This window comes from Liolophura sinensis, chromosome 6, assembly GCF_032854445.1.
Source record: "Liolophura sinensis isolate JHLJ2023 chromosome 6, CUHK_Ljap_v2, whole genome shotgun sequence".
Taxonomy (NCBI): Eukaryota; Metazoa; Mollusca; class Polyplacophora; order Chitonida; family Chitonidae; genus Liolophura; species Liolophura sinensis.
The window spans coordinates 59,199,798-59,260,745 of record NC_088300.1 but is presented as its reverse complement, the minus strand read 5'-3'; the positions used below and the strand labels follow the sequence as shown (position 1 = coordinate 59,260,745).

Here is a 60,948-nt window from a genome sequence, read left to right as displayed (position 1 = left end):
TAAACATGAAAACGTAATAATGAAACCCACAAGGTATATATCTTAAATCTGTTACCAATATAGTCACATCTGAGTTGTATATACACAGAATGGCAAGAAGAGCTATATTGTACATCAGTTTCATGGTCAACACATGGACAAAGCCCTTGACCCACTCATCCAGATACAAGTACTGCACAGGAGCTAACCTAAAGACAACCAATACTGACGTTTACCAACAATGAATTTCAGATCTTGTTTTGCATGATCAGCACATAATGGGAAGATAATCCGAGGATTATAGGAGCTATACACATAGGTCTAGAGTTGAAACTGTAGGACAAACAGCAGGACAAAACACTGTGGCAGACATTGATTCTTCATAGATTTCTAGAGCTAATGGCTTCACCTTCAGTTGACATGTAGGTTGTGCTGAAGTTAACAATCGAAATCATTCCAATACACATGACATGAAGTCAATTTCACACTCAATCAAATGACAATGGGAGTGATCAACTCCAAAATGGCATTATTATATATACTCAGCACACCACATGTAGTGTGTATTTTATGTTATGTTTGCTTTTAGAGTCAAGACACACAGATGACCTTGACCCTGGGTACGGTTAGTATTAAGGACAGTGTCCACAATTGTCAATGCTGCCGTATTTGCATAATTTTGTATGTGGTTGACATGGATGTGGAATGGGCTGGATGGAGCAAATTACATGTATTCTACCTATCAGACAATTTATATTCCAATCACACAAAGTATAGACGAGCAATGTCTTTTAATTACATGTAAATAGCCTAAGGTGTCTGCATATTCTTCCCATAAAAAAGTCTGGCACATCTTGCCACGAATTCATATCAAAAAGCCAGCCATTAAAATATGTGGGAATCACACACGGAAAACACACAATACCTCAGAGGGATGATCAGCTTACAATGTCTAGTAACAGATAAGTCTTTTATCAGTAGTCAGAATACAAACAGTGGTATTGACCACATGTACATATGATGAGCTATTACATCGAGAGAACTCACCACATGCAGTGTAATTCAGCATGTGGTTGTGATAACATATGTTCAGTGGTCATTTCAGTGTATTTCTGTCTGATGGCTTATCTAGAGTACTTCTATTACAGCAAACCATGACACATAATTATGCCAACATCTGTGAAGGTATATCACAGTGCATTCAGCTGGTGACACTGCCACAATGCATTCAGCTGGTGCACCACAGTGCATTCAGCTGGTGTGCCACAATGCATTCAGCTGGTGCGCCACAGTGCATTCAGCTGGTGCGCCACAGTGCATTCACCTAGTGCGCCACAATGCATTCACCTGGTGCACCAGTGTATTCACCTGGTGTACCACAGTGCATTCAACTAATGAGTATGACAGATTGCATATGTTCTTTGACAATGAACCACATTCATTTTAGATGATTCCTACCTGATGATATACCACAGTGCTTAATTCTCTGATGGTGTACCACAATGCTAATTCTCTGGTGGTGTACCACAGTGCTTTCCTCTCTGATGGTGTACCAGAGTGCATACTTCATTGATCCTGTGCTCTTGCCTGCATGATGCAGTGATCAGATATGCGTTTATGTGACTCAACAGAGAGACATCAACCTGTCCATTTATGTGTGTGATTCAACACAGACCTCAACCTGTCCATTTATGTGTGACTCAACAGACAGACATCAACCTGTCCATTTATGTGTGTGATTCACATAGATGCCAACCTGTCCATTTATGTATGCAATTCAACACAGACCTCAACTTGTCCATTTATGTGTGTGACTTAACAGGACACGAATCTTTCAATATATGTGTGTGACTCAACACATACCTCAACCTGTCCATTTGTGTGTGTGACTCAACACAGACACGAACCTTTCAATTTATGTGTCTGACTCAACACAGGCATCTCCATTTATTTGGGTGACTTAACACAGACACGAACCTTTCAATTTATGTGTCTGACTCAATACAGTCATCAACTTGTCCATTTAAACACACAGATATCAACCTGTTGATTTATGTGGGTGACTCAACACACAGACATCAACCTGTGCATTTCTGTTTCACCATGCTGGTATATCACTCTGAAGTGCTCTAAGTGTGAAGACTACTGTACATGATGACAGTACATTGTTTTTGACAGTGAATGAACTACAAAATTATTTTGTCTTTCATGTTTACAAGGCAAATTTTGCACCCCAATTACTGGATCATAGAAATACACATGCTTTCAGACATTAATAATTTATTCTATATTAGTATATGTGTGGTTGTGAGATCTATACGTTATTAGCATTATTGAGCTAACGTAATGATTTATGCAGGTACCAGCCAATATCAGAGATATATTCTCTTGCATACAGGTTCTTGATCAAATACACGTTTGAGTCAATCATATATTGCAGGTAGCCTCATTTCAAAACCAGGTATGAACCTCAGTCAATGGAACAGCTTAAATGTATCCCATGGCCAAATGCTCCGAATGAGAACCAGCACATACACAAAATAGGAGGGTGGTACAAGATGTTTTATCTTTCAACCTGCAATTGTAACGATTAAACCAAATGAAAATATCCAATGTGAACAAACCTGAATGTTGATGAAGGAATTTTATCAAATTTCAAACTGAAGTTTCTTTATCTTCCTTGTAGCCAATGAAACCATCATTGCTTACATAAGACTGCATGTTGTTCACTCATACTGATATGATGACAGCACGCTGTTCCCTCATACTAACAATTGAGCAAGGCAATGCGCTGCAAAACTGTCTTTGGTTCATCAGCAGCACTTGGCCGTGATTTATCTTGTTCATCAAACAATTCAACCCTCAGCCACAATCTGATCTCTGCCCTACCTGTTCCTTCATTCAGTGTACATTATACAGGGGCAATTCTGTGTATGGAGTAAGCAGCTGGATAAATATTGACCATTTTTTCCATCTTCGTTAGAATTCCGAAAGGAAAAAAAAAAAAAAAAATAAGGCTATCACCATGTCACATTTGCTCTCAGTAAATGTGCCATTCCAATGTAATGCATATTGATTTACTCATATATAACCCCCTTTTTCACTTTCAACCTGAAACACTAAAATTTCAAAACACATCTGAATTAAAATGACGGTGATGAAATGACACTTCTGTGTGACTAATCTTAATGAATATTTTACGCCTCGTTATGAAAATTTACAAACTTTCAGCTTTGGCATTACCGTAAAGTCTGAATGGCTGTTACATGATATGATAATTTCAATGGGGACCTGCCAAATGCCCCGCAGAAGGACGCTGACGTCATTTTATAGATGTCAAATGTTCCTTTCCCAGCCTATCATGATGACGTCACATTAAAGGTCACGACATTAAAAATAGAAACTGATACACTGTAATGGTGTAGACGTTACGCTACAATCTACAATAACGCCACCTCACCTCAAAATATGTCGCCTCTCGATTACAAGAAACGGTATTAATGACACTTGAAGTAGCTTTGTACTAGAGTGAGGGTTACCCAATCCAATCACACATGACAGAGATAGTGGAGCGAAAAAAGTACCAGCTACAAGAGACCTATATCACATACATGTATAACCAATTATTAACTGTCACACAGAACGTTTGGCAAACAGGGTTACAGTGTTATCTGACAAGGAATGCCAACCACACAAAACTACATATATTATTAACAGAAACATACTCTACACACTATCCTATGATAATAAATAATCTGATTATTTTACAATAAATATCTTATAATTCTAATACATGATCATTCAGATCATCACTTTTAGTGGCTCACAATTTCAAAAATGCAAAAAACTCAAAATTTAAATATGAAATGATAGGTTTCACTTCAGAGATCACGCTGAAAATGTAGTTTTATGAATGAAGTTTGACGAAAGTGAGACTCCTCGAAAGGTAGGGCAAGACATGTAAAAAGAAATCATATACATGCATCATGTATGTGTAGATAACGTAAAAGATTACCCACAAAGAAAATGGTTAGCTATTGTGCTACAAGTAGTTCATACAAAAGCATCAAATTTGTGACCAGCAAATTTTTCAGTGGGTTGTTTGAAGTGAAAAGGGAGGTAATCATGCTTGTCCTGCAGAGCACAGACAAAAATTATCCCCTCCCCAGAAATGCAAATGAATGCCCAGTGGGTAGTACAGGGCTAAAATAAAAAAAAAGAAAATTACCCCTTCCCACCCCCAAAAATACTTTTCACAGTATATGAATAGCCTCAATACCACAACAGAAAAACAGAACACTGTGTGCAAAAATACTACTGCTAAATTCAGAACTGTTGGTGAAAAAAGTGTACAATGAAATCCTTCAACAACAAACAGATTAGACCTGTGGAGAACATGCATTTGAAAAAAGTGCCCATTTTCTGATATTCTGATCCTAATTTGACCCTGATCTAACTTGGATTGAATAACATGTATCTTCAGATGTTAACGAGTTTGATGCGATGAAATTTGAAGCACTGTGAGAGTTTGATGTGAATACAATATCTATAGATGTACAGGACGAGTTACTATTAAATGCAGACAAAGGAGATTAAGACCGTGAGTGATCTGTTATGTCTAGCATATTCATACCTTAAAAAGCGGATTTGTTTTCACAGAAAACAATATTTGGTTATCTGAATGACACAACAACAACATATGTCCTTTCTCATCCATTAATATCATATAACTATGCAACTGCCTTATATGGTAGATTGTGTCTCTGTGTTCTCTCTGGTCTGACTGACTACTGCAGAGATGTTACTAAAAATAAACAATGCTCAAAACTAAGGAATTATGAGAAATTCTTGAATCCGATGCTGGAACCTCAATTCACTGGACTGTCTTGAGCGCAATGACAGAAGTAAACTTGGTCACTCTTTCAATTTCTTTTTGCATTCACCTGTTTTCCTATAAAAAATTTCTACCAGAATGCATTGTGGCGTGTTTGTCTCAAAATAAAAAAGTATAATCGTCTTTTTCTATAATGCTCCAATCAATGTGCATTGAAGTGTAATAATGTACATGTATATGCAGAACCATACTAAGAGAGTATGGCATACTCCTCTCTGTTATTTTCACTTCTAGTAAAATCCAGATTTTTATCTCAGATTCTGTAAATCTCTCAAGTGCTGTAAGCATAGTTCACAAATATCCTGAAGTAGAGAGTAAAAGGGAAAATATTCAACTGACAAAGCTGTCCTTATTCCCCCAAAGTGTGGAGAATATCATACTCACTCAAACTATGAAGTCATTCCAAATTTTTGCCTGGAAGTCAATCGATGGCAACCATATGTATGATATAACCGTATAACACAGGCTACCATTGATTTCCCTTCCACATTTCCACTGGGAAGTTACTTCCCCTTGATGTATCAATAACCCAATAGCAAAATCCCAATAGAGTCAAAATTTCAGCCTCAAAATTGATGACAAACACATGCATCGATAATCTGATGAGCACACACTGCTACTGTCCTTGGACTATCCATGGAGATATTTCCCCTTGGAAACAATACCTTTGGTTAATAATTGCAAGGCCTGAACCACCATTTTCAAATGTCCGATGTAAGCATCATTTCTGAGTTTGCAAAGTTATCTCCCTTACGGGTGCTTCACTCATCATCAGTCTCTCCATCACTTGAAAACGTCTGTGTGGGGTGAGCTGTGGCAGACTGATGGCTCTCCTGTAAATGGGCTAGCTGCCTGTATCTGTCTAACCACTCGTCTAACATCTGCCTCACGATTACAGGTCTCTTCCCAAGCTTCTGAACAGCCACAAGAATCCCACCTTTTGTAACAAGACACTCCATCCACTCGCGCATAATGCTCTCCTCTTTACCAACCTTCGAAAGAAAAGACAACAAATAATTTAACCTTTCTTGGCATTGTAAGTCATGAAAGATCACAACTTTTTTTGTTTTGAAATGCTTGATGACTTTTATCACTTACAAGACCAAGGAAAACCTAATTTGTATCCCATGCTCATATGTCTAAAATGCAAACAATATTCGAGTGAAACTAATGGTAACAACTGCTTTCTCAGGTAATAGAAATAACTTACACCTGACTGGTTACAATTAATAACACGATAGAGCTTTTGATTTTCTCAATGTGCACTATTTGGCTTGAACTGCCATATCCCTGTTAAACAAAAAGCTATGCTTTTAAAACTTAATGTGGAATATATTAATGATACATATGTATTCATTTGGTTCAGTGTTTATTCATTTATTTGAGTTTAATGCCGTACATTTCACTTGTACGACGCGGCCAGCATTATGGTGGAAGGAAAGGCAGAGCCCATTTGGGGAACCCATTTGGTCTACATGTTGTCTTTTCTTTTAACAGACATACAGCATGTACATCAATATCACCAGTGATAGGTGATCAGAAATATATTTTATAGATTTTTTTCTCATCCTGCCATCTCTTTTAAAGATTGCTGGACTATGTATGGTGAGAATTATGTGATATAGTACGAGGTATTATGTCATCCAAACATCAATTGACTTACTAAGTACGCTTCTGCAATTTGATGCAGCTGGGTGAAACAGGTGGGTCATCACTTGTGTGATGTATATATTTATTTGATTGGTGTTTTACGCCGTACTCAAGAATATTTCACGTATTCTACAGCGGCCAGCATTATGGTGGGTGGAAACCGGGCAGAGCTCAGGGGAAATCCATGATCATCTGTAGGTTGCTGCCAGATCTTCCCACGTACGGCTGGAGAAGAAGCCAGCATGAGCTGGTTTTGAACTCACAGCGACTGCATTGGTGAGAGACTTCTGGGTCATTGTGCTACCTGTGTGATGTACTATGTGATACAGAGCATCCTTAGTACATGGTCTCTACGCGCCTTTCTGGCTTTTTCATTGGCTAAGAATATCCACAGAATTGGAGGTACATGAATGGGTTGATTGATAAAAACCAGTATGGTTTTAGAGCAAATCACTTAACATCTCTGGCTGCTTGTTCATTGTATGATAAATTAGCGACTGCCAAGGAGAACAAACTGTACAGTAAAGTCACATTTTTGACCTTTCAGAGGCATTTGATACAATAAATCATGCCATACTTTTGCGTAAACTGGAATACTATGGTTTTAGAGATATAAGTACCTCTTGGTTATTTACATAATAGACCTCTGCGTGTATCGTTTTCTGACACTTTATCATCAACTGAATCTGTACAATTTGGAGTTCCACACGGCTCTATTTTAGGACCTTTCTTGTTCTTACTTTATATCATCAATATCTCTCATATTTCTAATTGTCTTCATTTTATTTTATTTGCAGATGAAACCAGCATTATTTACTCGTCTCATAATATAAATGATCTCTATAATACTATGTCAGTGAATCTGAAAAACTTCATACTTTGTTCTGCTGCAACCGCTTATCCCTGAACATTACTAAGACAAAATTTCTCATAACCCCTCTCACTAAAAAGAAAAAAAAATCACCAACCTCTCTTAAAATAAGTGACAATGCAATTGAAGGATTATATAATTCAAATTTCTTGGAATGGTCTTCAATTCCAAACTTAACTGGACTTCCCATATCGACAATATTAGTGCAAAGCTGTCTAGAAATCTCAGGTTGATAAGCCACATAAAGCATTCTGTTAACAAGGAAACAATATTTATTTGGTATTTTTCTCTCATATATCCTTACCTTTCATAGGGAAACATCATATGGGGCAATACATATCAAACTCATCTCACACCCTTACAGATCCTCTAGAAACACGTCATTGCAACTATCACTTATTCAAAAAGAAATGATCACACGTCCCCTCTGTTCCGTCAACTATCCATCTTACCACCATGAGAGATGAACATTCTATCTGTATCACTCTTAGCACACAAGTTTTTTTATCATTGCGAACTTATTCCATCCAAGCTTCGAAACTTATCAGTCAAAACAATCTGCTACCTATCACTGTGACTAGAGCAACTCGATTGGATTATTATAGACCTATGTACAGAACAAACTTAATGTACTTCTAAAGTTCCCTAAAGTTCATCCTAAGGTTTCCAACATCTTTATGCTTCCTGATTGCGAACATTTGTTTGTTACCATATATGTTTATATATGTCACAACGTTATATTATTACCATTAATCTATTTAATACTCTATTAGTGACTGAGTGAGTGACTGCTTGGGGTTTAACGTCATACTCAACAATTTTTCAGTCATATGATGACAAAGGAATCCGTAGGGTGTATGTAATGTGCCTCCTTGTCGCAGTATGGATTTCCACCGCTCTTTTATCCAGTGCTGCTTCACTGAGACGACTTACCGAAGGTATGTAAGCTGCTCCGCCTGAGCCATTATACTGATATACAGGTCAACCAGTCGTTGCACTATCCCCTTCATGCTGAACGCCAAGCGAGGGAGTTACAACTTCCTCTTTTAAAGTCTTAGGTGTGACTCGACCCAGGATTGATCCTGGATCTACCGCTCCCGAAGCGGACGCTCTATATACTCTATTACATAACATTCTACTTTTCATGGGATAGGACAAGCTCTTGTGAGCTTTTATTCCTGCCTAATGTATTACTCGTGAATACTTTTGTACTTAATTTAAGGTTTATGATGAATAAAAAATGGAAATGGGTCAAGTATAATACATTATCAAGGGCTAACACTTTTATGAAAAAAATAATCTTTCAAAAAAAATTTCTCATCTAAAACAGGTCTAGTAATTGTGTTATGAACAGGCTTGACTTTTTGATCCAATAAGATTATTGATTACAACAATGAAGAATTGTGGCTTTTCACAAACCTCTGATCTTGTGAGGAAATGGACAGGAAGTAGCTTTCCTTCATTGTCCACCAAAGGGAGGTAAGCCATCTGACTGTCCTCGTTAGACTCAATATTTGCTCCCGCCCCTATAGCATCGTCACTGTCCATTTCCATGGGAACAAGTGCAGAAAAATGACCTCTAGTATAACCTAAAGCTATTGGTGTTTTCCAACAGAAACTCTTCTCCCACAACAACGGCAAATAAACACCTGTAAAATACATACAAGTGTTAGAATACAATCTGAATTTACAGAAATAACAAGACTATTCCAGGGTAATGTACATGTAGCCTACCACAGAAAAGCTTACATGTAGGTATTGTTAGTCACAGGAATAATAAGTTAGCAGATGCAGTTTACTCTTTTATTTTCATCTTAATCACCTGAAAGAAAGAAACAAATAGAGAAATAAACAAACAAATAGAGAAAGAAAGAATAAAACAATGAAAGAAAGAAAAATTACAATAATGAAAGAAGGAAAGAATGAATGAAACACTACAGCTCAGTGCCATCACAACATATTTTCACATATTATCAGTCAGTCATTAATTATATACATGCATGAAAAGAGTGAATGGATTACCTTATGGTATGAATCAGCTAATGACAACAACCCTCAGCTATCACAATTTTTGAAATTTTTTAAAATTTTTTACTCCCACTTGACATCACTGATACCAACAGTAAAATCTGTACAACAATCTGGAACAACACCAAGGTCACAGGGGTCATGGTGACAAGGCAGAAAAAGACTTAAAAACCATAAAAACTTGAATGGCTCAACTGTTGTTTCTAATAATATTTCTACAGAAATTACATACTTCAGTGTATGTGCAACATGATTCAAACCTACAAGTGAAACAATTTTATCAATGAATGCTGATTAAATAGTTCCGCGTGAGGTGAAGCTAAGCTGAAATAAGCCAACGTGGATCGCACAGGCTCCAAAAGTCAAACTTGTCTAGTGGTCGCCTTGATATAAAGTGAGCAAAGAGAGAGCGGCAGATGTGCTGTAAGTAGTATGGTTCTCACCCTGAAATCTGGCAAATCCTATTGTCTCCCCCCTGAAACTCTTGACATACTTCACTCCATACACAATTATAGGTCTCCGTAATATATGAGATAAGGCGAATATGTGAGTCTGTTCCAAGGCAGCACCTGTCAACAAGAGCAAATCACGTCACAACTACACAGTCTCGTTTACTGACTGACTGACTGATTAATTCACTGACTGACAGATTCAGATTAAAGGAAGGGAGGAACATATTTTTGCATCACTTAAATTTACCATATTTAGTTAGGCTTGCTGTCATTGACTGACATATTTGTGTAAAGATCACATGAATTTTAAAATAAATAAACTGAAATGAGACAAAATCATAAGGAAATCTCATTTCATCTTTACTTGAGAATAGTGTCAACCATATCAATGTACCCCAAAGATACACTTTTGTTTCGTTTTTTTTTTTGTGGGCTAGAGGTTTAAATTCCCAGAATTATATCAAAATGATCATGCTGCTAAGCCAAAAGCACAGCAACACTCCACACAGTCACAGCATACCAACACAGACAAGTGTTTTGCTTACCCCTGATACTGGGCAGATGTTGTGAAATCAGACCTGAATCCTCCCAGGATTCAATCAAGGTGTCAGAGATGAGAGCTCTAACCTCTAAGCCACTACAGTGGTACAGTTGTACACTGGAAGGTAACATGACTCTTCTGCCAGTAACACACTGTACTTACCTGGCTGACTAGCGAGGCTAAGTCCTGTGGCCACTTTCCTCATCCAGGCTAAGCTGTAGGGACAGGGCCTAATGTTCTGACAGTAACACACTTATCATTACTATACTTACCTGGTTGACAAGTCCTGCTGCCACTTTCCTTATCCAGACAGTGGGGGCTGGGCCTAATGTTCTGTCAGTAACACACTACTCATTACTGTACTTACCTCGTTGACAAGTCCTGTGGCCACTTTCCTCATCCTGACTGTGGGGACTGGGCCTAATGTTCTGTCAGTAACACACTAATCGTTACTGTACTTACCTCGACAAGTCCTGCTGCCACTTTCTTCATCCAGACTGTGGGGGCTGGGCCTAACGTTCTGTCAGTAACACACTACTCATTACTGTACTTACCTCGTTGACAAGTCCTGTGGACACTTTCCTCATCCAGACTGTGGGGACTGGGCCTAATGTTCTGTCAGTAACACACTTATCATTACTGTAATTACCTGGTTGACTAGCCAGACTAAGTAGTACAGCCCAGTCCTGTTGCCACTGTTCCTCATCCAGACTGAACTGTAGGGACTGGGCCTGCATGGACTCATACTCCTTCCAGCGTGGGTAAAACCTGCATTTACATACAGAGAATAAAAGCCTAACTGAGGTAAACTGATAAGAGGTCAGATTTCCCATGTTACAGAGTTACTACGCTGTCAAATCTTATATGTCTTAAAAGCAAGGTTAAATGATAAGGATTGAAATAGTCTGAATTGCTTTCCTAAAATGTACAATAATTGCATGTACTAAAACCTCTGTTGTTAATTTTGGAGGGTGACGCACAAGTTTTCTGTCGTTTTCATTTTTGCCCCATGTGATCTCATGCAAGAACACTTGGCATCACCCATTGCTAACATATGGCAACAAATGGCATTATACGTTCAAACTCGCATGACGTCATTCCAGCATAACTTCCTTACTCGACGTGAAATCTATCTGATTCATTGTCACACAAAGAATATAATCACATCACATCAGGAAAACTTTACGGAAACCACCGAGGATTTTGTTTTTTAGGACCCTTATTGAGGTTAAAAGGTTTCATTAATCGCAAATCTTTTCTGTTCCACAGGGCATGTAAGATATCCTTCACATCATTTCACCATTTTCACCTAGCTTCACTTAGGACTGATGTAACACTTTAAGTCTTACCATTTGCCAACAATCACAGTGTCTTCACAGCTCTGTTGTAGTCTTGTTATATTAATTATACTAGAATGATGACTGACTGACTTTTTAAAAGATTTTTTAAGAGGACTGGGATTAATTCACAAAATAAACAAGTATTGTTGTCTTTCAGCAGTTTCCACAAATGCTAGCATGTGAACTTTCCACACAGAAAGCTTTTCTACTTCAATGTCCAGGGCAATTATTATCTTAAACGTCACACATATATGGCCTCACGAATACTGAGAGCAGTCAAATCCCTGTCCAAAACAGGGATTGAACCCGGATCCCATGAGCCATTAGAAGTAATAAGCACCTGACCACTGAGCCATGTAATGCCCCAATACTCACGTTAGTGCCCCCTCGTTGAGACTGTCCCGCCAGGGCCCGGCGTAAGGTGTGGTCAAGGTCAAACACAGACCAGGTGGCCTGGAGGACGGAGTCTAGCAGACAGTCACCAGCAGTCCTGTTCCAGAGGCTGTAGAGCCTGCTGCCCAGTCTGTCTGTGATCTCCACACTCCAGTTGATGATTGACTCCTCAGCCTCCAGTTCTGAGGAGACAATTGGGATTAGCCTTGGTGTGGAATTCATGTAAGTTGAAATAAAACTTTAGAGCGTTATTTGGATGTTATCGGATAGACTCCTGTTTATATGCCAGTCTTATAAGGCAATGTCAATTTTAACACTTAACTTCATGTAGTTATGAAGTCGACTTCAATATGATGTCTACAATGTAATGACCCGAAAAGTTCAAAATAGTTGTCTTAACATAACAACTATCATGTAAATATTCTCAGTTTTAACTCAAAGATACCAAAGTTAAGCTTTTAAATCAAATTTTTAATGCAAGTAAAACCTGGCTTTATGGAACTGGTTCTGATATTTTAGATTCGTGGAACTCATCTGAGGGTATTGTTATACAGACACTTAACAAAAAAAAAAAAAAATTAAAATAAAATAAAACACTCATACATACCATTCTGAACATCCCTGTCTAACAACTCATCAAATAATTGCTTCTGAATAGGTGGTGGTAAGTCTTCAATATCTGTAACAATCAAAACCAGAATTTTCTTTGTTTACATTTCAATTCTAGATGCTCACATGTAAGCAGTACAGGCTACAATGTACGATACTGGCTTCAGTACAGAATGTACTGAGATTGTTACACAGTAATTACTACCACAATAATACAGAGTAAAGTTACTTATGGTGGGTTAAGATATTCACACAAGTATTGTACACGTATATGTTCATGTCATATACATGGCAGTGCAGAAGTACATTTGTTGAACCAGAGTTATTTTGTTAATTAGTGTCAAAAATGACCCTCAAAAACATTTCTCTTTGTGACTGTGGTTAAGTTTATGGCTGGAGGAAACTCAGAGGAAACATATCAGAGCCCTAGGGAAACCACCACCCCTGCTGGTTGCCTGACAAAATCCAACTCCAAACCTTATCGTGTTTCCCTTTTGCAATGACAGATGGCCTTTGTGCTTTAATGCCATCTAATCGTTAGTCTGGCCTAAATGGAAGCAAAATATGTCATCCTAGAAATGTGCAATAGCTCCATTTTACATAATTACATGTATGTATAACAACTGGATACTACATAAGATACCAATTTGTCCAAACATGCACATGTATGTTCACACTTATATTTATCTGGCTGAATTTTGTGCTTGTTTAGTATCTAGGAGATACGATAGTGTAGTTAAGGGGGAGTAACTCTGAAAACCTTCCTGATCAATGCCTTGTATAAACATCAACTGATCAATAAACAGGGACAAAATGAAACAAACAACTCTTTCAACAAGTGAGGATAATTTAACATGAAGCAGCATTTTTCCCCCAACTATTTATAACTTCCTAAAAGTACATTGTATATTTTCTAACAATCATAGCTTGAATGATCAACTGATTGGAACAATTATATTCCTGTGAAACATTATATGTGTCCACCACACTTGTTCATGTGCGTGTACACATAATAATGCTGTATACTGTCACACCCCTCATTACACAACAGCTGCACTGAGTCATTATTACACCAGCACTGAACAAACTATTGTCATAATCCAAGTACAGTGCGCATTCACAGTCCTCTGCCATTTCTTCCTTTCTAATATGTGGTACACATTTCAGCTACGACTCCATAACTATCAAAAAATCTGTTGTATATTTCACTGTTATTTATATTTATTTATTTATGCTGAATAAATTTTTTGTTTCAGGACATCAAAAAAAGCCAACAGCAAATGAAAACTGTCAAATTCATGTCTATTTCATAAACAGTTGTAGTTTGTTACATGAGTAATCTGAGTGGTTTTGTGAATTTCAAGCAATCAAGCAGTGGTTGCATTGTGCATGTAAATTGCAATTTAGGTGCACATATCATCATCAGAACCACAGAACCATTGCTAAACTGCTTCTTAATTTGGACGCTCTATAATTTAGGAGACATCTGAGAAAGTGTTTAATGTAATACACTAGAAGTGTAACTTTAAAAAAGGAAAGACTTGTTTTGACTTTACGGCACATACTTCAGATATTTTGGCACATTATTTTCAATCATGATGACAGGAAAAATTGCTCAAAACAGTTAAAATGAGTCTCAAGTTTTTCAGAGTTACACTATACTGTATTAATGTAGATTAAATGTGAAAATCAGAAACTAAGAATTCATAATACATTACTAAATCACACCCTTCCATTATCAAAATAAATACATATTACTGTTTTCAGCCTTTACACACCCATGATGCCATTTGACTGAATGAAATCTTTATTTAAATAGGGAATTAAATTTCTTTAATTATTTAATAAATCAAACATTAAAATTGTGCAATTTGCTCTTCCCAGATGACCTCTATAACAACAACAAGCTTGATGTTACAAGACCGACCCTTCAAAAAGGCCCCGACCAAAATTCTTTTTTCGTGTTTTTACAGACGCCAAATCTGACAGCTGCAGATCGAGATATCTGTGAAGTGAAGTATCTGTGAAGTAGCCATTTGGATACCAGTAAAACCGTGATGCCATATATCTGGGAGGACATATACTTTACTGAACGGATGACCAACTTCCTTGTGTTTCCATGGGCAGTCAAGATTTCAAATTAATTACTCATTTTGTGAGATAATCATTGTAAAATGTTGGAAATCTTGTGAACATCTCAGCTGTCAGCGTCTTACGACACCAATGTATAGAATTCACAATGATCCAATTCTTTTCGCCACGGTATGCCTTAAAAACACATCTAATTTCGCGAAATTGAATTGCTGAGAATTGTGTGGCTCTGGTTATTACCGGCACGAAATGTTCACAAACACTGATGGAACTTGAACACAGGCCTATACCACCAAGGACATGTCACTCAAGCTACATGTATAGCTGAGGTTCTACATGTAGCCCACTTATGTAGCCCACTTATGTAGATCCTCTAGTTCATTTTTGTGAATTAAATTAATTCAGTCATGGACTGGTATAATCAAGGTGGAAATTGAGACCTTACACCTTAATATCCACTGTAACATGATCAAAATGGAAGAGTTTTGTTTTAAATCTACATTTAAAACAATCCCCAACAGGGTCCCCTTTTATGTTGGCAAACCAAACTCTGAATAAATTGGAGGAAATTTCCATCTTTCTCTCCAATGCATGAGATACAATGATTCCCTTTTGTCCAGTCTTTGTCATCTTTAGAGAGAGTGTTATGGAGGTAAGGGTATTTTTCATACTCTTGTATCGCCGAAACTGTGTTATCGTGAGACCAGTTTCTCTCTTTGGTGCTGCCATTTTGCCCAGGTCTCGTGCCTTAAGACGGTCACTTTATTTCTACATGCCCGCTGATTGGCTACTTTCACTCAACTTGACACAACTTGCTGACAAAAAATATACATGCACATTTCCGATCCAACAATGTTGGATGGTGTTGAGTGTTGTTGAATAAGTTGAAGAACCTGTCCACACTACTCAACATGGCTCAACTTGTTGACTCAGCTTCAAGTTGACTGTTGACTTAAATTATGCCACAGCACTCATAAAAATGTTTAACAAATATTTACTTGTTAGTTTTAATGTAAACATCTAAAAATATTTATTCTGAGAACTGCCAAATATTGGGTGACATAATGTAGTACTGTGTTCTGATCAATGTTGAGGAAGTTTAATTGTGATCAGTTATTTGAACAGGATTCTATGATTGTTATTCACTTCTGCGAAAAAAAAAAGAAAGAAAAAATAAGCGACCTAACTACACTCTTTTGTTATAAAGGGCTTGTCACATCAAACAAACAATATCTTAATTTTGGCCCTACTTATATTAGTGAAAAAGTGCATTTTTGAGACAAAAAAAAAGGGATAAAAAGACCATTAAATATAGAAAACATACTTAAATAGTTAATAATAATACTTTAGAATGGAATAATATATTGTCAAAATAATGGGAAAGGAACGTGAATTAAAAGACAAACTGAGTAATAGCTACTGAGTTGAAGAACCCAAGTCTGAATCATACATCACTACACATACATGTACATGTATCAGCTGCAATCATAAATAAATAGACATGAGTTACCATTTACTGGTTGAAACGCAGCAGAGAAAGGATCTAACCTACATTTACGTGTATCAACACACACATGTGTACGAGAGGGTCCCGCTTGCACGAAGCCCAGTCAGCGGTATATGGATGTAACTACCATGGCAACCAGCACCATATGCATTATATCATCATGGCAGTTGCATGCTCATAACATTAGATGGCTTCATGCAAGTGGAGATAAGAATTTAATCCTATGAAATAGCTGCAGAAAGCAGCATGACTTCTTTCTGTCTGAGACTGTCTGAGAAAGTCTCTGGATGATGTACTTAATTCTTACCTCTGCACTTCACATTCCATAATGCATGAGTTGACACTTGTAATATTGCACTGGTGTTATCATGAAATCAATTTACAGGCCACCCGATATTGATCCTTACCCAATAATGAACCACCTGTACACTGTCAGAACGCTAACTTCCCCTTCATTCAGGTTGACCATTGTTGTCAACAAGCTAGCTGCAGGCTTGACTTTGTGGTGGTGGTAGTGTTGATATCCACTTATATATTTTCCAGTTGTACGCCCATTATTTTAATTTGCCTCTTTTTTGGTCAGCTATTGGTAATATTAAGTGTATGCCTACATATGGTAACATAATTTTGTTACGCCTTGCTATATGTTTATACTAAAGGCCTACTGCCATTATTGTGGCTGTCAAACTGTGTGTAAGTTGAGAAGCATGGTTTGCTTACCTCAAAATCATCTAGCAAAATCAATGGTACAATACACGTAACCTACAGACCATTCAGTCGAATCCATACATGAAGGTGCAGGTGCAGACAGTCTGTGTTTATAAATGTTAATCTTCCAGGACCAATTAATCCTGGTACATGGACATGCATTAATAACTTCAGTCACAAATGAGAATAAGACTGCTAAGATTTACATGTATACAAGTCCCACCTAATTCATTTCTTTTGAGCACCTACATGCAACTCTAAAAAGCCTATGTAACCTTGATCAGCTACATGCACATGTAAATGTAACTGGAAATCTGGATAGTATCTGTATATGGTCTCTATCTACACAAACAAATCATGCAGCCACTTTAAGCTGTCTTAACATGTACATGTGCATCAGAGAGTTTCATCTGTTCCCTGGGTAACCATGACGATTAATTACAGCATGCGGAAGCACCTGTCAGCACCATGCACATTAGCCGTTTTTCTGCACTCGCCATTACCACCTGATGAACACACACTTTCATGACTAAAAGCTTACTGACACCTTCACCTAGGGTGCTACGGAGAGACCATGTACCCACGTAACTCATATGCCAAACATCTCAGATTCCCCAGACAATTGCTTAAAATATTAAAAAGGTCATTGATCACACTGCTCTGTTCTTTACTAAGATCAGAGCAAATCTTATCCACAATTAAGGGCTGCATAAACAAGTGTTGGATTCCTTTTCATGTGAAGGCCACATCCACTTAATTTTTTGTTTTACAGGCAGGATGAATCTTTTTCCAATGTCAGTAGAGGGTATCAAAAATAAAAATAAAACTGAAAAATCATCTAGGGGAAATGCGGACTCTCCCAGCAACTGCTTTGTCAGGAAAACCCAACTGTATGATCTTACTGCATGATCTGTCTGCCCAAGGTAGAATTAACACGAATATGATTTGTAACTTGTCTTGTTTAAAAAAAGAGCATCAGAAACACAACCACTACAGGAGAATATTAATAACACATATATAGTACATGCACATGTGCATGTATTATGGAAACAATTCACAAATATCTTGTGTATAAAGCATTAAGTTTGTGATTCTCTTTGTCAATTCTAGAGGTCTATTTTAGTAAAATGTATGACCTACAATATTGTCCAAAACATTGCATTTTTAGAAGCAAATAAATGCCATAACATATTTCTTTTAGCAATGAAACATATTTCCAGTAGCATATTATCATACCTTTCAAAACAAACCTTGAAACATTTCTCAAGATCAAGAGAACTCTCAGAATCAGGCCAAATTTGCAACTTAGTCATGGTTGGAATGTAGAACAAACATTGTACTTATGTCTGAGGGAGTGCTTGAGGTTTAACGTCGTACTTGACAGTTTTTCAGTCATATGACGATGAAGGAATCATTAGAGTGCATGAAATGTGCCTCCTTGTTACAGGATGAATTTCCACCGCTCTTCTATCTAGTGCTGCTTCACTGAGCCATTATTCTGATACAGGTCAACCAGTGATTGCACTATCCCCTTCATGCTGAACGCCAAGCAAGGAAGTTACAACTTCCTCTTTTAAGGTCTTAGGTGTGACTCGACACAGCACTGACCCTGGATCTACCGCTCCTGAACCGTACTTGTCTGTGAGTTACTACCTGTACATGCTGACCTTACATGGAAATGTACAATGCACTGATGTCAGTGGGAAAAGGGGGAGATGGTACCACTTTCTCTACATACACATACTGTATTTAACCTAAAGATTTGTACGTAGAAATCAAGATCTTAAAATGATGTTTTTGATGCCAACCCTTAGGATTTTCTGATTAGAAATTAATCAAACACAAAAAAACTCTTAAGTGGCCCTATTAGGTTAATGAATTATTGAAAATCAAGCAAAATGTGTCACTTGAAAAATGCTAAACTTTATGTGAAATACAGTACATGTAGCTAGCATTCTTACATTTACCAGTGAATGTTTGACCTTTGGTTTAGTACCCAACACTCTCACGTATCTACTTGTACTGCTACTTTAAACAAAAAAGACTACACACCTGTACGACAATCCAAAGAAAGGCCCTACTCTAAAGTTTGAGAGAATTTATTTTTTATCACCTTGTTAATTTCCTACATATCTAGAGCTGTCAACCGATCCTTTTTTTTCCTGACAGGCTTGAGTTACATCAAATAAAAAATATTTTAAGGACGATCTTATTTTAAAGACAGAAACTACTTTTGATGAGGATAATGTCAAATTTCTGTTTGGATAGTCTGTACATTCATTCAACAAAATCAGGATTGCTTCTGTCTTAATTTCAGGAAGCCTTGAAGAGTTTGGTGTGGTGTTAAAGGGGCATTCTTCACATGTACAGCACTAGTGTGAAGATCACAGCTGCATTCTTCATGTGTACAACACCATGCAGCGTGAAGGCTACAAGTTGATTAAACTTGTGTAAAGGTCACACCTACACTCTTCATGTGTACAACACCATGCAGTATGGAGGCTACAGGTGCATTCTTCACATGTACAACACTTGTGTGAAGATCACACTTACACTCTTCATCTGTACAACACCATGCAGTATGGAGGCTACAGGTGCATTCTTCACATGTACAACACTTGTGTGAAGATAACACCTACACTCTTCATGTGTACAACACCATGCAGCGTGAAGGCTACAGGTTGATTCTTCACATGTACAACACTTGTGTGAAGATCACACCTACACTCTTCATGTGTACAACACCATGCAGTATGGAGGCTACAGGTGCATTCTTCACATGTACAACACTTGTGTGAAGATCACACCTACACTCTTCATGTGTAGAACACCATGCAGCATGAAGGCTACAGGTGCATTCTTTATGTGTAGTTTACAACACTAGTGTGAAGGTTACACATGCATCCTTCATGTGAACAACACCATGCAGCATGAAGGTTGCAGGTGCAATCTTCATATGTACACTAGTGTTCATAAGCATTCTTCACGTGTAATACACTACTGTGAACTGTGAAGATGAGTAAATTCTTCATTTACACCATATGTGCAACACCAGTGTCGAGGTTGCAGCTGCATAAGCATTCTTCATGTACAACAGCAGTGGAAAGACCACAGGTGTATTCATGTGTAATACACAAGTGTGAAGACAAGAGTACATCATTCATTTACACCGTACGTACAACATGAGTGTGAAGGTGACTACAACTATACTACACATGCAGGCAAGCATACTTTGAACTACTGCATGATGTACAGTAGTCCTACATGACTTTGCTTTTGCTTGAATATTTTATACTGGCTATGGCAGAGTGATACCTGGACACAGTTACCGTTCTTGGAGTTGTGCCAGAGGTTTGCCAAAATTGACCTCATGCAGTCACTTATGATGTGCCTCCTGAGAAGATACAGGCCTGTACAAATATGATTATCTGCACTATAATTTAGCAGCCTCACCTTAATTCCTTATGATTACCCTGCCCGGCTCTAAGATCACTTGTAAACGTTGAAGTGAAACAAAGCCGCATACAACAGCAGCTATTTACGGTGAGTACAAAACAATGTCACATGACTTCTGTTCACAAATCAAAACACCATAGTTTAGGGAGGTCACATGACATTGTTTATTCTTGCAACAAGTTGCTGCTGTTGACCAAGATCGTCATTTCATCATAATACTTTAACATAGAGTGGATGATCTTCAGGGTTTGCAGGTTCTTAACAAATGAAGGTGAGCACATCGAAATTATGGCGCATACATGTACTTGTGCTGACATGTGCTTTCGCACAACACACAGAGGTGGCCACACACAACCCCAGAACAAGCAATTGGACTGTATGTTTCTACGACAGTCATTTTACAATTCAAGCGAAGGCACAGCGAAGACATACATGGATAGCTAAGCTTGAAGACACCCTACATGTGCTGGGTAGCACAGCAAACACTACCCATACTATCCATATGTACATGTAAACAGCAAGATCATGGAGCAAACTCAGTCTGGTAGATAAATTTACATTCCAGAGTATTCAGTTAAAGCTCTGCCAATTTGGCATGCCAAGACCCTAAAGACCATGCAGTAATCTGCTTAACTTCAGCACCCAAGACTATCCATGTAATGCAGGGTCAGTTTTCTGCCAGGTCAGCTGCCATTCACATAGCTGAACCTTATGGGTTGTGCAAATCAAAATGTATGTCAGATTAAAGGCCAGGTAATCTGTCAGAACCACAGCCTGACAGGGTCAACCTCTGTCCACCTTGGACTAGAGTTCCATCAGTATTTTACTTCAAATGATTCAATCACACATATCTGTCTTGTAAAGCCACAATGGTCTAATATACTGGGATACAGACAAGATGCTGATTGGTGGGGATAGGAAATGCCGAGTTAAAGAAATAAGGTTCAGATTTATTATCTATTCATAATTAGATACTAATGTATATACTGTTACACCGTGTTTCAAAAATTACTGAAAAAGAGTACATTAACCTGAGTAATACGGTACTTAGAATCACTAGATAACGAAACTGGTTTTATGAATTTTTCCCCCAACACTCGATATTCTAAGTTGAACTATGCCATGCAAGTCCAACATTTACCAGCTTCGCCATTTCAGGGTCCAGTGTTAAACCAAAACCCATGGGTTTAAAAGGGGTCTGGTTATTGTGCAACTGGTGCAATTGCAGGATTATAAGGTGTTAGCTGCATGAATGTGGATCTAACAATGCAGAGATGTACCAAGTAGGACTGTGTCACACCGAATAGTGGTATAAAACGGTAGGTCCAACGGATCTGTGACAATCACCTGCAAAACATTAGTGCCATTTTAAATGATGTCAATTAGAACATGCTGTAATGTAGTGGATGAAATGAATTTTCTTCTGACTGATTTCGGTAAATAAGGGCAGCGCAGTGATTTGCATTTGGCACTATTTGTCTCCCAAAGAAAGAAATTCTCACATTTCCCAGAAAAAAAAAATTGAGCCAACCCAAAATTAGTGAATTGGTGACGTTACACGCAACATTGTTTTTAATCATGGCCTGGTCGAATCACTGGAAATGCGACCATTTTGTATCATGCACTAATGCATAAAATTTGGCCGTTATTTTATTGGCCGAGTATTGTGCTTCACAATAACGATCATCTAGGCAGGTTTACATACTGAAATAGAAAAGAAAACCCTATGGCGATGTAAATCGGTGACAATTTTCACCACCTCCGCTTTGCTTCCAGACCTCAAAAAAAGCTACCACAGCGACAAGAATATCAAATGTCTCCATGAACGGGCTTGCTGTTCTGCATACGACTGTAAAAACAGGTACACCGTCATAGAACCCCAGAGTTTTTTCAAGTTTCCACAGATGATTGTGTGTATGTAATGGGATGGAGCCTACACTGCCATTTGTACTGCCTCATGAACCTGAACTCGCTAAGAACACCAGTAAATGATATCTAGCCAACCTGTACATGTACTTCTCTTGATACATTACCTAACACTAAATATTCAAGGAAGTATCATGATTGCAATCTTTTTAATGTTTTTGGCATACTTAGAAGGTAGACAGTAAGACCCTCTGACGCATTTGTAGGTTATGTAGTGCATTAAACAAATTCATCGTCACATCTGTGCCAGATCACCGAGTCTATTGCTATTTATCAGCCATAGGCCAATAGTGTAAGGTTATATGTAAGCAAAATATGACGTGATATTAGCATTAACTGCAAGTGAATTGGCCAAACATAGCTGAACATGGCGACTAGATCAGCTCACGCTACATGTATAATACTGATATATCACCACAATGGATCTGATGATCATGGATATGAAAACACTATAGCCTGATAGACGGACAAACCTACAAACACATCTAGTATATTAGTCACAGATGTATGTGAAGTAAATTACGCCTACATGCGTATGTACATGTATATGCACATGCATACATGTGAAAATTTACATGCACACGTGAAAATGTGCATGCATACATGTGAAAATGTGCATGCATACATGTGAAAATGTACATGCATACATGTGAAAATGTACATGTACATAATGAGTGATGTGGGCTTCTGTCATTTGCATTACAGACCTTCCTATACACATTTCTATTTATATACATGTGCATATGTGTAAAAGAGCCACATTTTTTATTACAAATATATACATATCTAAATTTAGGACAAATTGCCCTGTGTGTGAAGTACAAACTACTTCTAATTCATCAGGCTTGTCACACAAACAGTAGAAGGACTATGAGGTGCACATAAGTAACCCATATTTATCTCACACTTAAACACACATAGCAATTTAATGACTTGCCAAGGCAGTACACGCCCAATTTAAAAAGCCAGCTACAAAACACATGTGCATGTAGTTCTTTCTTTATAAGCTACAAGTATACCATCAGCTTTTTGGGTAAGATCAGAAAAAAGTAAACTACATGTACAGAATATGGCACACTGTGTTTGTAGATATATATATATATATATATAGACACACACCACACACACATTTACACACACGCACAATTATACATATCTTGATGCATACAGAAAAAAATAGGCTTTTGTGAGTCAGCCGGCCAGTTTTTCTCTTTGTTACACTTTTACCCCGTTTTATTTGGCACACTGTCAGGTGTTATATTCTCAAGGTGAAGAAGGCCTTCTCATCTCTCCCTGCCGTGAAAGTACATGTATGTGTAGCTCCATCAGGTGGCTGCACTGCTGGATCATATCAACATTCTCCAATCCTTACACTCCGCACCATCAGTTACAGCTGCAGTTTTCACACATCTTCACATACATGGTATCGCCATGATCATTATAACCTTCTTTCACTCAGTGTATCATAGTTCTGTTTTCACCTTGTGTATAATTGGGGCATAAGGCTAAAAGCAATACTTAAGAAGGCATGTACAATTCTGAATAGCACAGCAATGTTTACTGTCCAGGCAGTGATGTACAGTAATTACTAACACTGATCGTTCTGATATATGTACATGTAGGAGCATGAATTCATATATTACAGGAAAGTGTTATATTAATAACAAAACCAGACTCATATGCCTATTACATACTCAGAATATGCATGTATACATGACAGATGCCCAAATTAAGCCCTTTTAAAGGACAGAAGAGGCTGAATTAAGATGAGATTAAGTAATTTAGTGCATCAGTTTACTTTAAATACACACAAGTAACATGGGATTTAACACGGCTTAATTATCAACTCCTTTATATTATTATTTGTCAAATGCATATTAGAACAGGTGTTTTTTTAAATCTTTATATGTGACCCAAAACGATGGCCAAATATTTTTAAGGCTCTGTATGGCCTTCTAAACCACATCCAGCTTGATGTATATAACACAAAGTGCAGGAACTTAACACTTGTCTACTTGGGCACATGAAATTACATGTGGGCAATCAAAATGTCCAAGATGGTAGCCGTTAAAGACAAGCAATTTTTTTAAAGCATTGCAAACTCATTTTGCTTTATTTCAAAGTCCATTCATCAATGTGATTTCACAGGTGATGAGCCGGGATGGCCATAATAGCACATTCTACCTTATTACCGACTGCCTTAGAAGATATTAATACAGTATTTTGAATCTTTAGAAGCCACTCAATTTTCTGGCACGTCAAATTGTAACCAGCCTTTGAAATATATCCTTATAGGAATATCTCCTTAAAGGGTTAAGTCCCCAGTACTGGTATACATGTATATATATTTATTTCATGTTTTCTGTCCTTGAAAACTACCTGTAGTTCTTTTAACGTGACAACGGAATTTAAATGAATTATGAAATTCATGGAATCTTTTTGTTACTTTATATTTAAGTTGTCTGTAGTTTGACATCTATGTCAAATGTGGTTGATTGCATTAAGATCATAACACTGCTGAATCATGCTCTGTATCTCTGGTCCACTATTACCTTCTATTATGGAATAACGCATGTGAAGGCTAGATAATAATTAATTCCCATGGCACTCTTGTCCCCTCAAGCCCAGACTATGTGCACATAAAAGCAAATTTCAACATGACCACCAGGAAGTACACATAACAGCTGTGACCTTATAGAGTGTGCTGTTCATTACATTGTACATTAAGAGAGAGAAAGACATTTTTCTATACATTGTGGCATGAATAACTCTAAGCTTTCTTCTTGCTTTAAGTCCACATAAAGCAGTTTCCTTATTAGTGACAGGCTATCCACCTTTGCTAATATGAATAGAATTCATATGTACATACATGTACAAGTAGTGTACCGGTGTACTTTACAGGAAAACAGTGTTTCACACCAAATACGAATGCTTAAAAGTGACTTTGATGAAGCATTTTCTCATGGAAAAATATGTTTTTGTATATGCATATAAAAGACACTCAGCCAGGTGTCTACATTAATATGAAGCACTTGGTACTTCTAATTTTTTGAAGAATTAGTAACTTTACATATATGTACATAGCTTTGTACGTGGGAAGGCCTTGTTTTTCTTGAAAAACTGCATCCCCCCTCCCTCCCAACTCTCAGGGGTATGGGGATGACATATATTCTCAATTCAGGAAATGTACTGTTCATGTCAACCACATGTAAAACATACATTTACCTGGATATGACAATGATCACAAAATATACATGTAGAATAAATTTTGATGCCAGTTGTCTGTTCATAAAGTAACACATACTTTAAAGAACATGCAAAGCACATGTAAATTCTTTTTCAGGGGTTCCACTGGCTGAGGGGGTTAGTACACCAGCCTCGTGCAATGACCCTGGAGCCTCTCACCAATGCAATAACTGTGAGCTCAAGTTCAGCTGGTACTGGCTTCCTCTTCAGCCGTAAGTGGGAAGGTCTGTCAGCAACCTGAGGATGGTTGCGCGTTTACTTGACCCAATTTCCTCCCACCATAATGCTGGCCGTCGTTGTATAAGTGAAATATTCTTGAGTACTGCAAAATACATGTACACCAACCAAATAAATAAATAAATGAATTTTTTTTCTAAAAAATCTCTATTTATTAAATACAATTCATTATAATCTGCCATAAGCTTCATGTACAATGACCTTAACTGCCCTACAAGCACTGCTGACCATTCCCATGTATAACCAACATGGCCCGCAGAACTGTGCTGGTCGAGCGATGTTCCAATTTGAAGCACCCTGCCTGAGACTAGAACTGAACCACCTTCATTTACACGTACGAGAAATAAGGACCTATTCATCCTCAATCACTCATAAATCCGTAAACCTAGATGAAGTGTATGCTTTGCTGCAACATCAAATGGAGTGACTCATTTTGAAATATTCACCAGATAAACATGTACACTAATAGTTTTTTCCTTTCTTTCTACTCTAAAGCTGGCCAGAAAACATTTGGAGTGATGATGGAGGAAAGCATAAAATCGAGTTTAGTAACTATACCTGGCTAATCAGCCCATGCCTTTACATTTCAGGCCTGATCTAAAACCAAACATACCTACATAAAGATGCAACAGATGAGGATACATATGTACTTGTAGAGGTCATCACAACTGAGTACCACAAACACTGTACTATATGTTCAAGGAAACTCCTGGGAAACAAGTGTAAAGTCCATCTATCCTCATCTTTTTCAGCTGTCAAAACTATCATGCTTACTTCACTTTCTTCAACCTTCTCTGATCACTATTCTGTTAAAAAAACTACTGTTTTTATAACAATTCTTTGCCACCTGTCTGTCAAGAACTATGCAAAACGAGATGCAAAGACTTTGATAAAACTGTGGTAAGCATTAATCCATCAGAATGTGGTGGTGATCCAGAATTTTTTAAATACTTTTTCACTATTTCCAGATGTCATAAAGAAGTTAATCACAGATTTTCATGAAACTTTGTCCATACATTATCATGATACAAGAATTAATCCACTAAATTTTGGTGCTGATCTGGATCCAGATTCAGGCTTTTTCTGAACCATGGCGATACATAAAAAAACACAAATGCAGAGTACATGTATTTAGCTACCGACAAGGTTTGCCCTCTCAAACTACTTGCTAGTTACACATGTGCGTATATCTACAAATTGCTTTTTCTGAATAACATAAATAATGTGAAATGTGATTTAGATCAAATGGCAATGTAATATATCTTCAGGTAATGTCCACTAAAATACATGTACCTGTTTTACATTTTATGTGTGACTTACAGTTGTCTTACCATTACACATACCACTGTACTATCTGCAATGAACTTGTTACAGGTACACATACAAGTGTGTGTGTGACTATTTTCCCCCTCTGTAGGTGGGAAGGTCTTCCAGCAGCCTGCAGACGGTCGTGGGTTTGCCCCAAGCTCTGGCTGGTCTCTTCTCACTATAATGCTGGCTGCCATCCTATAAGTGAAATAATCTTTAGTATGGCGTTAAACCAAACAAGTAAATAAATGAAATGTTCCCCTTCTTGATTCTTCACATTGAATCTTTCAAAACGGCATCCTGTAAAATGAATACAATGAACAAAGAAGGAATACGTACCAGTTGGCAGTGCAAAAGTAACAGCATCTGTGACAAAGAAACAAGGAAAGTCTCCCTTTCTCTGGCGCAGTGAGGAGGAGATCTCTCTTTTGATGTCCGCGGCAATGTCTGGACTAACATGGGACGGCAGACGCTTGGTGGCTTTAGCTGCGACGTCCGTGGCAGTAAGCAGTACAGCTAATATGTCCTCTCTTTGGAAACGAATGGCAATGTGGACCAGGGTGTAGCCTACTTCAAAGGCGCTGGTCCTGTTGAGTAAAGTCACTTCATCCTGGGTAAGCTGCCTGGCAGGGTCCCCTCCGGATGTTAGGTATGCCTCCACGGCATGAGGGTCCCCTGCCACTACCCCGTGACATGCATTCAACCAAAACCAGTCATTCTCACGCAAACGCTTACGCAAAACTTTCATCCTCCTCTCCTCTTGGTGACTAGTGTCTTCCCTGTTGCTAGGAGACGCAGCTGCCCCATCTTGTTGCTGAATCTCTAAGTTCTCTGCATTTCTTATTGCTAGTGGTGGAGACTTTTTGCTGCCTTTTTTGGACATTTCATTTTCCAGAATGTTACTCCCCCCGCAGGCTGACGTTCCTTCAGGATAAATCTTACCCCTGGAAGTACCACAGATAATACACTTTTGAGATTTTGGCCAGTTTTCATAAGTACAAGCCTTGCAGCACCACTTGCCATGGATTTTGGTGGCCACTGTTCTGTTAATGTCATTATTGACCTCTCTGGCTGCCTCAGGAGAGTTTGGGGACACCGCTTTGGCCTGTGATACTCCTTGCCCCTCACAGATGTTCACATTGACACTCAGCGGACTCCTCTTGTCACAAGAGGTGGACGCCGGGGGAGAGTGTTTCCGCCGTGGCGTCATGCACTGACTGCACCGGGCTGTCCTCGGCCAGTTTAAGTAGGTACACATGTGACATGACCACTTTTTGGTTGGGTCATTAGCTGATGAAGTACTCAGACTGAGATTGGGCCGGCTGTTGGCATTGTCCACATCAGATGATGCTAACGATGCAACTTTATAGATGTCCTGCTCTGATCGTACAGCCTCCTCCGTGATGAGCTGGGGTGGGCGGGGTCCTTTGCACAAGGTGCACTTCTTCGCAGCGGGAAAGTTGAGGTAAGTGCAGTATTCGCATGACCACTTCTTTCCGCTTCCATTATCAGTCATCTTCCCAGGTTGTCTGAGCCTCAGCCCTACATAAGAATCCTACAATAACAGTGGTTAAAGTAAAATGTAGAACTGATCCGATGTAATCACACACAAATGAACCAAAACAAAGGCAACTGTACTGAGACAATACAAAGCTTATTTAAGTCTAATACATACAGGAGGCAATAAAACAAAGGCATGTACTAACTGCACATGATGTGTGTAAAAAAACAAACCAAAGAATTATTGAGACCTGACTTATGATGATATCTAAACAATATATATAGTGTCATGTTTTTAAGGTCAATCAGTTCTCCATACAACAATTAGATAAAAAGGAAGATCAGGGCAAAAAGAATAAAAACATTTATACCCACATTCATACTGCTGATAAAACATTTAGACTGTTGGACATTCATCATACATCAGAAGGTTCAAATCGTTTAACGAGAAATATACATGTACAATGTTTTATTCGGCCAAATCCATAAAATTTCAACATTTTTCTCATGGCCTGTGAGAATAGTGCAACTTAGTTTGGAAGATGATTGGCACATTGTATGACGTTGCAGCTATCGGTAAAAAGATACATATACATGTATTCTTCCCTTCTTTACAGTTTGAGCAAATGTTGGAGCAGCCTTAATGGCTTTAAGTCTGTCAAAAATTATTCAGAAAAGATGCAAAAAAACCCCAGAAAACACAGAATTACAGAATTCAGGAAGACATGTACAGAAAAAAAGAAACAAATTGTACTGTTATGACAATCACATACACGCTTGAATAATCTGAAAAATACTCAAGAGATACATGTATAAAGATTTCCGAAATTACGGTGCCATGAGGACTGGAATGAAAATAAAATATCCTTACTGTCCAGTCACACAAAGACAAACACTGCAGGCAAATGTTGTGTGCATGGTGGCCTTTGTGCCATGATTTGACTACAGCCCATCTAAACAGGCTTATTGGGGTTGCCATTTGGAGGCCTGCCTCCCACAATGATCTGCTGAGGTTTGGGATTGGAAAGGTTCATGATGTTACTAAAGTACACATGGTGCTTCACATTTGATCTAAAGTTCCAAAGGTCTTCCATGCCCATGTCAGTTGCTTACTCCTAAACTTTGTTTCAATTTCGAAAGACTGCAATTACATCCCTTTGCAAGAGTCTGCACTATTCTATTATACCTTAGTATCTCATGACAACCAATCATGAGCAAATCAACTCAAACTATAATCAGGGGCCTATGTGGTCAAGTGATTAGAGTGCCAGAGCCTTACCATGGCCCAGGAGCTTCTCACCAATGTTGTCGCTGCGAGTTCAAGTCCAGCTCACGCTAGCTTTCTTTGCAATATTATGTGAAAAGGTCTACTAGCAACCTGCGGATGGTTGTAGGTTTCCCTCAGACTCCACCCAGTTTCCTTTCACCTTAATGCTGGCCATTATCGTATAAATATTCTTGAGTATGGCGTAAAACTCCAATCAAACAAGTAACAAATGACAATAGTTTCCATCCCCAATATCCAACTACATATTACAATGTTGCCAATGTGGGTTAAGGTGCATGCTTTTCCAAAACCACACGGAAGACATGCAATGTACAGGTATAGATTCTCCGACTAGGAATTATTTTCTCTATATTATGAATTCCTCCATGCCATTATAAGAGAGATAAAAAAGAGAGGAGGATGTACATGTGCTTGCAATGAAATGTTCCCATGCATGACAAGGGGGTAAAATATAGTCTCAACAAGTCAATGGGTATGGTCGGGAAAAAAAAACATTACCAGAATCAGAATGATTGACCATAGTTTTTATTTGAAAGAAATAATGATGTGTGAAACTTGAACATGTCAATGTTGGGTTATTTTTAGGTCTGTGTTATGAACTATCTATTTTTAGTTCACTAAGACTATAGTGCATATTTGTATTGTTCACCACAGTGGTCGAGATTGGTGGCAACAAGTTAAAGTGAACATAAAGTCTGCCAAGAAATATACATAGAAAGAATGATATATGACACAGTTATCACAGAAAAGTATGTAAGAAATTCAATAAAGGTTGGAAAGGTGAGAAGATGAAGTTCAGCATTGGGGATATGGCACTGACAGACAATTCACTCGAAGTAGCCATAATGCAGAAGCCCTTTTAAACTTGGCCAACCACTAGCACTGAAAGCGTCATGTGATAATTGGCTATCACGTCTGAAAACCTATTAGCCCTCGATTGCCAGTGTGGCTTCTTAATATACAGACAGATATCAATGCAATAAATTGAATTTTTCAGCTAGTTTTAGCGTTAAACTGATGCATTTTGGACCACACGTTTATGAGCAGGTAACTGATAATGCCTGCCTGTTTCACAATGCATACATGTTGGGCAGGTGAGCTGCCAAGAAAACCGCCTCAAGCAATTCATTGTTTGAAGAAAACTATGATGACTTTGCATTAATTTTCCTTTATTAAAGTCAGATTTATTACGAAAATATCTTCCCAAAATCTGAATGAAAGAGTATGTTACCAATCAGGAGGTCCTGATATGTTTGGTAAATTCCCTAAAGTCGGTACAGCCAGCTAGGCTAAAAGTTTACCCCCCTGCAGGACAAGGACAAGCAGGATCACTAAACACGAAGCCTGTGTCCATGAACATCACCCTGACCCAGCGCCAAACTAAAAGAAACATCGGCCCTTTGAACATGGAACAGAGCTAATGCTCTTTAGCCAGGCGTAGATTGACCCTATGTCTGGGAGCAAATGGGTTTTTGGCGACTGGTAGCAACTAGGAGCAATGAAAGCAACTACGAGCATAAGATTGGACGAAGCATCGAGTTGTACCCAGTTCTGTTGATCTATGCGTGCTTGCGTCCAGTTGATCACAGTTGCTCCCAGTGATGCATCATGTGATGCATCGCATGCATGAGTTACACTATGAAAATGGCGACCACCGAGTAGACCGCAGAGGGGAATAAGTTCATCAATATTTGGAGGCTTAGCCCGAGTTTGTACCACCCCTCTTACAAGGTACAGGCAAAGCATATGATGTACATGGGGAGCGTAACAAGGGAGAGGCCATAATTAGAACAAATCAACAAATGTGTCTATCCTTTCGCTGAATCTGGGTATAAAGTCAAAAGCTTGAATAAATGGACCAGAAACTATTCAAAGAGAATTTAAATCTAGAAAGAAAAGACAACCTAAAGGCATATTACACATCATATCAATTACATCCACGCATTATGTACAAGGTCTCCGCCACCATGAACAAGTCACATGATGGTCACGTAAAATGGTGTCACCAAATGAGTGGCTGGGTACTGGTCATTGTTTGCTATCTATTTTGTTGATAAGCAGTGTAAAATTTTAAAAATATTTTTACCACATTTCTGGAATACTACTTTACTAATGAATTCAGTTTTAGTGGGTGACTTCAGGTCCACTTTAACAAGTGGCCAAAGTGTGCAGTCTGCTGTCTTCATACACAGTAGTGCCAACATGCTATATGCACATGTACATGTACAAATTCACTGCACAAATGCCTTGCCAACAGAAATCACAGCCACAAAACTCTATCTTCCAAGGACCCTTTGAAACAAACATGGACTGAGTTGTGATGTTATAACGTGCTTGTATTTTAGCATGACAACATCAGAAATATCGAACTATTAATCATAATATGGCTAAATTTACAAATGCACCAGGTAAGTTGTAGACAAGAAGGCTCACGTCCCCGTTAGCACGAGTGTCCAAATATTATTCTTTGGTTGGTTGTTTCTTTTTTTTTTTTCTAAAGGCCTCCAACGCCATTTACATAAACTTACACTTGTAGTCAGTTTACAGGCTGTTGAACGAAGTGGACTCCAGCAAAATGAAAACAAACCGAATTTTGGCACAACGATAACTTACAAACTCAGATACATGTCTTGTTTCTTGAACTGACTCTGGCCATACGAAGACGTAAACCTTGAAAGCACCAACACGTAACTCAGCTCATCAGGAAAAGGAGAAAAAGCTAAAAATAGTAGATTCTCTCTGCATCAACACATTAACCATCAACATAGCTTCCATGATTGCACGTGACGTCATCGTGTTTCCCGAGATGTCTGACAACCTTGAATTCCATTGGTTGATCACAAGATGTTCTCTTTAATTATACCCCTAGGAACAAATCATAGGTGATTCCCATCGGTTTTGACAGTCGCTTTTATCTCCCTTCATAGACCAACTTAAAAGATTAACTTCCACCATAGAGGTATATTTATACATTCCTCCACACTATGTTCACATTGATTCAGTTTTAAGGGGGTGCAAATAGAGATTTATCACTGCTAAATAAATTATTTTAAAAATTATAAAAAAAAATAAAACATTTAATTAAAAAAAATATAAAGTGGACAACCTTTATGCAACAGTATTGTAAAGGATTAAGAGAATGAACATCGAATACAGTCCAACTCATTATTTCATTTTTTGCCAGAAATTTAAAAAAAATTATCATAAACGATAGCCAAAATAAGTGTAATGAAAACTGCCAATTTTTCCAAATATTTTGCTACGGGAAACAAAGAATCAATTGTCAATGGACTAATAAATCTCATTATTCAAAAGTTGAAGTAATGCTGCAGCAGAAGCAGCGGGAGGTGGATTCAAACACATGGCCTCACTATAGCCAGTTGTGAAGCCTAAGTACGGAGATATTTGTATAAGATTCCTGATGTTCCTGAGAAAGTGTGCACCACTCGACAAAATAATTAAATAAATAAATAAATTATAGTGCACCTGTCAGAGTGTGCGTGTATTAACTTAAAGACAAAAGCATTGAAGAAACGTAAGTAAATGTATGAAAATTATTCTAAAGAAAAGAAAATTTAAGGCAAAAATCCTACTCCCAGCAGAAATTAATAGTGAAAATACACTACGCCTCCAATTTCATGGGATAAATTTCTGAAGGGGGATAAATGGTGTTTCGTTTACGTTCTCGGTTTTAAAAGACGTCATCAGGCTTGCGGTTTGACCGTCATCCTCAGAGGTCACCGCGCAGCTTGTTGTATATCCTGCGCATACTGCGATTGGCTGGGATCTGCCAGCTTTTCAAATGGTGTGGCGGTGAATTTGGTTCTTGTCTGGGCACATCGACTGTCTCTCGGGCAAATTTTTTCCAAAGTGAGCAGGCAATGTAACATCAAGGACAGTTCGTTGCATATGTGTAACTATTCTTTATCCCCCCGATTGGGCTTGCAAAGCATCTGTTGACGGAAGTTCCCCAAGAGACCACGGGGAAGTTTTGTTCACTTGGTGACCACTCTGGAAGACGAACATTAGCTCGAGTTGTGGACGATCTTTTTGTTTTGATAAACAAGCCCTCGGAATCAACGTGTGCAACAATTTGCGGACCATTCCTGTTCATAATTGGCTTATCGGTAGTCATATTGCATAGTAATGGAGTCAAGTCCCTTGCCGTCACTTGTCGGGACAGACAAACCGTCCTTGGTTAGACCATATCTGCATATTCCGCTGAGAAATTTAGCGACAACAAACAACGCCATGTTATCGCCGACTAACTCAGAATATGGAACAGTAGGCTCTCCGATGAGTAACCTGGCATTAAATCTCAGTGGTTTAAGCACGGAAGGGTAAGATAATTATTTATTTTCATTATTTTGGTGAATTTTGTATTTAAATTTGACAGTCATTTTGATTTATGGTCCGCTTTTGAACAAACCGGAAGTCACATCTCGTTGAGTTTATTAAATTATGTACATTTGTGAATTTGACAGGTCTGCATAATTTTTTTTTCACGCGGTCACTTTTGGAATGTTGGACTATTGTGATGACTTTGAGTATGTGTTGGTTGATTTTTCCATTTTAATATGCCAATATCATTATGTTGTCTTTATTTTGCTAATTTTTTGGTTCTTCATACTTTTCATTTTGCAGCAACATTTTTATCAGCAGATAATTCTAATAATATAAAATATCAGAAAAGATATTTCAAATATTGTCCATTAACTGACTTCTTTTCATTACAGAATATAAGTACAAATGAGTATTACAGTGAGTTAACTGACTTTTAATAGTTGTGTGCTGATAGAGCTGAGACTTGACAGATGGTCATCTGACAAGAAACTGGTGTATATGCCTTACAGTCCATTGGCATCTGTTGTTGTGTTGCTCTGCAAACTAAGTCAGCTTGACACATGTGGCATTACCAACAAGACTGCCATTAAGATTGACAACTGTGCTGTACTTGTCAGTTGTCACCAGAATCACATGTATGATAAACAGCATTTCAGTGAAACATTTGGTGTATTATCGCTCAACTTTGGAATGAATGTTTATGAACTAAGTAGAAAGTTTACACGGTACTCCTGAAGCTTGTATGAAAATTAACCCTTTCAGTCAATTCAGTGTATGGCTAGCTAACTGCTTTCATGAGCTTTTATAAGTCTTACTGTGGTCATGTTACTGAAAAGTTCTTGAGCATTGGCCTGGCACAAGATAAATAAATTTGTATAAATGGGAGAAACAGGTCATGACTGAGTGGTTAAGTTGCTTGCCATTCAATCGTTAGGTTACATGTACAAGAGACGTGAAGAACTTGTTGACACATAGGCAGCATAATTATCAAAAGAAGTGAACATTATGTTTATCAGGAATCCCAGGATCTCATCTTATACTTATGCTTAGTCTGCATTTTTTGTATGTTTTTGCTTGTTGAGCTTCTCTTGAATCAATCTATTCCATACATCTATTGAATATCTAATGGTCATATTAGTCTAAACTAAAATGTTCGAGTGCTGCGTGGCCTAGTGTTTAGCATGCCAGTGCAGCACAGTGTTCCAGGAGCCTCGCACCTTCAGCTCATGCTGGCTTCCTCTCCAGTCGGACTTGTGAACATCTGCCAGCATCCAGCTTGTGAATGTTCGTGATTTTCCCCCAGGCTCTGCCCAGTTTTCTCCCACCACAATGCTGGCTGCCATCATATGAGCAAAATATTCTGGAGTATAGTGTAAAACTCCAGACAGATAAATAAATAAATGAAATGTTTGCGGGGCATTTGTGGCAATAAGCAGTCAGTGGCACCCATATTATATCAGCAATCCGATTTTCATTGAAGATGACCTGTCTTCTACCAGTATATTGTGCATATTAGCATGCCGTAAGTGGCAATGTCTGTTACTAAATTGTTAGAGGCACTGAGGTTTCTTCTACACATGAACCTGATCACCATGGAATTAAAAATTTTCAAAATTAAGTGAGAATTACCTCAGTAAAGTTTCAGCAGTTATCACATTCAGTAAATGGCATACATGTAGTCACAATCCTGAAATCTTAAAACATGTCATCACTTTTTTTTTAATCATTGTCATGCACTAAATCTACTCACCAACCTGTGATAATGAATCCATTACATATGCCATGTAATGTTACAGCTGCTAATTATCCTGTAAACCAGATTATCTGCTGATCAGGACCTGTTGCTGACAGTTAACTGAATTTCAAAGGGTAATTAACACCAGGTTACAGTGTGCCTCCACATGTAGTGTCATTCTTTATGCTTGTTAGCTACACTTCATCATACCAAGGATTTAATTATGCTGTTACGGTGTCACTTGACTGCACAATGATACAAGTGTGATCAATACACGTGCTTAACTTACATCATTTACTGGACCATTGTTGTATTGTCAATGATGAAGTTTCTTCATGAAATTCCAGCATAAAGTGTTTTAAAACCTTTAAACTTGTTCATATTCCCCATTGTTTACATGTACTTTTAATTTTAAAATGGCCAGTATCAGTCTTCAGCATCTTGTGTGTATGTCAAGGACTTGTTTTGAGTTTAATTGCTTGTGTGTATCATACTACAGTGTACATGTACATGTTAAGAATTTTAACCTTCATGCTTTGTTAATTCTTTGGACATTATCCTCGTGGTGTTGTTATACCAGAGTTATCACTGAGACAACATATCATTATTGTGTACATTATGCCAGAAAAGTATATAGGTCATCAACCCAACAAGTTTAGCTTTGGAACTTTATGAGGATGAGTTGCCCTAGGCCTGCTGTTAAATAGTTTGAGGTTAAATTCCTGATCACTTGTGAGTAAAGAGCTGTCTAGATTTCTTTTGTTATGGAGGAAATAAAACTCCCCTCTTGTTTACATCCTCCTCCCCAAACTCCTCCCTCTGGACACAAAAACTCTCCCTTACTGCTGTTAAATGGGATGTCCTAGTGACTGGTGTAATTCCCAAACCACTTGGTAACCCTGGCCATGTCCTAACTTGTGTAGTCACTGAAGATATATGTAAGGGGATCTTTGTACACATAAGTCTGATCACTGCCAGTAACAAACATGACTGCATGATTATCCTTTTAACATCAAGATGTCAGTGTCAAGGACTTTGACACCACCTTACGTGGCCATTCTAACCAAACTCCTAATTATGACAATCTCCTGTAACCATACACTGATGTATTGATGTTATCTCTCCAATAAAACAGCTCTTGTACGTGTACGATTTCATGGACACTTTACACATACATGTACTTTTAATGTTGTACTTGTTGTATTGTTATGGAATGAAACAAAAAAATGGGTGGCTTTTTTATTTAATTGTGTTTTTGAGGTTTTGTGTTAGCACACATATAGTGTTACTATTTACAAATTGTCTGTCAGCACCCTGCAATTGGCCGTGGGTTTCCCGCCTGATTTCATCCACCATAATGCTGGCTGGTGTCTTATGTGTGAAATATTCTTGAGTATTCACCTAATATCTAATGCATACATGTATGTATTATCGGCCTACTTTTCAAGTTTAGTCACGGGAGCTTGCCTTGTTCAGTATTAATTTGGATGGACATTTTTTTTTTCTCTTTTAGAGATATTCTTTTGATAAGACATTATGCCCAAGTTTAATCTCTTCTATTAATAAATAGATTAACTTGAATGTAATAGAATTTCTGCTTATGCATCTAAGTTTATTCCATGTTAATATGAGGAATAAATTTAGGTTAACTTAAGTCCATTTGAAAAAAAAAAGTAAACCACATATGTAATTAGAGTGCTTATATTGGTTGAAATTATAATAGTGAGAAGAAAAAAAAGAATAGGCAGGTCTTCTTGTCCACACAGCTTGTCCAGGCAAGTCAGTTGTGTACAGTGTCCTTTCCATACGGAATTAACCACAAGAATATTATTTCTTAGAACTTACTTGCAAACTGCTTAGCCTTTGATTTGGACATCCCGAAAATGTCCTAGCATACGCTTACATATGTACATGTAACATCACATGAAGGAATCTGTGGAAGGTCTTGGGTTTCCGCCGGTCTCTGCCCAGTTTCCTTCCACCATAATGCTGGCCGCCGTCATATAAGTGAATTATTTTTCAGTACGGCGTAAAACACCAATCAAAATAAATAAAATAAATAAAACAAAGAAACTGCACTGCATGTGCAAACAGGTTACAGACTCAGGGTATCTGATCTGTTTCAGGCGTATTTTTAGTTTACCAGCAGATTTTATCATGTAAGCTTTTCCCTACCTGTAGGCATGTTTACAACCTCTTTAAGTCCAAATACACTATGATATAACAGCTGCAGAATGCTGTCATGACTGTAGAACAGGCACTGGGACAAACAAAAATGTAACACAACTGTTTCTTTAATGGTCATTGGTGGATTTAAGCTTTTGCTGTTATACTGGGGAACTTGTAAAACTCTTTCCTGCCTGTATCAAGATGGTCCTAAAATGTGAGCTCATTAATTCTTCCCGTTATTACGTCACAATTATCAGTGTATGCGTGCTCATAAAACATATAGGAAGCACACAGGCACTGCAATGTCACAGAAGAAAACGATGAGTTCTACTGTCGTTTGGACCTTCTATGTAGCTCGTCCTGCGTCCTTTGCTCTTGGGCAAACTGTCAACTGTCTTGTTTTAACAGTGAAAACGACTAGAGCTTACAGTTGTACTGTTAGTTGCTTGTCAATCATGAATGCAAGTGCCAAACTGAGCAAAGGACAGTAATCACTCATTGTGTTTATTTTTGTCCTGCTCTTGGCACAGTGATGGGAAAATTGAGAAGCTTTCTGCTACATCAATTCCTCATTCCACAACATCAGGATGAATGATGCTGAGCTCTTCTCTTTTGTCCCTGGTTTTGTGTCTGGCATGATGTGGTTATTATTGATGTCCACATCTTGAAGCTGGCATTTAGTGTCATTGCCATCTTTGTACCCAACAGTTGATGTTAATGTGTAATTATCGGTGACAACATGATACCTGCTTCACTGATGGGAACTTGCTGCTTGTACCACAGTGTGTGAGAATAGTGGAATAGAGAATAGGGGAAGATGAAAAACTCGTACTGTGTAAAAATGTTAGAAAAAAAAAAGTTTCACAAAAAGTTATTTAGAGCAGACAAATCGTGATGGAAATTGAAGAGCTAAATCTTGACACATGACACAGTAGTTTTTGTTTTTGCCTTTTGTGACAAAGAGTTTAAACTTGATCTCTCTTATTGCACATAAATATGATGTTTATGATTTTCTTTGCCATCTTTTTTTTTATCTTTCATTTCTTCCAGTTTTATGTTTTTAGTATGTGATTACGGTACGTAATTCCTCAACCTTATCACGTATGAAAGAGCAGCTTTTAGTGGAATTTATGCACATTTATTAATTATGTGTAAGTTACGTAGACAAACCTACAATCTTTGGATTAGCCAATTTCATGGCTTCTCAAAAAGGATAATCTTATTAGTCTACACAGGATAAAGCCGTAAGAATATGCTTGAATACACACATTTTGCCCACATGCGAAATGGTTCAAGAATTACAGTAACTTTTGAAATTGAGTGTGGAGACAATGAGGTGTTATATTGAATGATTAGGTGTGTAATAAAGGAGCATGAGCAATTGTCTGTAAATTTTATTTTAAGTGGTACTATATTGTTCAATTTTGAGTGAAAGGTCTAGTTTTTTTTTGTTGGTGTTGTTGTGGTAAAATGTTAGTTTTGTGATGTTCAAAGGGGTATTGTGTTGTAGGCATTATAAGCAACTTCCAAGGTTTGTCGTGTGCCATTTCAGTGGTGAGACGCACTGGTTTCCAAATAGGTATGTCCAGTGTCCTCATGATAGAAACATACTCACAGAAAAGAAGAGATTCAGAACTCAAATACAGTAAATCTATATGCATATACTCGTGAATAGCTAAAAAAAAAAGAAAAAAGAAACAATGGAAAGTATCTAAATCTTGTCATTGACCCATTTGTTATTTCTGTTTAGACATTGGACTCTTGTCAGCAATGATGTCCAGACAACCAATCATGCCTTTGTGTGTTGTGTTGTGTAATTATTGAGTGAAGTTGTTAATTCCTGGGGAGTTACATTATGTGAATGAATGTTTTTCTATTTTGAATGATTTTGTATGCATGGATGGTTATGAATGCTAGTGCAGTACAATGCTCATTAACTCAGCTTGTACAAATTATGGGGCACAGTCCATGATGCAACTGTGTCTTCATTCCCATGACAGTAACAATGACATGATCAAGTACAATGAGCAAACCTTATAAAAACTAATTCACATATGAAACATTTAAAACCAGTGCAGACATGATAAAGAGAGTAAGATTGGAGTGTTTTCTGTTAGCATTCTGAAGCCATTTTTGTTAGAATTAATTTCTTCAATGACAACAGTTGTTTTGGGGTTTATGGTTGTTTGGAAAAATATGGAGTTCAGCATTGTATGATTTTTCTCTTGCCTTCCAGCCGAGCTTGAATGTGGTCTCATGTTGATTTTTCTTTAAATGAGGTATCTCCAGTACTCATTATAAACTTTTTTGCTTGCTTAATTAATTTGAGTGAAAACTGTGTGTGTGTTTCATTTTCAACATATCCAGCCAAACAGGAGTGAATACATGTAAGTTGATTATTTGTTAAGTCATATTTCGTAGCAGTTTGCCTTTTTCCCATCTTATATTGGAGAATGCTTTGCAGATTTAGAAATTAGCATCTTCCTGTTGCATCATGTTGATTATTGGTGTGAGTTGATCTCTATCATGGAATACCAACTAGAAAAGTCAGCGAGTCTCACAGTCACGTAAGAAAAGTGCGAAAAAAAACTTTAGAAGATTCTAAAACCCATCAGTGTAATTGGTCTCTGGTCAAAAGTAAGTAGACCCAAGAAAACCTGTAAATCAATTCTCAAGTGTCATTATTAAGATTCAAGAAACCTGCAAGTAACATTCACGTTATCTCAATGTTAAGATCTCTGATGTGATGCCTGTGGCATGCGTAAGCCACCTGCTTGAGAACACCATGTACCTGTCCCTTGTCTGTAATAGATCTGTCAATCCAGGGGCCCTACTGCATGCCTCCAGCAACATTCTGCTGTATCTGCACATGGGAAATTTCCCTGAGGGATTGGCATGAACATACTGATTTCCATCAGAATGTTAGCTGTTATATTTATTCCAGATAGCTTGCTGTGCTGTCAAGCCACCCTTAAAAATATGTTTGTTGGGCGTAACTCGACTGACCTTCTGAAATAGGGCCCTTTTCCAAAGATTTTATGGATATAGTAAGATTTTTTTAATTTCTTGAAAATTCCTGTTTTTTTTCATTAGATGTGATAAAAGAAAAAGGAATTTCTTACCCACCGACCGTATTTGTTTGATAGCTAGCTTACACCCAACAAAGAGTTTTTTAATGATGGTCTCAGCAAAAGAATGTAATACATGAGTCTCTGGGTGCCAGTTTACTGTTATCCCCACACTTCAAAAGCTTTCTATTTTTGGTGATTTATCAGAAACTGTACTGGGCTAAGACATAAGCAGTATCAGAAGTTCATTACCTAGAAGTATGAAACTTCCTTATAGCTAGTCTCCACAGTACAATACACATGTTACGTCATATGTAGAAGCTCACACCACCTGGTGGAGAAATATGCCATCATCTTGGGTGGAAATTGTGAACTGAATCGTGGGAAATCTAATTGTAAACAACTACTACAAGAACTGGCCACACATTGAAACCGAAACTCCGTATTTAATAACTATGATTTCAATAATCATTGTTGGTATGCAGCTGTAAACCCATTGACTATTTTTATATTCCAAGCAACTCTAGAACAATTACTATCGAAAACATTGTTTGTCCTTTCACAAAACTCTCTGTTGTCATAATTGTTTTAAGTCTATTTCAACACAACCGCGTTTGGATCCCACCATGCATCAGCTGTTTCTTAAATGTTAACTAGTAAGCTCATATGTAAAAGCTCAGTAATTAAGATATAATGACTTTATCAAGTCATTGTTGATTTTAGACCGGAAAATGTGGAAGAGTTGGTAAAATCAAGTCTCGATAAAGAGTCATTATTTCTATTCTATTATACCTACTTTAAACTTTTACATATTTAATTGATATGAAAATGATGCAAGCGCTGGACAAATTCCATAACACAAAGCAGTTAGCATGAGTTTGTTGTCTGCGTTAATGAGCTAGTGGCGTAAACACCTGTGATAACCCCCTGCTTTGAAATGATGTTGTCCAAAGTGGAGGTGGGGTTTTGTGACGCGAGTCGTGACGCGTGTATGTTCCAAAGCGTGCGTCTCTGATTTTGGACCCATTGACGTGCAACATTGCATGCAGTAGGAAAATCTAAAGTGATAATAGAATTTGTATTATATCTGCTTGCATTTATGAGTATGTTGCCTTCATCTATAGAATAAATCAAACCATTTTTAAAAATGGAACTTAAACATATGTTCGTGTTTGTCATGAAATGCATGTACATATATGCATGGCTCTGTACCTCCCTGAATTCCTCATCTGCAAACAGTGTCAACTGTCAAATTTTGTTTGTATTCTTCCATTGAGTAAGCTGTAAATGTACATCTACATGTAAACAAAAAAATATTTCAAGCAAAAGAGTTGTTGAAGCTATAGTCATCAGATTAAATTACTGTTCTTTGTTTTGCATATCAGTTTGGGCTATGTTTATTGCACATATGTAGCAGACACAGAATCTGAAAGTCTAAGGCCCTGTGTTTCAGCTGTATAAGGCTGACATCTGTGCCAGGAACTGCTGGAGTGAGACCGGGTTCAAGTGACAGCTGTCCTGTTGGGCTCTAAATGCACATGTGACTAGGGTCATTAATCCACAGCTGATGTGCATTCAAACTGGAACCATGAAGAAACTGGTAATCTCCCAGTCAGCATTTTGGATGAGCTACATTCTGTAACACAAGATAACACACAGATAAAACTAATGGTCAGACCCTCAGGAAGAACATGTGTCATGGCCATGGGTCCTCTTAAGTCAAGAAGTGCCTATTGAAGAGGAATCCTCTGTGTTAAGAACAATGCCTGCTCACAGATGGTAAATATACAAAGGTATAGAAATTCCAGAAGTTAAACCTGGAGTATTCACCGAGATTTATAGGCATCTTCAAACACTGAACTTTTCAAATATAGTAGTGCTTTGTCATATTATTAAGTGTGAGTTCAATGTCATTTTATGTTAAGTGGACATACATTAGTGTCATGGATTTACTGTTCATAGTAGAACATAAAGCTCATAAATTTCTTCAAAAGGTAGCTGAAAGTATCTACCCTAAAACTTTCCTTGAATTATATATTGCTTATGACTCAAAGTTGTATCTGAGTTCAGTAGTAATAATAATGAAGTCTAGGTATCACTACATAAATTTACTGTAAACTTTTACATGCACTTGGTGATATCTTGACTTCTTTATTATTATCCTTGAATTGTTTTGATGGATTTTCGTCCGCACTTACGATGTGCTTTATGTAATATCTGGTTCTGCACACATTTGGTGACTTTTGGATTGTGTTGTAATTAGTCTGACTGCAGTTTGGCAACATGCATAGACCTTGTAACTTCCATTTCTTCCAAATCTTCCATTAAAACTGATTAGTTTGGGTGACTGAAGATGAGGCTCTGTTCAGACAGTCTCTATTCAGTGCAAAAGAGTTTTCACAATGATCAGTTTAACGACATTAGCATCACAACACATAATCAGGAGTAATGTGCCTTCTGGAATAGATCTGCATTCATCAGTTCAACTCTTCAGTGAATAATGTTGTCTTTTTGGAAACTTTGAGCCACAGACAGTTAATGCTAATTCTGCTTCTACGTGGAACCACATTATGCAAATTCTTTTTCTACAGACAATTTCCACCTAAGCCTATGGGGCAGGAAACTAGATATTGTTCACATGGCTGTGTGTGCTCTGGGTCAACTGTTTGATTTGAGCAATTTAGTTGTTATTCGTAGTTGCAATTAAAACTGCAACAAGTTCATATTATGTAAACTGGCTCCCAAGTGTATCTTTCCTGTTCTTGAGGGTTTTATTCAGTTTGACATTGCTCTTTTGTATTCAAGTCTCTTCTTGGAGATTACAGCATGTTCACTGCAAAGGTGTCTAAAAGGTCTGTGTTCCTTGGGCTTAGATTAAATCTGGCCCTTTTGTTGTTGGTCAGCCTGGGTGCTGTTAAATGGAACCTGAGATGGTATGTTGTTCTTGAACATGTATACCTACATCCAGCAGTGACCATACTGACACAGTGTAAAAACAACCCCCAAGCCCCAGGCTCTGGCTATACTCACAGCTTGGCCCCTGGAGTTGATGCCTGAACACAGAACCAACTGCCCTTGAACCAGCCAGACAAACCAGCCACCATTGTTACCTAATGCAGGGTTAGTGGTTACCTCATGTTGTGTAACTGTGGCAAATTAACCTGATGTGTAAGCATATAAGATCATTTAATGCATTATTGCTTTTAAATCAAAGCATTCTTGTACACTTGAACTAATTAGCCTATTAAGCTTGGATCAAGGAGATTTGAAAAAGACATTAAAATAATGTAAATTTAGAAATTTTTAAATGATAACATTTCTCTTCAAATGTATAGTATATAAGTATATAACCTATTACCTCTTCAATAAATACAATATACATACATGAACAATTTAGTACATGTATTACAATTGCTGTCCTTTCTTCAGTAGACTGAATGAATGAATGATTATGGTTTAAAGTCACATTGGTAATATTGCAGCTATATTTTTGCGACCTCTGTGTGTGATGCAGCTCTGTGTTACCAGGCAGTTTTTGAATTCTGAGCATATTTCCTTGTTTCCGTGCTGTTTAAGGCACACAATTATCTGTGCATTAATTTGTCAGTGGTGTTTTTTTCTGTTTATTGTAGTGATGTTGTTTGCAATTCAGCATTGGAATGCAGTGAAGAGTTCAGACTTACAATACTGCCTTTCCCTTCCATTTGTGAATAACATACATCCCGTGATGTTGGATGTGTGCTATATACATGTATAGTTGGAAAATAAAGAAGAAAACCAAATGGATTGCACTCTTGATCACTCACCAAAGTTGATATCATCTCTGTTTTAGGTTGTCTTTTCTGTGTTAGATGTCATTTCTGTTAGCATTTGCATGAACTCTTGGTGTGTACTGTTATCAAGTCTTTCCAGTCTGTTGGACCCATGGCCTGAGCACCAGTGGGATAATCCCATATAGGTGTTAATCCTCCATTTACTGGGATTAAGGATCTGAGACTTGGTGTTTGTACCATTGATATTGTTTGTGTGTTGTTTTGTATGGGTATCAGCTGACTTCATTCACCAACACTGAAGTGTAGATAAGGCGGGAATCTACTGATTACCTTCAATTTACATTTCACCTTGATTGCCAAGCCCATATTTGTGCATCACAGAAGTTATGGTGTATATACAAGTATTGATGACATTGCCTTTTTTTCTCTCCTGTAATCCATGGTAGAGAGATAAGCATATGTGTCTTTGAGAACAGTAGCAAATGCACTTGCACACTGTATATTCTTTTCCCCATATGCCATGGAATCGAGGAAATCCATTAAAACAAGTGCATTACTGTACACATGTAGAAAATACACTTCGTGAACAACTAAAACTCGAATAAAAGGTTAACTTCTGAAAACACGCTTGAGAATTGATTTTTTGATCAAATGTTCTGAAGTTTACTGAACAAAAAACTGAGCAGAACTTTGTTGTGTATCATTACATTTCCTGCGCGTTGGTGAGCGCTTTGAGTAATGATATTGGAAATCTTTTTTTTAATTTCATATCTGCTATGCTTATTTCTACAGTTGTGCCTGAAATAAAACTTGTAGATGATCTCACTGTATAACAAATTTTAGACAAATAGTCAATAGTGAAATTTTTGTTGAGCATCCGATAATCTGTTAAATGTGCATAACTTCTACTCACAGTCGATTGTGTTCATCTGTTTGTCATGTGCACATGTTCTCTGTATGTAACATGTGTACACTTAACGCAAGACTGTGATGTTTGAAGTTGACCACCACAGGTGACATATATACTCAAGCTCTCTTTTTCTGAGTCAGAGTAATCATTAAGAGACAGTACTACTCTGATTAGCTCTTATTATCCCTGTCAAGTGACATCCCCCTACCCCCACCCCCACCTCCCACTATGACCATCCCTGTTTGGTGATGGACAGGTTACAGGGGCCCAGGGTGACCTATGAGGCTGGGAAAGTGGAAGACCTCTCCAGGTATCTGCTGCCCACAGGGCGTCACTAGTACCTGAGCAATTAGATAAACACAGGGGATATTAGCTAGTATTTTGGTCAGGCCTGTGACAGACACCATTACTCTCTTGTCATATGCACCAATGTTTTCTCTATTTGTAATGTGTTGCATACACAACGTCTTGGTATGTGAACACAGACTGCGGGAAAGTCTCTCTGCAGTCAGTTTCCTGTGCATTTTGAGTGTCCCTTGTGTTTTGTAAGAGTTTCACTTTGTCAAAATAGTAAGATATATTAATGAGTCAAAAACACTTCAAAACCTTCAGGTACTTTTACATTCTTACCTGTGTACATGGCATTAATCAAGGTGTACATGTACATGTACACATACATTGAGTGAACATCCAGCTAACTTGTTTTCCTAAAATGTAATTAAGTTAAAGTCTAAATATTACATCCAAACTTTTTTGTGTTTTTATTTTTTAAGGATAACAGAATAGAATATCTGTAACTAAATAATAACTGGGATGCACTCTAAAACAAAAGTGCTGATTGTGTGAATGTTTAGTTAATAATCAGTTTCTTTAAAAAAAATTTAAAAAAATGCAGTATCCATAAACTTCAAACTCTTATGTGCTGGATAGGGATAGTTGTTTTTGAAATAACCTTTATACAAGTGTACATATGTATCCAGAAATTTATGAGAAAAAAAATTGACCAGCTTTCTTTTCTTGTGAAATGCATGTAGGTTCATTTTTGTAAAAACGTACATTCATGAAAAAGATATTTAATAATGAATGTGAGATGCAGAAACATTTTAAAAACGTCACAAATTTCATGACAAACAATTATTATTGCCATCTTTACAACATATGGCTCAGTCGCAGTGTGGATGTGACAAGTCTTTGAAGTACAGTATGTTGCAGGAATGATGTGTTAAATATGTCACAGCTTGGTAAAATGGAGGAATTATCAGTGTGACTACAGGATCATGTTCTGTTTCGAATCTTGTGTTGACCATATCTGGTGATTGACCCCTGCTGCCACAACAGCCAGGGCGAATCCTAAAGGCGTCATTGTTTATTTAGTGATCACTGATTAACAAATTAAATCCAGAAGTCTCATATTTTAACAAAATCATCAAGAGGGGGCAAAGAAAACAAGAGCATTAAAATTCAACTCTGTCTGTAACAGCTGGTGGTAGCACTTGCTACCAGGTAAGAATCTTGAGAATTTGTCAAGTGTTGTTACAAACATGGTATTTAAAGGGGGCATGCACCGATTTAGGGCCTACCTGTCTGACAGAGCAAGACTGACAACATCTTCTGAATGCTGTTCTGAAGAATTTAGAGCATTTAATTTACCTCAGTAACTCAATAACTGTAAAAGTCTATAACTGTTAAACTTTGGTTGTCCATACCATTGGAAGTGAGTTCACCTCTGACCTTGGGTTCCATGCAAACGTTGAATTTTCAGACTACATGTACTGATACCAATTCATCATGGCATTTTCCAAGTTGAAACCTCAGAAGTTAGACTTCTCTTTTAGTGACACATCATCTGATAACAGGTGAGTTGCTGTCTGTTACCGTTATCCAGGTCCTGAGTTCGATCCCACAAAACCATTTCTGACATGTGAAAATTTGAAATACAATTTTAGGGTTTATATGTATGGACCCTACAAATTTTGAAGTTTGACAACCTCATCAGTGTTATCTTAAGGCAAATGTGTCAAAATGTAAGCTTTCATTACCAAAAACTAAGCATTGTCAGGAGGTTTTAAATTTTGAGTGAAGTCAATGGCTTGTCCTGAAGTCCTGCTCTCCATCATAATGATTCCTTCCACTTAAATGTAGAGTGATTGCCAAGTTCCCCTTTTGTGGATATGTACTATGTATATCATAACATATACGCTTGTCTCTGTTGTGAATATTTTTAATGCCTCGTCTCTTGCTTTGTTACTAGTGGCAAATTTTTGGAGTGTCCAATAACTATTATGCTTGCGTCCAGTGTTTCCTGGTAAAGTCTTATTCTAGAGACTACAAATGTATACCACCGCATGTACATTAAGGCCAGGTGAAATATGACAACTGTGGTTGTCAGGGACCTGCTTTCGAGGATCTTGGTACATGCAAGTTTTCTTTTAACATGGGCTTTGAATTTGTTACTGCCTGACCATTCTGAATGACCTGCAACTCATGGTCAGCTCCTGAAGACTGACTGTACTGTCTGTTTCTGAACAAATATATGAAGTCATATGGGCATTGTGGATGTACAGATCTATGTTACCTTTTGATTCTGGTCCCAAGTTTCAAACACTAGTCATAGACTAGCTTGCTTGTTAATCACCACATATTGCCATTGTTACAGTCAACATAACCCACAGTGGAATTTGCCATAGAACTGGGCCCTGTCAGCTCAACTTCTTGAGAACAAATGTTACTTTTCCTCTATGACAACTCCATATTAACTTTCTGTGGTGACCTAAGATTGCTACACATGTATTACAAATCTATTCAGCTGATATGAGCTGGACACAAATTTTAGTTACTTAAAGTTTGATAACACATGGGATTGCAGTTCCAGTCTCAGACAGTGGGCTTCCAAGAGTTCCCTGTTTCCTTGCAGTGCTCTCCGGAACTTTAGGACAATAACGACGTACATGCTGCTTCGCAGGTGGAGGTGAAAATCTGGGCTTACAACAGCTTATGTGTGTAATGCACCTGGGTCATTTGATGCCAGATTTCATAGACGATAGCTTCTTGTTTTACCAGTGCCTTTAATGCCAGATACTGTAGACGATAGCTTTTTGTGTTTCCAGTGCCTTTAATGCCAGATACCATAGACGGTACCGTCTTGTTTTACCAGTGCCTTTAATGCAAGATACCGTAGACGATACCTTCTTGTTTTACCAGTGCCTTTAATGCCAGATACCGTAGACAATACCTTCTTGTTTTACCAGTGCCTTTAATGCCAGATACTGTAGACGATAGCTTCTTGTTTTACCAGTGTCTTTAATACTAGATACCATAGACGATAGCTACTTGTTTTACCAGTGCCTTTACTACAGGTACATGTATGTATAATATTTAGTCATGTGCTCCATTCATCCATCCATGTTTAATACCATTTTACTTCTTCACAAGATATACACTAGAATTAGAGCTCAATAAAGAGATGGTATTGGGTAATAATCATAATGCAAAGGTGTGAAGAGGCATTTTTTCTGATAGTGGCAGCCGCTCTTAGAAATTATATTTCACATACTGTCTCACAGATGTTGATTTTTACATGACACTCTAGTAATCTCCAACCCTAAACCCTACATGTTTACAGTGGAACATTCTTGAGCTGGGTGTTAAACGTCAATTTGTCCATCAATACTGGTAGATGTTGAGTGGGTCTTCTGATACTACTGATGTAGCATGCACGCTTTCTTACAAATACTGCACTGTGTAAGAAAATTTGTACACAACACTTTCACGTACACTGTCAATTTCACTCTGCACTGCAACAGGAAGTACCACTCCATGGTGACCAGAATCTGGCATGTATTTAGCTCACCATGTGTTCCATGCTCTTAGACTTACATGTAGTGTTTTGCACTTACATAATATTAGTTTTTAAGGGTAACCATTAACATTTAAGACGTTTACATACAGGTTGAACACTAATGGAATGATATCCTTTTAGAGACTGTATTAACTGACAACAGGTCATGCGGTACCATCTTCATTAGTGCCGGAATTCTCTGAATGTCCAGATGCTTTTTTCATATCTTTTTGAGCAAGATTTAACTAATTTTGTAAGACCAATCAAATTGAATAACCAAATTTCAATGAACAGTTCTAATCATCGTATTACTTTTTGAAGAACATTGCTTTATTGTTTTTCATTTTACCAGATTTTACAGATTTTGGACAGGGGTTATTTCCCTGGGCTTTCAGCGAGTTATTCACTGTGACAGAGTACATGTATTTATGAGTGTGTGTCTCGATATTTTCCTTAACTACAATTATAAGGGGGAATAAAGCCATATGTGTTTGACTAACACCTAGCACAGGGCTAATTCTTATGTTCCCTTGTGAATGCATTGGAAACATGTTGATTTGCCCCTGTCCTTGGATTGATGGATTTGTGTAAGAATGTTCAAAGTTGGTGCATTCTTTCCTTTTACTATTGTCATTATCTAATTACCACATTTTACAGATTTTGATTTTGCATGAACAAGGCTACATACATGTACATGTATGCTGGCATAAAGAGTTATATTATATGTTTATATGTAGAAATGTGAATTGGGATATTTATTTACGAGTTGTAATTTGTGTTTTAATGTAAGATTCAACCTGTATGGTGTCAGTCAAATATTTAAGCCAAAAAAGGTTATAATTGAGTAAGATGGGAGCTGTATAATAGAGCTATATATTACTTGTTAACAGGAAGGAAGTTGTCTTCTACTTGCTTTGGTAGGTTTTTGTTGTATACTCAGCAGGTGGAAACACAGCACCTACTATAAACTAACAAATACCTGTCAGTTCTACTGTTGTTTGGCAGAGACACTCTCTCCTGGTAAAAATGTTGGACATTTGGCCAGGGTGCGAATATGACAGGTCCTTGAGGGCATAACTGGGCTTTGATAGATATACAGGAAAATAAGACAACAAGAGACAGGAAACAATGGTAAATCCTCTTCACAAGTCTCTGGCAGATATGGGCTTGGCTCTGCCAGGTAGATCTCTAAAGTACACCATTCATATGTTATTAAGGGGGTTTCACCTGTGATTACCTTCTTACCTGCATTAAAGATTTTAGAGCAGGGTGGACCCAAGCCCTTGGAAATACCCTGACAACTGCAGGATGCTGAAGTATACTGCCAATCACCTTCAACAAAACAATTGCCAGGTAGAAAAAGGGTTCTTAATCACCTTTTTGTACCTAACAGTGGCATCCCCTACTTTCCCCCCATGGGTGCTGTGACTGTCACCCTGAGCTTAACCAGGCTGGCCATTGCCACAGGTAGAATTGTCACCCAGGGACAGGCTACACAAAACCTTGGTCCCACAGAGAAAGACAAGGGGGTCAGTGTGGTGCCAGAACAATGGTCCGTCCCAAGGGCTGGGGTACAGAACTACTGAACCTACAAAGTTAATGATGAGAGGCATGTTGAGATGTTTGCCCGGTCATTTCCTGCAGACAAGGGTCTCTCCCACCTGGCTGCTCCTCTGACCAGTCTGATCTCTGCAGGCAAGGGCTGGTGGTTTCTGATTGGCCAGAGCTGTATTATACAATGACTGGTCGTGGGCAGGTGAAGGCAAACATCAACTTGTGCTGGAGAGGGACACTTCTCCCTGTAAACGTTAATGTGTGGAGTTTAACCTTCTAGTTTTGTAGTGTAGACATAAGGACTCTTGTTTTTTAAATATTTTTTGAGTTAATATGATGAAGTCACCTCTGGATTTTTCGGTGATCTCTCGATATTTAGGGACTCTAAGGTACATGTACTACATCAGCTTGGTTGTGTGCACAGAGTTCATGATAGTATTTGTGATTTGAAATGTACAGGAGTGAATTAACCATGCGTTTTAAATCCTTGCTGTCTCTCTGCAATTCTGTCGTTGTTTCTGTGCAGCATGTACATGTAACAGTGACAAACAGTTATCACTTGGATTGAATATGGATATTTAGTTGGCAGTGACATACCTCTGTGAAATTTGTTGACATGAAGTATGTGTAGAAGTGTTGTTACTTTACTGAGGGTGAAAATGTTTCCATGACAACTTGTACAGGCTGATGAATATTTGCTGTTGTGTTAAGGAAAAGTGTCAAATTCCAGAGGACAAGGTGTTATTTACACGTATGCAGACAATGATAATTTGTGCTGTTATGAAGACATTATCAGTGTTGATTCTGTCTTTCAGTTTCGGTGACACCCCCAGGCGAAAGTTGTCACTGTCCAGCACAGAAAGCACTCCAGTGATGACCGGGTCAACTCCAGACACTGCCAGCTCTGTTGAATCAGGTAAGTCAGATGACACTCTCCTTTAATGTCAATCCCAGCTGATATTTTGACAATGTCACAAAGAACTCTGTGGCAATTGTATTGTATTGTGTATGTTTATTAGCTGTAACTAAGGGTATCAAGGAGTCAGTATTTGGCTTATGTCAAAGTTTTGACATCCCATTTTTTAATGTGGGTCATTCACTTATTGAGGGACCTGTGTGCAAGGCGACACGAAATCATATGTGAGGAAACTGCACCTATTGCAAGTGATATGGGTATTTTTTCAAATTAAGCGAAGGTATGCGTAAACGATTTTCAGATGCATACTTAAATAAGGGAATGTATATTTATAAGTTATGAAGTTATAGTTTATGAAGACATTGCAAGAGACAGATATTCTCACATATGCATGTTTTACATGTAATGCTATAAAAGTGTTGCGCATGCATGTAATGTATGTATTTTATGTTTGTTTTTATGGGGTTTTTTTTCCTTTTTATTTTTACAACATTAAGGGTCCATGTATTGCATGTGGCAGGTCTATTGTATGCTACATTTACATGTAGGTTTGAATGTTGTCATTACATACATATAGCTGTGTGACATGAGAAATACAGTTGTTGAAGATGTTAGCCACATACATGTAGATGAAAGATCAGAGGCCACAGATAAGGTTTTAGTCTAGACTATCCTGTTCATTGAATTGATGATAAGAAATCAGTCTCCTGATACCAGGATGCTGGCAAGATCTTCTGTGTTGATCTGTCTGCCCCACCCCTAACTTCCTCCCCCAGGAGACCTGAACTCCACCAGGCCTGTAGTTTTATGGCAGACAAATTACACATAGTCCAGCCCTCTAAGATAAGCCATTTCCTGCTCCAATAGAAATACTTACCACTCGAACTACTGTACATTAACAAAACCGTGTTAATCAGCTTATTATTATGTACATGTATAGGCCTTAAACACACTTAAGCATGACATTTTTTCTGATGTAAATCAAAATTTGCGTATTGAATAAAACATTTTATTTGTTTAAAGCTGATATTTGAATATGCAAAGGAAGTAGAAAAATCTTAGTATTATAAATACAGTGTTTAATTTGTCAGTGGTAAACTGGTGTGGGGAAAGGGTCAGAAATTTTGCATTTATTATGTAGTGTAGTTATACCCAGAAGTTTGATTTACATATAAATAATTTTTTCTTCAGCTTTAAACATGTAAAGATTTAAAGATGTACCTGGGCAAGCAAAATGGCTTCTGCCTAATTAACCAGCTTCTGGCATGTGAAATTTTAGCTGACTTCATTACCCAAATAAATGTAGGTGCTGCTAAGATAACTGACTGACAAGCCATGGTAGTGAAATCTTATAATTATTGGCTTGCCTCTGAATATTCTTTGCCTCGGGAAGTGCATTGTGAAATCACATGCCTGTACATGTACTTATAGGTGTTTGCCTTTAAGCAGCCTTTTCACCTGTGTCAGTAAGCTGGCTTTGGTTGTTAGCACCTGGCATCTGTTGTAAGGGGGTCCCTTCACACTTGTCCACTCAGGGTCACTGGGTGTGGGCCAGGCACTGCTACCCTCACTTCTCGCCCTTTGTTACTGCCTTTTGTCTGACCTATGGCTGTATCTACATGTGGCCTGATCCAATCTCAATAAGCCCACTTGTTGGATTCAAATGTCTAAAACAACATACTTCATATGGTTCTTCTGTCCCTGTAGCCTTATTGAATAATTATACATGAAATAGCTTGGATGCAAGCTGATCTCTAGCAGAAGCTTGCTTAATTGAATGGATTTTAAGTAAAATATGTGTACTAATGTCAAGATATGAACTTTAAACTTCAGGTACATTGTAATTTATGCATTATACATGTATGAATTCATAAAGAAGACTGCAGTATATATAATTATGCTCATATGTGTGGTTAATGTTTGGTAATGTTTACAATGGTTGGTTATCAAAATATTGTGTGTGTTTTCTCTGACCCAGGCTGCTTCATGGATTCCCCTGGCAGTACCATAGATTCCCCCACCATAGAAATGAGGTGAGTTCAGCAGGCATTAGGGTTCAGATTCTGTGGCAGTATTGTCTCTTTGCACTAGGTGAGAAATGGCCCTTAATCTGCCCCCAGCCCATACATTACCATCCATCAGCAGACAGCTGCTAGGTTGTCAGGTAAAACTGCAGGACTTCAGGGAAATAGCTCATTGTCCAGTGGGCTCAGTCCTACTCTATGGAGTCCATCATTGGCCAGGCTGATCATGCAACAGCTGACACCCCAGTCTTCTCTGCCTCTCTCACCTGTCTGCCTAATGAGGTAATGTTATGTCATCTCAGCCTGATCTCTCCCACACATCAGCCAGGTAAACCCTACTGCATAGCCCTGAGGACAAGGCCTTTGTCCTTTGGCGGGAAATTCAAATCCAGGTGATGTTTCTCCTGCAGGCTAGGACTGAAGCACCAGTCAGGGCTATAGGTGGTGATGTTAAGGGGTTGAGTGCACCCAGCCTTGGCAGATAGAAGTGGCCCTTACACATCCTGTGTTTTCCCATCTCCTAGCAGATATGCTGTTATTCTACCCCTGTGCCCCAGGCCAGACAGCCCCCCTGCCCCAGGGCAGATGTGGGCCACACTTTTCACCCCAGGGACACAATACTGACATATGCTGAGTAATTGCAGGAAATAAAACCTTACCCCTATGGTTGTCCCCTAAAGGCTGTTAAAAGTGTGAACTGCCAGAAGCTTTGGCAAAGACAGGACTAAGGAGGAGGCAAGACCCTAAGAGCGGAGCTACAGGGGAGACAGGCCCAGTGGCTGTAGCCCTTTGTTTAAAAAGGATGGTCAATAATTGCTCTGTTTACAAGTTTTTTTTACCTTTAGCTAAAAACAGCTTCATATTTTCTTTCAATGTATAATGGTTAAAATTTCAGTTCATTGTTTAATGTTAATAATTTGACTTTTTATACTTGTATTATATCAGACTTTCTTGTTTTTTTGTTTTATAGCCTGCAGAAACGTTTCCCAGGAATAAGTTTGAGGATCGATGATGGGTCTGGAGGTTACAAAAAGTAAGAATTTTTCATCATATTACTAATTTACGGAAACTGATTTCACATGCAGCAGGTCTTATAATTACATATATGTGCATGTACAAACCACCTATTGCCAGTATCTTTACATTCAGTAAGCTTTTATTATGACTTCTGTTTTTTTGCAGACAAAGGTCTCTTCCCTTTAGAAGACTCAACTCTTTACCAGTAAGTGATATGAATTAATTTTAATTTGTGTTTTCAGTAATGGCTTATTTTAAAGACAACATGTGTTCTTTTCAAAATGGCTTGAACAAATGTGTCCTTGATATTTAGATGATTCATACACTCTTTGATGTCAAGTTCAAATCTGTGGCAATCTGTACCGGTTTAACTATTAACATATATGTAGACTAAATATAGTCTTATGGCTTTATTAAACTCTGGTTACCTTCCTTCGGAAGATTTAGATTCATGATTTTATTTAATACTGGTTACCTCCCACCCATCAGATGCCAGCCTTCAGACTGAGCCCTGTTGATTTCCATGAGAAGGAGAATTCGGGGTCAGCCCCCATGGAGACCTCGTGTAACTCCGGGGACACTGATGCACCCACATGCACCAGTCTACTGGAAGACGAGGGCTCCCAGGACAGTGGAGTTGGCTTTGAGAAAGACCACAGTGAGAGGTTTTGTTTTGCTGCTCCAGTTGGGATGCCACCACGACGAGGAAGTCACTTGCGTGTGATCAGTGAGGACACCTGCTCTCCTCAGAAATATTCACCTGTGAAGCAAGGGACATCACCTCAGAAGTTCCGGTCTTTGTCCTTGTCGTCTGTGGTAAACTTTCCTCCATTCACTCTTTTCACTTTCAAACTCCAGCATATTTTATTGGGATTTGATATGTCACATTTTAGGTATTGTTCATGGAAGTATGAAGTCAGTGTTCTGAATACCCAAACTTGTAAGTACATGAACTTAGTTTCTCTGTGAAAAATGATACCCTCTTGCTCACAACAACTTTGCAGGTCCTACTAAAAGCAATTTTGAAAGCAATGATTTCATTGAACAACATTACCACAGTTATCATGTTCTGAGAATGTACACATGTGTTTTACATCTGTTGATCACAGGGCTGCATGCCTGAGCCACAACCTAGCTGTAGCAGTCCCATCTCCCTCAAGACCTCTGCCCTGACCAGTCTAGACGATGACAGTGACAATGACGATGGCTTTCTGGAAGTCCTGGATAAAGAGGTTGCAGAGGTATGTTCATTTTGTCTTATCTAGCCAATATACCAGTACTGTTGCGTACATGTATGAGTGTACGTGAAACAAATAAACAAGCATCAGTGGAATCAGAAAAGTACCATACTCTTTTGGATAGAATAAATGGGCATCTGATGTTTGAATTCAATTGTGGGTGTATCATTTTCAATGGTGTTACAGCAGACAGTTTCCTGACTTTCCTTTTTCTTTCTTTTTATGTTATCTGACATGTTAAATGGAAAGATGCTGAATGCGTGTGTGTAATTAATTAGTCTGAAGTGGAAAGCTGTCTTGATATTAAAGATGGCAGTAAACTGTGAACACAATAACATTACATTGTATTCTTGTATCCATATTCTTGAATATACTTAAAGGCTTGATTCTTGAATACCCTTAAGATTACATAGGTTTGCACTGTCTTTTGTTTTCATTTAATCTTGAGTGATATTTAAGAACTGTTATTATCATTTCAGATTAATGACTGTGCCTTACCAAACAGTTTTGACAGTCTCTTCAAAGCCCCAGTTATTAATTCATCAAGTGCTTGTAAAGAGGATTCTTTCATGGTAAGCCATTTACACATGGTGAAATCATTGAATTTGTGTAGAAGATGAACAAATACATTTTCTGCACTGTGCATGTACTTTCTGTCTGTTTGCTTTGTAAGCATTTCATCTTGACGCCAGCACCAGACAGACTTATCACATCTGTCTAATGTCATTCAGCCTAAAGCCATTGTTAAAAGCCTCATTTGCCAGGTTACCCAATATTATTTTCAGACAGTCTACTTTGTAGTTCAGCACTTTGTCTGCCTGTTGAACAGCAAGTGTATAGAAGGTGTTCTAAACACAACTCATAAACACAAATATAATTTCAGTGTTTGTACAATTTTGACGTACACATACCTTTGACAATATAAACAGATCAGAAGAAATCCAAAGAAGTTGTTGAATCGCTCACAGTCGCTTGATGTGCGCAGTCGTCTATGTAATAAGCGTCAGAGCCCTGGGAGAGATGATGACTCCACCCCTGTACAGAAACGAAGGAGAGGCTCATGTGTGGCGGTGGGCACTGTGGTCACACCCCCCAAAGCCATATTGAAACGTTGCCACTCGGAGACAGAAGCTATGATCAAAACAGCACTGGACAGAGGTGAGCATGTTTCTTATGGTCAAATTTTTGGACAGATAGAATAACTCATTAAATTTTTGCATAGGTAAATACTGACAATATTTGTATTATTGGAGCTCGCCATTTTAATGATAATGTGTTTGTTTCCAGTGGTTGATGACCCAGATTTGATAGGCGACTGCTCAAAAACATTTTGCCTGCCGACAGTTTCTGGAAAACATCAGGATCTAAAATCGATCACCCCGGAAACACTGTCCAAGGTGATCGACCATGAGTATGATCACATCGTAGAGCAGTATTCCATCATCGACTGTCGTTACCCGTATGAATATGAAGGAGGACATATACTGGTGAGTTAATGTAGGTTTTTGTCTGAACAAAAACAAATTGAATTGTTGCCTTCAGTCTCATAAAAAAAAAGACTGAGTTTCATCCAGGTTACTTTAATAATTCGACAAAAGCACAATACAACAATTTCTTCTCTCTTCATTTCTTTTTCATTTAATTCAAACTACATTCATAAAACAAAAGGTACTTGTTAAGAGAGGAGATATTCTTTTAAGTTTGCTTACCAAAACATGGGTTTATATGCCCCAATGTGAATATGATTTTGTGTAAAGACAAACATTTGTATATATGTTGCTTAATTGACTGTTACTCTTTGCAGGGTGCTAAGAACTACTACACAAAAGAGAGTATCCTCTCTAACCTGATAGATAGTCCTAGGAAGCAGGAGAACAGCTTCAAACGGTCCATCCTCATCTTTCACTGTGAATTCTCTTCAGAAAGAGGCCCTAACCTGTAAGTTAACGCTGAGAAGCAGCTTTTCGTTTTGTTTGACAAGTTTAGCTGGTGTGTAATAAAACACTACAGAAGTTGTCTTGCTATGTAGAAAAAGGTACAGGAATTACTGTTTCTCGTGAGCACGGTGGTAGTGGATGTACTGGCAACATCAATCCACAAATCTGCTGGTCATAATGTTATGCTTATTAGAAAAGACTTGTTGGTTTATAATTAGAAACTTGGTTTGTTACAGGTCCAGATTCTTGAGAAACATGGATAGAGGACAAAATAAGGAAGTTTACCCACAGCTATACTATCCTGAAATCTACTTACTCGATGGAGGATACAAAAATTTCTTTGAAACGCAGAAGGTAAGAAAACTTTTTATAAACCCATCTGAAGTGGTTTCTGTTCTTGATGCATATGATATTGGCTTGTCACCATTCCAATTTAAACTGGGGCTGCATCTTTTAATCTAGCTCATGCTGCTTGGGCTGTGATTTTGTTTCAGTAAGTTTTGTCAGTGTGCCTGGCATAAGGCAGCGGTTAGGAGACACCGGTCTCCTCAATGCATCAACCTGAATTCTATCATATAATTGCAAAATTCTTGAGTATGGCATTAAAAATTAATCAGTCAAGGTAAAAGTGTTTGGTATCATCTGCATTTGGTGTAGTACAAAAGGCTTCATTCAATGTGAAGACATTTCGTGATTGTTTCTGTGTTAATGTTACAGCAATACTGTGTACCCCAGACCTACATGCCTATGCATCACCAGGATTATAAAGAAGAGCTACGAAAGTTCCGCATCAAGTCAAAGTCCTGGGCTGGGGAAAAGAAAAGCAGCCGATCAGCACTTTTTAAAGGATTTTAGCCTCATTTTACTAGATACTCCTTTGGTTTTTGCCAGGGACTGGCTGCAGACACTGTGCATTGGTTTTTCTAAGTGCTCACTGTTGATTTGTTATTACCTCTGTAATTGTTAACCTCAAGGAACACCTTTGTGTTATTTAATATTATTATATGTTTTATATCTTGTTTAAGTGTACAGTTGTTGTTGTACAGACCAGCCCTGTAGACTTTGTACAGTTCTTAACCTCCATCTGGGATATATCCCCTTATGGAAGTCCTGTTGTACCATACACTGTTTGCTTTTATTTTCTTTTACTGTTATATTTCTTTTCCACTCTGTGGATCTCAACTCTTTCTGTTACTTCAAACCTGATTCTTACAAGAAGATAACAGAATTCACGTAAAATGATTTACATGTATCATGGTAATGGTTACTAACAATGACATTCCCAGCTCTGACATTCATCATGAGATGTAAGGCAACATTTGGCTTTTGACTCTCTATTATTGATAACTATCATAGTTATGGTGAGTAGCATTGCCTCTGGAAATGAAATGATGCTGACTCATCTCACACTTATCCTTATGCACAGGTATGACTCAGTAAGAAAGTATCTGTTATTGATTTCACTTCAGTCAATCAAACATCAGCAATATGATACAGTAAGCACTAGCCATTTAGGCAGGATCCACTTTACGATCCGTATGCTTGTATGGTGGATTCCAAGCTCTATAACATGCCCTGTAATTTCCTGCAGGTAAGCATATATCACAGTTACTAAGAAACAGCTCTTACTTCTATCCATGCATTCCAAGCTCTGCCGCATGATTTCATGCTGCACTGTCCTCTAGATACTACGTTGTAATTTCCCTATAAGTATGCATACATTATTTACATTGTGTTAGTAATGTGTTAGGGTGTAAATATGTTTGTACATTTGACCCCTCATGCTTGTACAGCCTTATAGCATCCAAAAGCTGCTAATTCAACTTGGGAGCTTGTATATATTCACCAAGGTTGAGCTCCCCGAGGTCTAGACCTCACAAGTCCATGTGTCTTGTACAAAGTTAACTGTAAATACAAGATTGTACAGAATTAAACAGAGGACAGCGTACAGTGCATATTATATTGTCTTGTTTATTGACACTGACAAATAATAAATATAGTAGCCTGGTTTAAGCTTTAGGTAATGGTATCCAGGAACATCCAGGGAATAAAGTAGAATGGTTTTATCTGATTTCAGAGCAGTGTGAGAAGGTTTTTGAGCACTTAGGTTTTCAGTTAAACACGTAAAGAGCGCATGTATTGGAAGTGTAAATGTAGAAGTTCAGATTGTCATGCTTCGTGCATGAAATTGATGCTTGCTTCTTATGACATCTTGTAGTTAAAACTGCCTGACAGGGACAAGAAATGACGCTTAAGAATGCATGACCAGGAACATTGGGTGTACAAGATATACAAGGGAAGGAAGAGTTATCGCTGCTTTGAAATTTGAAAACATTTTTTTTTTCATCCTTTCTTGTTTTTTTGGGCCTTGTGTAAGAAGTTTGTTTAGATAAAACGTGAA

At 38.0% G+C, this 60,948-nt stretch overlaps 2 protein-coding genes across 3 annotated transcripts; one reads left to right on the top strand and one right to left on the bottom strand.

The window, feature by feature from the left end:
• Positions 1–3,075: 3,075 nt before the first annotated feature.
• Positions 3,076–32,786, bottom strand: LOC135467645 (ubiquitin thioesterase zranb1-like). The gene is given in 9 exon segments (XM_064745435.1): positions 3,076–5,865; positions 8,814–9,043; positions 9,866–9,991; positions 11,065–11,183; positions 12,131–12,156; positions 12,158–12,330; positions 12,756–12,827; positions 27,576–28,791; positions 32,638–32,786. Coding segments are annotated over 8 exon segments (2,154 nt in total). The 5' UTR covers positions 28,753–28,791; positions 32,638–32,786; the 3' UTR covers positions 3,076–5,634.
• Positions 32,787–33,867: 1,081 nt separating this feature from the next.
• Positions 33,868–59,519, top strand: LOC135466532 (M-phase inducer phosphatase-like). 2 transcript variants are annotated; one of them, XM_064744069.1, is made up of 13 exons: positions 33,868–34,364; positions 52,231–52,331; positions 54,310–54,364; positions 55,326–55,388; positions 55,538–55,577; positions 55,862–56,188; positions 56,482–56,613; positions 57,090–57,182; positions 57,540–57,768; positions 57,898–58,097; positions 58,415–58,548; positions 58,784–58,901; positions 59,265–59,519. In XM_064744069.1, exons 1-13 carry the CDS (start codon positions 34,171–34,173, stop codon positions 59,400–59,402), a joined length of 1,824 nt encoding a protein of 607 aa, XP_064600139.1. In that variant the 5' UTR covers positions 33,868–34,170; the 3' UTR covers positions 59,403–59,519. The 2 variants fall into 2 exon arrangements, with proteins under 2 accessions (XP_064600139.1, XP_064600140.1); XM_064744070.1 differs by lacking the exon at positions 33,868–34,364 and adding an exon at positions 42,996–43,133.
• Positions 59,520–60,948: the final 1,429 nt, after the last annotated feature.

Bases quoted from the DNA above. Each gene is read 5' to 3' on its own strand.
- LOC135466532 (XM_064744069.1), top strand. From the start codon at position 34,171: ATGGAGTCAAGTCCCTTGCCGTCACTTGTCGGGACAGACAAACCGTCC. The intron at 54,365-55,325 runs GTGAGTTCAGCA...TTTGTTTTATAG, and splicing joins TCCCCCACCATAGAAATGAG to CCTGCAGAAACGTTTCCCAG. The intron at 55,578-55,861 runs GTAAGTGATATG...CCCACCCATCAG, and splicing joins GAAGACTCAACTCTTTACCA to ATGCCAGCCTTCAGACTGAG.